At 33.7% G+C, this 68,701-nt stretch overlaps 8 protein-coding genes and 9 pseudogenes across 15 annotated transcripts in view; 5 read left to right on the forward strand and 12 right to left on the reverse strand.

Annotated features, from left to right (window-relative positions):
• The first annotated feature begins 357 nt into the window (after positions 1-357).
• Positions 358-1,292, forward strand: LOC111290613 (auxin-responsive protein SAUR36 pseudogene; annotated as a pseudogene). Its single transcript, XR_016346669.1, has one exon. The product of XR_016346669.1 is annotated as an auxin-responsive protein SAUR36 pseudogene (transcript).
• A 2,450-nt stretch (positions 1,293-3,742) lies between these two features.
• On the reverse strand, positions 3,743-10,957 carry BETA-VPE (beta vacuolar processing enzyme). Its single transcript, XM_022881847.2, has 9 exons — positions 10,202-10,957; positions 7,450-7,614; positions 6,072-6,228; positions 5,674-5,759; positions 5,394-5,593; positions 5,047-5,095; positions 4,715-4,927; positions 4,126-4,329; positions 3,743-4,052 (listed from the first exon to the last, which is right to left on the reverse strand). Exons 1-9 carry the CDS (start codon positions 10,430-10,432, stop codon positions 3,870-3,872), a joined length of 1,488 nt encoding a protein of 495 aa, XP_022737582.2. The 5' UTR covers positions 10,433-10,957; the 3' UTR covers positions 3,743-3,869.
• Positions 10,958-12,970: 2,013 nt separating this feature from the next.
• Positions 12,971-15,129, reverse strand: LOC149515980 (uncharacterized; annotated as a pseudogene). The gene is made up of 2 exons (XR_016346185.1): positions 14,980-15,129; positions 12,971-14,088 (listed from the first exon to the last, which is right to left on the reverse strand). The product of XR_016346185.1 is annotated as an uncharacterized LOC149515980 (transcript).
• A 139-nt stretch (positions 15,130-15,268) lies between these two features.
• Positions 15,269-18,638, reverse strand: LOC111290811 (hsp70-Hsp90 organizing protein 3-like). The gene is made up of 7 exons (XM_022882293.2): positions 17,655-18,638; positions 16,556-16,844; positions 16,256-16,341; positions 15,936-16,159; positions 15,788-15,854; positions 15,636-15,695; positions 15,269-15,530 (listed from the first exon to the last, which is right to left on the reverse strand). Exons 1-7 carry the CDS (start codon positions 18,561-18,563, stop codon positions 15,417-15,419), a joined length of 1,749 nt encoding a protein of 582 aa, XP_022738028.1. The 5' UTR covers positions 18,564-18,638; the 3' UTR covers positions 15,269-15,416.
• Positions 18,639-18,761: 123 nt separating this feature from the next.
• Positions 18,762-26,296, reverse strand: LOC111290810 (elongation factor G-2, chloroplastic-like). Its single transcript, XM_089767674.1, has 5 exons — positions 26,236-26,296; positions 22,524-24,513; positions 20,604-22,047; positions 19,777-20,289; positions 18,762-19,245 (listed from the first exon to the last, which is right to left on the reverse strand). Exons 3-5 carry the CDS (start codon positions 21,189-21,191, stop codon positions 19,078-19,080), a joined length of 1,269 nt encoding a protein of 422 aa, XP_089623800.1. The 5' UTR covers positions 21,192-22,047; positions 22,524-24,513; positions 26,236-26,296; the 3' UTR covers positions 18,762-19,077.
• On the reverse strand, positions 21,243-22,075 carry LOC149515981 (elongation factor G-2, chloroplastic pseudogene; annotated as a pseudogene).
• Positions 24,043-26,296, reverse strand: LOC111290813 (21 kDa protein pseudogene; annotated as a pseudogene). The gene is made up of 2 exons (XR_016346186.1): positions 26,236-26,296; positions 24,043-25,818 (listed from the first exon to the last, which is right to left on the reverse strand). The product of XR_016346186.1 is annotated as a 21 kDa protein pseudogene (transcript).
• Positions 26,297-28,869: 2,573 nt separating this feature from the next.
• LOC111290057 (21 kDa protein pseudogene) lies at positions 28,870-29,719 on the reverse strand (annotated as a pseudogene).
• A 1,431-nt stretch (positions 29,720-31,150) lies between these two features.
• On the reverse strand, positions 31,151-31,876 carry LOC111290058 (21 kDa protein pseudogene; annotated as a pseudogene).
• Positions 31,877-33,011: 1,135 nt separating this feature from the next.
• Positions 33,012-33,833, reverse strand: LOC111291037 (pectinesterase inhibitor 10 pseudogene; annotated as a pseudogene). Its single transcript, XR_016346670.1, has one exon. The product of XR_016346670.1 is annotated as a pectinesterase inhibitor 10 pseudogene (transcript).
• Positions 33,834-35,028: 1,195 nt separating this feature from the next.
• On the reverse strand, positions 35,029-36,165 carry LOC111290852 (pectinesterase inhibitor 10 pseudogene; annotated as a pseudogene).
• Positions 36,166-37,935: 1,770 nt separating this feature from the next.
• LOC111289942 (21 kDa protein pseudogene) lies at positions 37,936-41,136 on the reverse strand (annotated as a pseudogene). Its single transcript, XR_016346187.1, has 2 exons — positions 38,683-41,136; positions 37,936-38,595 (listed from the first exon to the last, which is right to left on the reverse strand). The product of XR_016346187.1 is annotated as a 21 kDa protein pseudogene (transcript).
• Positions 41,137-41,258: 122 nt separating this feature from the next.
• On the reverse strand, positions 41,259-43,516 carry LOC111289941 (uncharacterized). 2 transcript variants are annotated; one of them, XM_022881308.2, is made up of 8 exons: positions 43,317-43,514; positions 43,066-43,212; positions 42,863-42,960; positions 42,552-42,624; positions 42,401-42,461; positions 42,230-42,315; positions 42,063-42,152; positions 41,259-41,458 (listed from the first exon to the last, which is right to left on the reverse strand). In XM_022881308.2, exons 1-8 carry the CDS (start codon positions 43,419-43,421, stop codon positions 41,396-41,398), a joined length of 723 nt encoding a protein of 240 aa, XP_022737043.1. In that variant the 5' UTR covers positions 43,422-43,514; the 3' UTR covers positions 41,259-41,395. The 2 variants fall into 2 exon arrangements, with proteins under 2 accessions (XP_022737043.1, XP_022737042.1); XM_022881307.2 differs by lacking the exon at positions 41,259-41,458 and adding an exon at positions 41,636-41,945 and having other exon boundaries at positions 43,317-43,516.
• A 5,706-nt stretch (positions 43,517-49,222) lies between these two features.
• LOC111290060 (non-specific lipid transfer protein GPI-anchored 7-like) lies at positions 49,223-51,010 on the forward strand. The gene is made up of 3 exons (XM_022881458.2): positions 49,223-49,596; positions 49,822-49,854; positions 50,700-51,010. The coding sequence occupies exons 1-3, from the start codon at positions 49,296-49,298 to the stop codon at positions 50,783-50,785; spliced, it is 420 nt and encodes a 139-aa protein (XP_022737193.2). The 5' UTR covers positions 49,223-49,295; the 3' UTR covers positions 50,786-51,010.
• Positions 51,011-52,901: 1,891 nt separating this feature from the next.
• On the forward strand, positions 52,902-57,016 carry LOC111290898 (FAM10 family protein At4g22670-like). The gene is made up of 11 exons (XM_022882410.2): positions 52,902-53,146; positions 53,253-53,310; positions 53,399-53,572; positions 53,665-53,752; positions 53,832-53,912; positions 54,048-54,112; positions 54,376-54,516; positions 55,029-55,145; positions 55,231-55,410; positions 55,639-55,696; positions 56,706-57,016. Exons 1-11 carry the CDS (start codon positions 53,037-53,039, stop codon positions 56,801-56,803), a joined length of 1,170 nt encoding a protein of 389 aa, XP_022738145.2. The 5' UTR covers positions 52,902-53,036; the 3' UTR covers positions 56,804-57,016.
• A 6,146-nt stretch (positions 57,017-63,162) lies between these two features.
• On the forward strand, positions 63,163-64,804 carry LOC111289859 (MYB-like transcription factor ODO1). The gene is made up of 2 exons (XM_022881213.2): positions 63,163-63,564; positions 64,173-64,804. The coding sequence occupies exons 1-2, from the start codon at positions 63,302-63,304 to the stop codon at positions 64,699-64,701; spliced, it is 792 nt and encodes a 263-aa protein (XP_022736948.1). The 5' UTR covers positions 63,163-63,301; the 3' UTR covers positions 64,702-64,804.
• A 3,018-nt stretch (positions 64,805-67,822) lies between these two features.
• Positions 67,823-68,701, forward strand: part of LOC111290360 (uncharacterized) — a 1,785-nt gene continuing 906 nt past the window's right edge. The window contains exons 1-2 of one of the 2 annotated variants that reach the window (XM_089767676.1): positions 67,823-67,961; positions 68,548-68,701. The exon at positions 68,548-68,701 is cut by the window's right edge and continues 906 nt beyond it. The gene's annotated coding sequence lies outside the window, so the exon portion shown is untranslated. The remainder of the gene's footprint in view (positions 67,962-68,547) is intronic. The other variant, XM_022881641.2, reaches the window with a different exon arrangement.

A 68,701-nucleotide genomic window follows, 5' to 3' on the forward strand; every position in this document is an offset into this window, starting at 1 on the left:
AATCTTTGACATAAATTAACATTTGTAGTGCAAATTTTTAATTCTTTCAACATTTTTACTTCTAAAAGGTTTTTTTCTTAATATCCAAAAAAAAAATTAATATAGTAAGTAATATTTACTGTTAAAAAAAAAATCTGATACAGATCGCATGTGCCTCAATTGGAAACCATGTTATCTCACATAATTGATGTTGGCATTGAAATATTTTTCTATTTTTATTACTTCCAATTTTTTTTTTTCCTTTTTATTCCTTCAATCCAAACATAATATTAATTTAATTCTTTTTATGTCGCACGCTCCAAAGTCATTGCCGCGTGCCTGGAGCCGACCATACCATATCTTTTGTTGCATCTCTCTTTTCTTACATTTCGGTAGTACTAAATAAATCTGACAACTTTAAAGTCTCCTATAAAAACCTCTTTCAGTCTCCCATTAACAGAACCTCGTTCTCTTCTTATGCTTTAACACTCGGATCCGAGCAAAACATCCACTACCCAAAACAACCAAAGTCGCCACTTCTACTCTCCTGTAAAACCAAACTCAAAAACCTCAAAGAACAGAACCAGAAACAGAGGCATTGCTGTGAGAGTGTGAGACCCATGTCTGAAAACGGACACCATTAGCAAATCCGACAAAGGCCCATTTCTCAAATTCAGATTTTAATACTACCCATTTGACTATTTTTCGTTTTTCTTTACAACAACGATTATGATGAAAATTCGAGGGTTCAGGCTTGGACGCAAGCTAGTGAAAATTTTTAAATGGATAATCCGACCCAGAAGAAGAAACTACAGGATTAGTTTCTTGAGACCTCCGACCCGACGCTGCAACCCATTATCCAGAATCTGTTCTTTTGCGAGGTTTCTTCGACGTGGAACCATGGGGCTGTCAAATTCGAATTCGGATGCCGGTTATATCCAATTGGGTGAGAAGGGAGTGAAGCGGGTTCGGGTACCGAAAGGGCATCTTGCAGTGTACGTTGGCGAATCAGAAGGAGACGCGAGGAGGGTGTTAGTGCCTGTGATTTATTTTAATCACCCGCTTTTTGGGGAGCTGTTGAAGGAAGCGGAGCGGGTTTACGGGTTCCACCAATCGGGTGGGATCACGTTGCCTTGTGGAATTTCAGAGTTTGAGAAGGTTAGGATGAGAATTGCTGATTGGGATAATTGCCGACGGAAACAAGATCGTCGTTGTTTGTAATGATATTTTTCCCTCATATTTTTATGGTGTATAAATATTTGATTTAGCTAATTTTTGTGAATATAGGATGTCAATTATTTTTTTAGGCTCTATTCTCTCTCTTTGTCTTTTCCTCTTTTTCTCTTTTTTTTTTTTTTTTAAACCTCAATTGAAAATTTTTGGCCATTAATTTATCAGAATCGTACCCTTTTTCTTCTTTTAATTCCTCCTTTTAATTTGCACTTATCTTACTTCAATGGTGACAAATTAAGCCTATTTGAAGGGTAAATTTATATAATTTTGAATATTATTTGTTGCTACAAATCCAAGCTTATCTTATTAGCTATTCATGCAAACGGCTACAATGCGTTAATGTCAAAGTAAACGATAAAAGTGTTAGTTTCAACACCGTGTGTGTGTATATATATATATATATATATATATATATATATATATATATATTTTGAACCATATCTTTATATTTGTCATTCAACCTTTAACAGTTTAGAGCTTTGAAAAGTAGTAAAATTGTTGTCTATTTATAAAACATAAGAACTTTCAAAATTTTATGAACATTGTTATGCTGTTAGGGTGATTGAGTTTGATGAGATATTGAAAAATTATTCAATTTTTTAGAACCTAACGCGACACATAAATCCCAGGGACAATGTCGCAAAACAGACCATGTGCAAGCTTGACTTGGTAAAGAGAAAAAGAATAATGGTTAGCTTAGTATGAACAATGATGAGAGTTGGTTAAGCCACAAAAATAATTAAGATTGGAACTGTCCAAATATAAGAATCAACGTGGCCCTACAGACTTCTAAGATTTATTAATAAGCTCAACAAGATGAAAGACAAAGATCTAACACTTGATCTTAGCCAAACGACTTGGTCTATGGGGAAAGATAAATTCATGGAATTGTATCCGAAAGCGTGTTAATGTTATATATATATATATATGAAGGTTGAATATGACTTGTTTTGATAAAATATTAAATTTTTAATTTTATCAATATGCATTTAATATTGAATAATTTCAATCTAAATTATAAGACTAAAATGTCTTATCAAAACAGGGAATTAGGGAAAAAAAAAACAAAAGAAATTCAAGGTTTAGTCAAAGAAGAAAAATGAGAAAACAAATTAGATTTTCATTTTTCTTTTAAGAGAGGATCCTTGTCAAACTTCTAACAGCCTACAGGCGACTAAGCACATATTGAATTTGTGAGGTTTAACTTGTAAAATGGGAAAATTGGACCGCAATTTCTGGCAAAGTCTGAAGAAAGCAACATTTTTAATCAATGGTGATGTCCATCAAATAACTGTTGCCCACTTCATCAAGATAAAGAAATTAATCAACTCAATTAATATCGTAGCTGTCTTTTGATTGCAAAAATACAAAGCGGCAGGAACCTTGTCAATCAAATTTAATGTCAAAGCCATATAGATTTTTTCCATAATCCCTAACCCAAATCATACATTTTGGTGCAATCATATAGCTCTAGTTCTCCTTTGATTAAGGTATATGTAGAACATGGACAAAAATAGTAGTCCATGAGAGAAAAAGCGGGGAAAACCTCCTTTGCTAGTTGTCCATGACTTTAAAAGGAAGAATAATAGAATAACACTATCAATCAAATGATTATAGATATGAGAGATTGGAGGACCAACGTCCTCTAAGAAAGGCGAAGGAGGCAATAAATACTATCAATCAAATGATCAGAGATATGAGAGATTGGGGGACCAACGTCCCCCAAGAGAGGCGAAAGAGGCAATAACGTGGCTATAGAGCCTTAACATACAATTCAATCCTCTCCCTCTATCCTACTGGCCTTTGCCACTCAATTGATCGCTTTGTCATAACTTTTAACTCGGTGCATATAAATGAGAACCTCAAAGTCTATTACCCCAACTTGGCCAAAGGAACTTTTCCGCAATTTAGGGCTCTACAGATTTATACACCCACCTCTCCTTCACTTTGTTTTCGGATACTCTCAACCATAAACAAGTGTACTCATCCATCAGGCAAAATTTCTCTCTCAACCAAATCAACATCTCCCCCTAGTCAAACTAGACTATGAGAATGAAGAAAATGCCCAACTTTTGTTTATTCTGACTAACCCATATGGCGGAGGTGAGATGGGCGAGGCCATAATTCTAGTCCAAAGTCCATCTTTAACTTTTGGACTTGATACTTTAGTACACAAAATGTTTTGTTTGCGATTAGCAATGCATTGACCCATTAACTTCAACATGCCCACCGACCCAAATTTTTGGCAACGGCAATCACGGACAGCTTACCTCTCATTGCTTAAGTGGCTAAGCCCAAGACCCATTCTGCCCAAACTCAAAACCCCAACAGGCCCTCTTCTCCTTGAAGTGAAGCAACTCAGAACTCACCCTCAGACCAGAGACTATATGTCTAGAAACAACTGTTACTATTGTTATTTTGTATTTAATGTACATAAATATTACTCACTATTAAAGATAATATCAGTTCTGTCAGTTTACCTTGACTTAAACTATTTATGCATAAGCTTCATCTATAAACAACTGCCGGGTAGGTAGAAATATCTTATATATATGCACGATAGAAGTGCAACTAGCAGAATAACAAACATATATATAACAGTAATTTTGAAAATAGTAAGGTTTAATGGTAGTAAATTCTTTGTTTATATTCCTCAATCAAGCGCTATAGCCTTGATTTGAAGGATGACATTGCAATGGATCATGGGCGCTGCATGCTGCAACACAAGCTTCCTCCACTAAGGATTGGGAAACACCACTATTGCAAATGTTCGCGAATGCACGCATGTGTTTCATACCGTATTGAGTTAGAGACCCGCAGTGTGTTTCGAACAAGCGAACCTGGAATGAAGATTTAGTTATGAACAATGAAGAAAACAGACTAGTTAAATTTTGAGCGGAAAGAGACTAATACCATAGATTTCAAGCACTGCCAGTCATCAACAAGGGGCAAACCAGGTTCCCTGACAGATTTGAGAATGGCAGAGCCTTTTGCTGGTCCATACAAGAGTGTTCCAATCAAGTCAATGCTGCCATCCAAGTGAATTCTATGCCTCATAATCTCAGTAATCTGTTTTAGTGTTTCTTTCTTCTTTGATCCATCTTCTGAATTTTTGTACTGTATAACAAATGATAACCAACATCCATATCAAGTCCACTAAACAAATAGACTACCCTTTCTAATTTAAACAAGGACCGAAGTTCTGTTCCCATTCAAAAAACCAAAGTAATGTCTCCAAATTCTAATCAAGAAAGTGGTCTACTCTTCTTTTTTTTTTAATTCTAAATAGCTAACCATGTTGAGAGATGCAGGCTTCTGATTAGTATAGTTTAAGTATGCAACTCTCTTTTGATGAAAGAGTAAAGTCCATTTTAAAATTTGATAGAATGATTTATAAGAAATTAAACAAAGGAAAACTAGTTATACTAAAAAGTATAAAGATCCAATGCAATGTGAAATTCAATGGTAAAGAACCCGAGAAAAGAGTAGAGCCCAAGCTCACCATATGCCATAAAAAGAGAATATCTGCATCTCTCTGGTTAACAGCTTCCATGTGGGTCTCAGGGCTCAACTCATTTGGAGGAAAGTTTACAGTTGCAGGATCAAAGCCTTGGTACAAATAAAGTTTTTCAGCTTTGATGGTTGTATTCCCATATTCCATCACATGTGAACCACCAAAAGTGTAAGAGTTGAAATTGGAGGTCCGTTCCCTTACCTGCATAATGAAAATTCAAGAATTCTCAGACATTAGTATTTAGTATTTCCAATAAAAAATTCAGTTGCCGAAAAGTAAAAAAATAACTAAAAAATTTGCTGAAAGTATGTTCTGCTTACTGTTTCATATTGTTGCTTTATGGTTTCTCTCTTCAGATTGTGAGTGTCACTGCGATCATAAGAGTATATATAAAAGAGATGATCAGCGAATTCATTACAGTAACTGAAATTAAAGACCTACCGGTAATAACAAGTGCTTAAACATGAAAATTATTATATCATAACGGGGAGAAAAAGGCTTTTTCTTCCCAAAGAACTGGAGAAGAGAAAAATAGTTGGAATTGTGATAAAATCACGTTCACTAGAAAATCCCATGAATGTATGTAAGATCAAACGGCTTGTTACTAATAGCTTTAATCAAGCTGATTTGGGGTCTCCAAAAGGTTCAAAGGAGAATAACCGCATACCTGTCCTCCATCCAAGCCACACTGTACAAATCTCCTAAACAAGTGATGTACTCTGGAGGTGGAGGAGGTTTCATGCCAGGGCAATAAGTTCCCCAGCTGTTCTCTTGTGCATTGGATGCTGTTGTTACATAAATATTAAGATCTTTGGGCATTATGCCTTGAAAGATACTCCCACTTTCACAAGCTTCTACATATATAACCTGGTAGCATCAGAAATGCAATGTATAAGATCATAGCAAGTGTAGCGCATGAGTAATTGTGAAGTTAGAAGATCTCTTACCATCTCTTTGTAGCTTCCTGCTGCATGTTTCTTCTTCAAGACATCAAGAAAATCCATGGCATACAGATATGGCGGATTTGGCATCCCTTGAATCAAATTTCAAATTAGTTAGACCTTTGAGGTTTTCTTTACATACTTTGCACAGATGAACATTGAATCCAGTTCAGATACTGCTTTAGCTTTTAGATAAGCAGCTGCAATAGTACTACTAGTTTTGCAGAAAGTTTTTTCTTAATAGTATGGCAATCAGAATTCTTGTATTTCAGCAAAATTAGCAGAAGCTGGCCCCTTTCTTGAAGCTTCTCACCAGAAATTATCCCTTATTTTGTTGAAACTTGAAACAAGTAGCCATACAATGGAGTATACATGATGCAGCACAAAGAAAGTCTTTAACGTACCGAGAATACCAGGGCCTCCATGATCTGAGTAGTAAAGGAATATTCTGTCATTGGATTTGCTATCAACAACCTTTCCACTTCCTCCACTCAGTGCACTTTTGTTACCAAGAAGTACTGCATACAAATTTGAGGCAGTAACATGCTCACCCGTATAATCCTACCATTATGATCCCGCCGATCCGATCAATATGGTTATATTAAAGTAAATTCAAGTGATTAATTTAGACAAACTCAAATTAAAGCTTCCCCACTTAAGTTAGCAGTACATGCCTCACAAGTAAAAAGGTGACAAAACCTATAGATAATCAATATATTTGATCAGCCAGCCAGTTGGTAACTTCCTAGATTTTCAGAAGAGGAATTATTGTGGGTCTAATTCAGGAACCTTACATAAGATTGTTGAAAAACATCCAGGTAAATTCAGAATTAAACAATAAATTCCAGGTTAATCAAATATGATGATACATCCAAGTAGCTAGTCAAGGTTAATATGTATAAAATAGCAGATGTATAAAACAGACGGTAATGGCGAATAATCTACGACAATTAAGTCATTTAGAAGGCCTTATTAGCAAGTAATTTTATTCATCAATGGTTAGCTATTTTCTTTTGGAATTTTTTAACTGACAGCAGGCTTAAACTTCAATTTTTCTGTTATACTTTGGTTGGAATGTCTTGTTTCATTTGACTTTTTGCACAAGTTTACTGTTCATTCCCATTACATTATCCTTTTTCTAAGCAACCACTTTTGGGAGAGTGACATTAGCTCGTTCATCCCTATGTTAATAAATTTTATGTGGAAGTTCACATTTTAATGACAATTAGGTCCTAGAATTACATCCATTAATCTACCACTGTACTTCAAAAGCAGCAATAATGACAAAACGTCCGCCCATTTTATCAAAATCAAAGTGGCCCACTACTATCAAATTGATGTCAAACGACATAAAAAGCAACCAAACAACTCATAACACCACAAATCATGATTAAAAAATGTTATAACCTTAAACAGTTCGATTATTGCTAAGCAAATCATGATCCACATATTTTACAGATATATACCACAGATTTTTTTCTCTTATTTTATATAAAAATTATCTGCCTGTCTCTCAGATTTTTTCTTAATTTATACAAGAACTTCAGCCGAACATTTTTAACTCTAAGTAAACCTCAAATTTCTACACCATTCCTAACCCAAATTAATTAATTAAATTCAGGTGCTTAAGTCATCCTTGATAAAAACAAGTACTTAATGAGTCTAATAACTCAAAACTAAGTTTGCACGATAGAGACTGATGAAGAGTATGCTCACTTACCAAGTTACCATCGAACCTAGCTGACCCATTTATCTTTTGTTGAGTGGAAGGAATGTTATTACCTTAGGCACGCCAGCATAAACATCGTGGCCTCGGGGATTGTTGATGATGACTCCTGGCCTCGGATTCAGCTCATGCATGGCTATGTCATCGTACATAAACACAACTATGTTCTCTTCCTTCAGTCCTCCTTTCCTTAATAGCTGATAGGCATGGCATACATCTGCCTGTAATTGCATCCAAAAAAAGTTTGTATCATGTTAAATAAAACTATCCAGTGTTACACATGTAATACAGTACTAGCACTATGTGTTGGGATTTGCCTTGAATCTCAGAATCCCACATCGAAAGTTAAGTAAGTTTGAATTTGTCTTGTATCCCACATCGGGAGTTTAGTAAAGGTATAAAGGGTTTCACCCTTATAAATAAGATGTTTTGGTTTTAGTTTAGTAACCTCAGAGAGTTAGACACCAAGAGAATAGCTAAGTGAGTAGGCTATTAAAGGGTGTAATTGGGTTTTGGGTTAAGTTTTGAGTAAGGAGTTTTAGGAGACTTTTCTCATTCTAAAAGTCTCACAATTGTAAAGATTTATTTGATAGTGGATTAGATTTGGAGTAGGCCATTTTGAGTTGGGCTGAACCAAATATATTTGTGTTTTCTTATTCTTGATTTGAGCTTGTTATTTTGTGTGTGGTTGCTGCGCGTGGGTATTGTTGTTTTTCCCAACAAGTGGTATCAGAGCGAGGTTCGAGGTTCGTGGGTCCAAGAGATCGTGAAGCAGTGTTTGAAGATGTCTGAAGAAGGTATGTCTGGTATGTCTATGTCTAAGTTTGAGATTCCGTTATTTGATGGAAAGAGTAATTTTATGTTATGGCAAAGTACGATTCAAGATCTGTTAGTACAACAAGGATTGGATCAGGCATTGGAGAGTAGTAAGCCTGAAGGAATGTCTGATGCTAATTGGAATAGGATTCAGAAGAAGGCTGTTAGTACTATTAGATTGGCGTTAGCTCCAGAAGTAAAGTACAGTGTGTTGACTGAGAGTACTCCGAAGAGTTTGTGGGATAAGCTTGAAGGTATTTATGCTTCGAAGTCGTTGACTAATAGATTATGTTTGAAGATGGATCTGTATTCTCTGAAGATGGAAGAAGGTATGAGTCTTCATAATCACCTGAATGAATTTAATAAATTGGTTTCTCAATTGCTAGCGATTTCTGTTGATGAGTTAAAAGATGAAGAGAAAGCTTTAATTTTGCTGTCATCTTTGCCCAAGTCTTATAGGCCTTTAGTTCAGACTGTGTTGGTAGGCAGGTCTACTTTGAAGTTGGATGATGTGACTGCCCTGTTGCGTGAGAATGAAAGGTTTATGGGAGCTCAGAACTCATCACCTGGGGGGAGTACACTAGCTGTAGAGGGTTTTGATCGAGGGAGGACTCAAAAGAGGATTGATGGATCAAGATGGAGATCCAAGTCAAGAGACAGAGATTACAGTGAAGTAGAATGTTATTATTGTGGTGAGAAGGGACATATCCAAGTGCGCTGCAGGAAGCTGAGAAGGGATATGGCTGCTTTCAAAAGGGCGAATGATGAGAAGAAATCAGATGAAGAAAAGAGTGATACTGCTGCTGTCTTGTCTGATGATGATGATGTTGTTTTGACAACTTGTGTAGATGAGACCCAGACTTTGAAAAGTGATAAAGGTTGGGTTTTAGATTCAGCTGCTACAGTTCATGTTTGCAATGATAGGAATTGTTTTGTGGAATTGGATGAGAATGAAAAGTATGGAGATATTGTGGTTGCTAACAAAGAAAAGGTGCAGATTCAAGGTATTGGGAGTGTTCGCCTTAGATCTCACAATGGTGTTATTAGGACACTTCGTCATGTAAGGTATGTACCAAATTGTCACTACAATTTGATTGCTTTGGGTGAGTTAGCTTCTCGGGGGTACACATTTTATGGTAGTAATGATTGGTTGAAAGTGTATAAGAATGGTAGTGTGATTCTACAAGGGAATAGGGTCAATCACTTGTACATGTTTGATGGAAGCTCAGTTGCTGGAATGCCTGTGATGAAAGAAAAGAAAAAAGGTAAGCATGTTAGCTTTGCAGATACTGTTGAAGTGTTTGGAGATTCAAGTCAAGGGAGGATTTGTTGGGATTTACCTTGAATCTCAGAATCCCACATCGAAAGTTAAGTAAGTTTGAATTTGTCTTGTATCCCACATCGGGAGTTTAGTAAAGGTATAAAGGGTTTCACCCTTATAAATAAGATGTTTTGGTTTTAGTTTAGTAACCTCAGAGAGTTAGACACCAAGAGAATAGCTAAGTGAGTAGGCTATTAAAGGGTGTAATTGGGTTTTGGGTTAAGTTTTGAGTAAGGAGTTTTAGGAGACTTTTCTCATTCTAAAAGTCTCACAATTGTAAAGATTTATTTGATAGTGGATTAGATTTGGAGTAGGCCATTTTGAGTTGGGCTGAACCAAATATATTTGTGTTTTCTTATTCTTGATTTGAGCTTGTTATTTTGTGTGTGGTTGCTGCGCGTGGGTATTGTTGTTTTTCCCAACACTATGTCCACCACTTAGAAAAAAAATAATAAAGATTTGTAAAAGTAAATAGAATCTTTTTAGCTAAGGAAAGACAGAGAAAATAAAGCGATGAAAAGGGAAAGAAAGCGATGAAAATTAATAGAATTATTAATTTCTCACCGATGCAGAATTATTTTAAAAGAAAAAATAGTCAGGCCGGTGTTTGATCCTTTTGTCAGTTCATTGAAAAGAGTTGAAACCTTATTATGAGTTGATAAATGCTTTACCTGATGCCTGTAATTACCATAGCCAGCGGAACCAGCTACAAGAACAGCCCATGTTGTTCCAAGTTGCTGATCATCTATATCTTGTGGTTCATCTTTTTCTATGGGCAGTCGGATTCCAGACTCCCACTGATTCAACCGGGCGGCTCGTCCAACGTTTATTGCTTCAAAAAGCAATAATAAAAAGAAAAGTAAAGGTGGGTTCTGGAGGAAAACAGAATATTGTTTTGCCATGGATATTAAATATAAAGAGTGAAACGGTTCAACAAAGCCGACAACAGGTAAGAGGAGAAAGGAAATGGAAACTGATTCTTGAAGGGAAAGCAGGGGGGGGGGGGGGGGGAGAGAGTTTTAAAGTAGAGGTGGCAAAGCTGTGTGAGATGCCATGCAAAGAAGAGGTTGACACCTGTGGAAAGAGTTTCAGAATTATGGGTCCAAAAATCCTCTGCTTGAAACAACTAGCTTTGTTTTTTTCTTCTGTAAGTAGTTTGGTTTATCTTGACGGCTTTACTTGCTTCTACTTCTGGTCAGGGAACGGATCGAAAACAGCTTTATGGGACAAACCAAAGTCTAAAAGTAAGAGTATTGGAGAGGTTTAAGCTTGGTTGGTCACGAATCATGTTTAAAAGTTGTCCCACAAATTCCGTTGGTAAAGTTTGGCATGTTAAGATTTTTTTCTTTTTGGTTTACAGGTCTGTTAAGATTTTAGACTTCTGAATCTGGGAAATTGTATGCAGGACAACTGAACTATGATTAGATAAAGCATATGCTGCCTGATTTTCCTTTTTTATATTCTTTCCTGGAAAGAAGTTTTACAAGGCTAAAAGGGGGTAATTTTATACATAACAATTTAAAGCAAGATAAGAGATACAATAGAAAAAAAAAAACGATTTAAAATTTTAATAATAATTATATACAAATTTAATAAAAAAATATTTTATATTTTTATATTGATATAAATTATAATATATAATTTTTATAAAAAATATGATATAAATATATAAATTTTAATATTTTATAAAATATGAATATATAAATCATGAAAGACAAACCTAGGGAAGATGAGGATATCAAGCATGATGTGCTAAAAAAAAGCGTGATCGCTTAATAAAAAATTTTATATGAATTTGATAAAATAAAAAATATATATTTATATCATATTTTATATATATTAAACTCAAAATAAATAATTTTAATGTAATAAAAATTTTATATAAATTTAATAAAATTAAAAATATATTATATATATGTGCTAAATGCAAAATAAATAGATATAAATATATAAATTGTGATTAAGAAGCTTGTTCTTGGTGTCCACCTATTAAGTTTTACAATTTGTCTGCTTTTATGTTAGAAAATTTTTTGGACTTTCAGCATTTAAGCTGGTCAAATGAGGCTGTTGTCAAGCCCAAAAATAGATAAATCATAAAGCTGGTTTGAGATAAAATGATGAAGAAATAAAAAAATTTTATTCATCAATTCAGTCGAATGCATGATTATTAATCATAAGATCAAAAATTCGACCTTTTTTTTCGGCGTTTTGAATATCTTCTTTACTTTTACTCCATGACTCTGACATAATCTAATTCCAAATTTTCATTTAGTACACTGTTTTTTTTTTTTTTAGATTTTATTTTTTGTTAATAGGTTTGGCCGGTTTGGACCATTTGTTAGATCCTTATGTTTTCTATCCCTTAAAACAAAATGATCTTTCTTTATATTATTAACTTAAGGAACAAATAGCCGGTCCTGTCTTCCGTCAATGTTGCAAGTGTCAGGGATGAGACTTTAGCTTTAAAATTGTACAGTAACGGAATACGGAGATAGTCTTTTTTGTGATTCATATCATCTTAATACAAAATTTATAATAACTTATAAAGTATTATCTATTCTATTGAATCTTATAATTTTATCTCATAAAAAATATTTTATAAAAAAAAAATAATTTAAACACTTATATCTTAAGATTAATTCTTGTATATAATCAATGTGAGATTTATAATTTTTTTTTAATATCATGACATCTTTCACTTCAATAAAAACTCATCGTTTTTGATAATATATTATTAACATCTTCAAAGTTGACTTTGATATTACTTATTATAAGTCGAGATTAAAACTCTAGGATCGCATAATTTCAAATCACAAGAATTACTTTTTTTACATTTTAAATCAATCTAACATAAGATTTATAATAATTTATAAAATATTATTTATTTTAATATATTAAATCTCATAATTTTATCTCATAAAAAATATTTTATAAAAAATAATGACGTACATAATTATATTCTAAAATGTAACTTTAACGTATAATTGATGTAAGATTTATGACTTCTCGCGTAACCGTAACACAAGTGCAGTGCCCTATCTCTAAGCATCTCTTTTTCTTCTTCTCTTTGAATGTCAGTTCTTTCAACAGTGGGATTAGCCATTTCATTGTCACAGCCATTGTCAATTATCAAATGACTGTAATCCACTTTCTTTTTTCTTTTTAAGAAAAAAAATTCTGCTTTACAATCAATTTTTAACTATTCATTGTCGTCATGTGACACAAGCCATCATTGTATAGAAGAAACAAACGCCAGCTTTCACACACAGACATATAGAATTGAAATCCTTGGAAGCAAAAGCTTTGATCTGAATGGCAAACCAATAACTGGTTCTGTTTCTTTCACGTGGAAGACAAGTTATTCCTTCCAACCTGTATGCCATCTTTTCTTAATCTTCCTGAATATAACAGATAACTGAGTATCAGAATCACACCATAAATAAATCAGAAAGGAGCACAAACTTGTTAGCCACAATAATCATAGTTTAATGGTTAATAAACATGTTTCATGAGGACACTCAATTCCCTTATCGTGAAAAGAACAAATACAGCAAAGCTCTTGCTTCTGGTTTCATTTGCTGCCTGATGAAAACTTGTCCACTCAACAGACAAACAGTAAAGATAAAACTTTCAGTATTTTCCCCGCCATGAATACCACTTCAATTTCAACTGGAACCACAGCGGAGGTTTACCCAGAACCCCTCTTGCTAACCTTGAATCAAACACATCAAACTGTACACGGCTGAGGGAATTCCAGAGAACTTGAGCAGGCACAGCAGGTAGAAGTGTTTTTCGAGCCTCAGGGGGTACAGCATCAGCTAATTCACGGCCTTTCAGCAAATGGGCATTGGCTACTGATGCCATTTCAAATATTGCATCACATAACCCCTCGCGAGAATCGAAGCGGATCTCCGATCGACCTCCCACATTAACTAGCAGTCCGTGCTTGGCTGCCACTTCTGCTGGTATGTAAGAAAAGTGACGGTCGCGGCTAGCATGATTTGGCAGTGACTTTAGTAGCAAAAGAAGGCTGCTGGCCTTACCAACATGCGATGCTGCGTGGTCAAAAGCAGTAGACCTGATACCACCAGCTTGAAGAGTCATGTATAGAAGAGTTGATGCAGTATCCTTTGCATATTTCTCCTACTCCTCAATACCCTCTGGTAGGTCAGTTACCTCTCTACTTGCATCATTGATCCGAGCTTCAACTACCCGTTTTAACCAAGCCTTGCTAATTTTACTTTCAGATATCAATGATAAGAGGGCCTGAGCTGCCGGGCGCTTAATCAATTTATTAGCATAAATTTTATCAATGGCTTCTTGCCACCAAACAAGGCGCATGAGACCAATCTTGGGATCAGAAGCAACATCCATAGCTTTGGCAGTTTCAACATTAAAGGCACAGAGTAAAAATGCAGCCTTTCGCATGTTAGGTGGAAGCTCAAGGAGGCAGAGGTAGTGATGATAATCATAGCTCCGCACTTGCATTAGACAGTAGGAGAAAGCTGCCCGTAAGCTACTACAAATACCGTTCATCAAACCCCTACTGCGGTTCCTTCTACAATGCATTACTATATTAACAGCAAGACCATAAAATGCTCCAAGACAGAATTTTTTAACTACATTGTCAACGAGTATTTTCAATCGATAAAGCAAGCTGATTAGAAACAGAGAAAGAAGATCCTGATATATGCTATGGTTTTAACTTTTATGTTCATACAATTAACAATGAAAAGAAAAAGACCAAAAGCAGCAAAAGACGAAGACACAAGCTAACATACAAATAGATAAAAAGCACATTTATGAATGCAATATATTAAAGGTTAACTATCCAGGCAAAAGATAGTGTAATTGAACCGAAGAAACTGCTTTTACAATAATACAAGGTGCCCCTATTCAATTAATAAACAAATCCAGTAACACATGGATTACAGTGGGAGTTTTCTCCAGCTACCCATCTGCTAAGACACCGATGTAAGCCATTAGCATCCAAAAATTTTGTTCCGAGCTTCGTAAATTAAAAGGGTCCCCATTTAAACTGATGCCATTCCACAATTTTCAGCAATTGAGAATGTTAATAGGAGATAACCAAGGAATCATAGGAAAAATGAGGTTTCTGAATCCTAAACGAACTTACGCGTGTAAATTTTAGCTCATGTACTATTGTACAGTGAGTAAAATTGAGAATTGATAATTCACAGAGATATTTCATCGAACATGCCGAATGCTTTATTAAGATCCAAAGAACAAAGTACCCGATTTGACCTCCCGCAAGATATTAAAGAGGGAAACGGTAAATATGGACAGCTCGCCAAGAGTGATATAAGCGTTCAAAATGGAAGTCCAAAGCAAGAGAATGAAGGCGGTGAGTTAAGCAATGGACAATTGTCCGTGTATAAGACACCAAAAAACAAATACGGCAAAGGTTTTCAGGGGTTCTGCGTTTTACCTTGAGAATAAAACGACGCCGTTGGCTTCTACCACTCTTTCATCCCATTGGCATTTATCCTGAACTCGTGACTTTTTCGTGAACCAAGTTTTCGAGTCGACGATAAGGATTTGATATCGGTGAGTTTCACATTTTTTATTTTCAATGGTTAATACTTCATAATATACAAATTATAGATATAATTCCTGAATCCCTTGCACATAAAATAAATTACAGATAACAGAGAACTTCATAACTGATTAACTTATCTGAGAGACCTTTTAACAAAACTATAAGCAAAAGCATCAACTGAGAGAATTTCATAGCAGATCTATATAACCAGCAAACTTTGAGAAAATTTCCAACAGAAACTAGTTTTTATGAATTCATCCCATTGAAATTCACACAGCAATTTACTGAGCTGGAAAAAGAAAAAAAAGTTAAATTTTCCTTCACATTTATCTGATCTGGACAATTCCAGCAGTGACCAGCTTTTGAATCTTGTGCATCACCATAGGATTCTTCATGTGCTCCTGTGCTGCCTTTGGATTCTCCTGGAAATCAATCAACACCTGCCCACATCCCAATTCCTTTTCATAAACCGTACAACCAACAAATCTAAATATGAACACATTACAAGTACTGCACAGCCGAACCAATATTTTTTCAGTACTTACCTGTCTCATGACAGGATCTGAGAGAATGTTTTGAATTTCTGGATCTTGCATTGCCTTGGCCTGCAACATCACACCAATTTTAGTTTTACATTGGCAACCTAAACAGCTTCTAGAACCCCCAATGTAAACAAAGATATAAAATAAATCCTCACCTGTCTTTCCTTCAACTCGTCAGGGCTCAAATCACCTCGACTAGCTTTGTTAATCTGCTCTACACATCTGTAAAATAATAGATCGAACCAATTATTTTAAGGTACTGCTGAAATAGGAACACAAAACCAGAAGCAGAAAGCCACAGACCTTCTAACGCCATCAAGCAATTCCTGGTTATTAGGATCATGTTTCAACCCCTCTTGGTATGTTTCTAAAGCTTTGTCATACTCCTTCATGAAGAACTGAATAGCACCCTTTCTTGTGTAACCCTTAGAAAAAGTTGGATCAAGCTCAATGCACTTCTCAGCATCCTTCAATCCCTCAGGCAATGCACCCAATTTTGTGTAGCATGCAGCTCTATTGCTGTATGCCTGACAAGACCAAAATGCATTTCAACAGTCAATAAGATACTACTTTTTGTGTCTTGATCACCAACAAACTCACAAAAACAGAATAAGACTTCTTACCTTGGGATCTTTTGGGTTTCTTTTCAATGACTCCGTATAATGCTTCACAGCCTCTGGAAACTTCTGCTGCTTGAAACATTCATTCCCTGCATATATATTTAAGCAGTCAGCAGAAGAACGTGATAGGGAATACTATTTTTGCTCACTCCAACATGAATATTACACATGAACTTAACCAAACTCAAATGAACAGGAGAGTAACCTAGGAAATACCAGTGTCCAGATAAAGCATAAACTAGTAACAAAATTAAAGAACCATCAAGGTGCCAGTAAAAATAAACAGAAACTGATAAAGAATACCTTTCTCACGCTCCTCATCAGCTATCTTTGGATCAAAATACTCTTGTTGCTCAAGTTCCTTCTTTGCCTTTTCTGCATCATTTAGTTTCTTCAACGTGTCCGGATTGCGATGCTCTGTAAGAGCTTTCTGGAAAGTCTCAATAGCTAGTTCATAATCTGTTGAACATTTCGCCATCTTCACCAAAGCAGTTCCCTTCCTTGTCAAGGCTCTTGCAATCATTTTAAAGTCTGATCGGAGCTCTCTACCTCTTTCAACAGCCTTGTCACAATCTTTAATGCATTCCTCATACTACATTCAACAAGGATAGCAGGCAAGAAAAAGATAGAGAAGTTAGATACACATATAATCAATTGTGAACTATAACCTCCACAGTAAGTTATTCTCCAAGCACAGAACAAACTACATCACATGATGTTGACAGAAAGATTACGGAGAGAATTCCCTTACTAGGTCCAAAATAAGGGGAACCAAAAAGCTAATAGCGATAATGAGTTCATATCCATGCCAAAGTTTCAAGTCTTATGAAAAGGTATTGGTAGGAAAGAAGAAAAAGAGGGAAAACCATAAAACACTTTTATTACCTACTGGAGGAAACCACAAATAGAACTCTCCCTAACACCCTCCTCCCATGTTGTCTTTTGAAGAATAAGAATGCAATATGATTTGGAATGCACATTAAATACCAACACAATTAAACAGATGATATACATTCTGAATGATTACGAACACCTGAAAGAACACTCACAATTATACAAAAATCATGTTCAGAGGAAATTCAATATATATTTTACAAACGTTAAACCATTATTAGAGTGCTTAAAAAAAACAGGGGTCCATCTAAGAGAAAAAGTGACCCAACAGTTAACATCATTCTAAAGCAATATGTAGCCATTATTATAGTATACACTAACATGAAACTAGCTCGAATTCCACTAATCTAGACAACCTTCATCTCGAAGTTCAACTAAAAACCAATTATAAAATTATAAAATCAACCACCAATTTCATCGTTTCATATTTTACAAATTTCATAGCAATAACTATATTGAAAGAGGAAAATTTAATAACTTTTAAACAAATAGAAATAAATAACCATACCTTGCCCATTTCCAAATAAACAGCAGCCCGATTGGTGATATACGAAATATCCTCATCATCAAGCTCCATTGCTTTCGTGTAATGCTGAATAGCCGTCTCAAAGTCCTTCCTCTTATATGCAGCATTTCCACCCTCCTTCTCCTTTAAAGCTTTCTCCTTCTTCTGTCGCTTTTCCTTCTCCTCTTCCATAATTTCCATCGGTTCTGGTTCCGGCTCAGGCTGTGGCTTCTTCGCCTCCTCCTTAGCGGGCTGTGAAGGTGGCGGAGGTGGTGGTGAATCCGCCTCTGGAATCTCCATGTCATCCCCACCACCTTGTGTCTTAAACTTAACATTCAATAAAACCCCCAAAGCTTGCATAACTCTCTGATCTTTCAAGTACTCATTCAATTTACTAGGATTTCTCTGAACATCCTGCATCGCCTTAACAAAGTCCGGCTGCTGTAAATAAACCCTAGTCGTCGGATCCGCCGTCAACTTCGCCCACATCTCAGGCCCCTGAAAAGCATCAGCAAAAGGATTAGGTGGCGGTGCTACCCTAGCTCGGGAAGCCGAAGCCGTCGCAGCCGATTGAGCATCAGCCAAGCCGGATTTCAGGGCTTCATTATTAGGATCAATCTCGAGACCCTTTTTATAGGCTGAAACTGCGTCCTGGTATTGGTGTAAACCGACGTGAGCCGCACCAAGCCTGCTGTAACCCTTGGACCAGTCCGGTTTAAGGTCTACGGTTTTTTTGGCATCGGATAATGCAGCCTCGTATTGATGAAGAGAAGCATAAGCTGCAGATCGGTTTGAGTAAAGAACGTGGTTAGTCGGGGAAAGGTTTATAGCTTCGGTGAAGTGTTTGATGGCTGTGTTGAAATCGCCGGAAGAAAAGGCAGCGTTGCCTTTGGCTTTGGCTTCGTCGGCCATGGTAGACGGATTTGTTAGCTTTGATTTGCTTTTGGGGGATGACTTGGATTTTGGGGTTTTAGGTATTAACAGATTGCAGGAATGTATCAGAAAAGGATTATAAAGACAGGGCAATTAGTGGAGCACACCAGAGACTTCTGGTGCTTCTGGAACCTTCTTCGGATTCTGAGTAGAATGCTTGGAGTAGGGGCTCTTTGGTCATGGGATAAATTGTTTCTGGAATTATCTAAACCCATGTTTGGGTATCCTATAATAATATTTCAAACTACTTGGGGCCTAGCCTTCTTAGGTGGTTTTTTTTTTTTTTTTTTAATATCCAATGATTTGTGGTGCATTTACAATTTTGAAGACAAAAGCTGAGCGTTTGTGCTTCAGAATTTTGTTACATTTGTATCCAAAACTGATACATGAAATTTAGCATTAAAAGAAAAAAAAAAAAAAAGGAAAAAGAAGAGTAATGTTGAGCTTTAAAATTATGTGTTCCTGGCTGTTGGGACGCTATGAAAAAAATAAATCAAGCAGCAACTTCTTGCCCTTTTGAAGCAAGCTCGTTCTGGATGTGTTGAGGGACAACATCAAACTTGGCCAATTGCATGGTGTATGATGCACGACCTTTTGTCATTCCTCGGAGAGTACTGACATACTGGAACATCTCCGCGAGCGGAACAAGGGCATTCACTACCTGCAGTTACCCAACACCAAACCATGAACAATAAGATTACAAGAAACATATTCTCCACCTCTAAACCAAAAGAAATTCCAGAGGCAATTTCCATTTGGTAAATCCAAGAGAACACAACAGTAAATGCTCCAATTAACATGTAGTTCCTGCTCACTGGTACTTGCAAAGTGGTCTTAATGGATCTTTTCTAAGAATGCTCAGATTCGATAAAGGGACCATTCACACTCGTATTTTCCTTTTTTTTTTTTCCATTGGCAATGTATATGCACATTGTGACTAGAGAACAATTATTATCCTTCTGGTACAAAGTTTTAATCGTCCAAATATGAAAATGGGATTAGGCCATAAATTGCAATGGTCCAGACGTCAAAATGATACCAAATCTGGGTTGGTGCTGTCAAAGTTCTCTACCAACCAGGAGTTAATGATAAATATGCAGTTTGTCTGAGTATGTTACTATGTATATTACATGTTGAAAATAACAAATTTGAAAGCAACTTAAACAAGAAAGGACTATGTAATTAGGCATACCTCGAGCCCTCCAGGTTTATCACCAAAGCTGTTAATTTGGCCTCTACTTGAGTTAAGATCACCAATCACATCACCCAAGTGTTCTTCAGGTGTGACAACCTCAACTTTCATTATAGGTTCAAGCATCCTAGGGCCAGCCTTTCTAACCCCCTCTCTGAATGCTCCCCTGGCTGCCAGCTGAAATGCCAAGACACTTGAATCAACGTCATGGTAAGAACCATCTACTAGCACAGCACGTACATCAACAACAGGAAAGCCGGCAAGTACACCATTATTCATACACGCCTCCAGTCCCTTCATCACTCTAGGAACATATTCTTTTGGCACTGCTCCTCCCTTAATTTCACTCTTGAACTCATATCCCCTGCCTGGCTCCATCAGCTCAAAACGTACAGTAATATCAGCGAACTGCCCCTGTCGACCCGACTGTTTCTTGTGCACATACTTTACTTCTGAAACCTTAGAAATGCTTTCACGGTAATTAACTTGAGGTGCACCGACATTTGCTTCTACCTACATGCACCAAGCAACCAAATTTATGACAATTAGAAGTTATCTGGATACCTACTTAAAATGCTTGGGGCAGAAGAAGTGTTAATTCTACTTAGGACAACTTCATCACACAGAACACTCTCTGCCCCATACACAGACAAGATGCTGAGAAAAGATCCAATTTTGCAAACAGTAATCTCTGAACAAATCAAAAGATTAGCATGAGTGCATGTGTATTTAATATTTATGCATCAGTACAGTCATTAAATGCACACAAAGCTGAGCTGGATGATTAAGGGTATTAATATGTTGCACAATTAGATGTTGCTACAAACCTTGAACTCTCTCTTCAGGCGATCAACAATGATCTCTAGGTGCATTTCTCCCATTCCTTCAATCACAGTTTGGTTGATCTCCTCATCCCGTGAGAAGTGGAAAGAAGGGTCTTCTTGAGCAAGCTTGATCAAACCATTAGCCATTTTATCAACATCAGCTTTAGTCCTGGGTTCAATAGCAATCTTAATCACAGGATCAGGGAAGTCCATCCGTTCAAGGACAATGGGATGGTCAGGGTCGCTGAGAGTTTCACCTGTAATGGTATCCTTTAAACCTGCAAGAGCAACAATATCACCAGCCAAAGCAACCTTAATATCCTCTCTACTGTTGGCGTGCATTTCCAAAAGTCTACCAATTCTCTCTTTCTTTCCTTTGTTTGCATTCAGCACATAAGATCCTGCGCTAAGCTTCCCTGAGTACACCTTGACAATCGTAAGGGATCCCACGAATGGATCAGTCATGATTTTGAAAGCTAGACCAGAAAATGGTTCATCAACACTTGTGGTCCTTTCAATTGTCACTTCAGGATTCTCAGGATCAGTCCCCATCATTGCTGGCAACTCAAGAGATGACGGCAAGTAATCCATAACGGCATCAAGTAATGGCTTAACTCTGTTATTTTTAAAAGCTGAGCCACTTTATACTGGCACAAAACTGCTTCCAATAGTGCCTTTCCTAATTAATTTCTTAATGGTTTCCTCATCAGGCTCAACTCCTTCTAGATAGTTCTCCCTAGCTTGATCATCTAATTCAACTATGCTTTCTATCATTTGTGACCGGTATTCTTCAGCCATCTCCTGAAGGTCAGCAGGAATATCAGCCATCTCCTGAAGGTCAGCAGGAATATCAGCATACTCAAACTTTGCACCCAATTCTTCCCCTGACCAAAGCACAGCTTTCATCTTTACAACGTCAACCACTCCTTGAAAATTGTCTTTTGCACCAACTGGCATTTGAATCACAAGCGGTTTAGCACGCAAATTTGTTACTATCATGTCTCTTGTCCAGAAAAAGTTTGCTCCTAGACGATCCATCTTATTGACAAAGAAAATTCTGGGTACTCCATACTTATCAGCTTGCCTCCACACAGTTTCAGATTGTGGTTCAACACCAGCAACACTGTCAAACAAGCATATAACTCCATCTAGAACCCTGAGAGCTCGCTCCACTTCAAGTGTGAAGTCAACATGGCCAGGAGTATCAATAATATTAATCCGATGGTTTTCCAAAATGTCGTAGTTGCAGCTGACGTTATGGTAATACCTCTTTCCTGCTCTTGCTCCATCCAGTCCATTGTAGCTGTATCCTCATGTACCTCACCAATTTTATAGTTTCTTACTGTGAAGTATAGAATACGTTCAGTTGTTGTGGTTTTTCCTGCATCTATGTGAGCCATAATTCCGACATTGCGATAATCTTTCAGTGGCACCACACGCTTTGTCTCTGTAAAAGCAACCAAAAAGATATCCATCTCAGAATGTCACAAGTAGCAAGAAATTTGTCCTAATATGTGGATTCTAATATTCTCTTCTGAATGTCCCTTAATGCTCTTGACCTAATAATAAAAACAAGAGTATTAACAAATGTGTATCAGAATGAAAAATTATCATTCATTTAATTGGAGTGTTCCTTGGCATTTGAGAAAGTAAATCATTTGCATTAACATGCTTTTTTCCATATATTTTGGATGATGGCTAAAACTTGGAAGTATTATGAGTTTTTTAAGCTATAATAAACGATTTTTTTTTTTGTAAAAAATAATGAAAAGGAAAAGGAAAAAACATTAACAGGAAACTAGAGACAAGTAGCAAAAAGAAAAAGCCTTTTGGTTAAAATTTCCCCAGAAAATGAACAATTTCAACCACATAACTTAAAAGGTAACCCAAATAGCAAGAAACACAGAAATAAAGGACATTTACCTTCGGCAGCCATAGCGAAGACAGAGAAGTTCCTTCTCTTCCCCTGTTGATGATGTGAAATGGGAAGTCTTGAGCCAATTCTGACACTTCCCAGAAAATGAGAGAGAGGAGGAAATTGAAGAAGAAGAAGAAGAAGAAGAAGAAGGCCGAGGAGGCAGATCCAGAAAACGAGTTGAAGAAGATAGAAGGGTTGGCCTCCTTTGAGACCCATTTAGATTACAAACTGTTGAACCCGAACCCGTTATTCTCAGCGCTGTCTCTGCTGCCATTTTCTTCTTTTACTAATTCTCAGTTCTCACTCTGCTTTTCTCTGTTTCCTCTTCTTCCTTTTTCCTTCTGGTTTTGTTTGGTTGTCGTGGTTAGAACTAAGCGGTTCTCATCAGTGTTAGCTTTGGTTGGGTTTTTCTTTGTGTACTTTCGTTTTGGTCGTTTTCATGTGTTGATAATTTGGCATCAACCATAACAACCATTACAACTTTCCATTAATGGCAAAAAAAATTTTTGCTTGATAATTCATTATATTATAATTTAGTTATTTGGGAAAATTTTATTCAATCTCTCTGAGTAGTTGCTTAACCATGTTCTTAACAATTCAAGTTTTAAGTTATGAATATGTTAGACTAAATTCATATATAATAAAATTTAAAGATTTCAAATTTCATTTATTGCCATCAAGACACAAAGTCCAATGGCCATTTAAAATTAAGATTGAATTTGAGTCATTAAAAAATTTCCATGCAAAACATTGTTGTTATAGAATTTTAACCTATTCTGATATCAAATTTTGGTATTGGAGTCGATTCAATTTGTTTGACAAGTTGAACTTGAAATCTCAAAACCTAGTCGTAAGGTTAAGTAAAAATCATATCCAGCAAAATAAAATGACCAATGAAGGCAAATGTGTAAAAGTTAAATTTGTATTGGTGGTAGAAGTTTCCAAAGAATGGAAGGACAATGTTCCAATTTGCCAATCTAGGGTTGAAAAATAATGGCCGTGAAGGTGCCACGTGTTTTAGAATTATATATCCGCAAAACCCAGATGGTGGTGCAGGATTCCCGGGTGGACTACTCTCAGCCTATCCATGCCTTCAAGTTTAAAATCCTCCACACTTGTTCATTAATTCGCACGATTCTAGACTTACTATTTTTTTTTTTCATTTTTGGGTACCCTACCTAGTTTTTACTGGCTGGGCTTTTATGGGTCCTCGAAACGGAGCACCTGCCACTGCCCAAACCCTGTCAAAAAGATGAGCCACGTTTTGTTTAGATGATGGAGCAGAAATGTAGCTTCAAATCTAGTCTTCCGCCTTTTAGTCCAGTGGTTAAGAGGTTTGAGCGTGGGTTATAATTCTGTCCCCTTAAAGTTTGGCCTCTAAAAAAAAAAAAACTCTAATTCAATTGGGTGTTCAGCTTCAACCATAGTTTTTCATTGGCCAAAAAAATTATTAATGGTGGCTTATTTTGATCCTAAGAATCTATGTGAACATCCATTGACACGTCAAAAGCATAGGGCTTAGGCTTATGTGAATCCTTCATTTTATTTATATATAAGAGGGACATTGATTTGATCAGCTGGGGGCCATGGGACAGAAAAAAAGACACAGCCGAAAACCATTCTCTCTATAAGTAGTGACAAAAAGCCTCAATTTTTCCCGAGAGGCAGATTGCTTTGGGCCTTCTGTTGTGATAAGTAGGACCATGGGAAACCAGGCTGAGCTTTGGGAATAGACTTGCACATGATTTCTTTCCTAGTTGTCTTTGTCAGCTGGGGGCTCTTGTTGCATTCAAAAGGAGAAGTGCAAAATTTGCCAGGCAGAGTAGATGGCATGAAACTCTGAGAAAGCATTACTACAATGAACTCCTGCCCTGTATTTAGCATGTTCTTTAAAAATTATCTAGGCTTATCAATATCCATAGAACATGTGTTCACCATCTAACCACCGCAGAAGCTGCACTGGCAATAGTTGCTTGAGACAAATCCTGAAAAATACTAGACCAAGGGAAGAAGTACAAAGTTGGCAGCTCCTCAAGGCAAAAACAAAGCAAATAAAACTCTTTAGCGTTAAGCATTAGTAGCCAGAGTGTTACAGCAATTAAAAATTACTCAAAAGTCGTGGATTGACAGCAAAACATGAGAAAATTGCATGCTAGTTGGGTGTCAAACCAGCTGTCAATGTGAGTCACCATGCAGTATTAGCTAGAACCATTAGAATAACAGCAAACTCTAAGCATTGTCATTTGCCTTTGTCAATATGTTGTTTGCATAACATGGAATACATTGACAGAAAATTTTAGTTGCATATTTTACATCTTGACAGCTAAACAACCTTAAATAAATGTACAACTTTCCATAACTGATAAATTGGATGCCATTAACTATGCATTTTCATACATATTGCAAGCCTTATTGCTAATCTCAATCAAACAGTCAAACATCAAGTTACTGAAGTAATTATCAATCAAAAAGCAAAAAATTCAGAAAGAAGAAAATCTGAAAAGGATGATTACTAGTGAGACAAGCAATTGCTTAGGAAATGAATTGTACATATGTTTTCAAGTGACAGGTTAATTTTTGGTGCCCGCATAGCGATTTACGAAAGCCAAGGTAAAGCTTGTCATGTATGCAACTTCCTCAATTACACTCGTCACATTGGCTTTGACATCCCCATCTATGGTATTCTCAGAGAAGCCATTCGTGCAGGTATCTTCATTAGTCAAAGCTGCACTCACCCATGTTTCTATATCACTCATTCGTAAAGCAAAGCTTTTGCCTTCAGTCTCATCCATTTCACCAATAGACCTTTTGATTTCATCAACTGAATCACTTATTTCTTCCACACAATCCTGAAGAGCTGCAGCCTCTCTAGGCTTTAGTCCCTGGCTTTTGGAGAGCTCGCTAAGGGTTTTCGAAGCAGAAAGCGTGGTGTTTAGTGTCAACCAGAGGGACTTGCCGGCTAATATTTTGGGACTGGCTTGGATTTCGCTTGCATAGCTAGAAAAGGCGCTGAAACACAAATCAGGGTAGATTGTGGCATCACACGAAATTTTGATGAACCCTGTATCTGTTTCAGAGTTGAGAATATTTCTAGCTTCTAAGCATAAGTTTAGGTGAGTCGCAAACAGGATGAGAACGAGGATAGCTACCATTGAAAAGTATGAACAAATTGCCATTTTTCTTTCTCTCTTTCTGTAGAAAAGCTGGAGAGATTGATGAATCTTGGGGAAGAGAGGGATCTTAATTTATAGAAAATCTCATGGCTGTGCTTCCCACAAAATGAGCTTGAGAAAGGAAGTGCTAGCAAATGAAGCCAATAATTTCAAGTTAAAATCGAACCGGTACAAAAGAAAGGTAGATTTTTGTGGACTGTGGTACGAAGTTTTTCTATTTAAAATGATTAAAAGACAAACTAAATCTTGTCATCTGAGTTGGTAAATATCGTTTCCAAATTCCAATTCTCATCAGATTTGATCTCCTTATTTTAGATGTTAATATGGTTTTTTCATATACATACATGTAGAAAAAAGGGTTGGTTCTTGACTTATGGAACCCTAAAGAAAAATATTAAGCAATCTATGATAAATTAATTAGACGATGAAAACAGTATTTGAACCACTAATTATCATGCTGCCAGAACTTACTATCAATTAAAGTACGCTTTAAAAAAATTGTAAATGTTGAGAAGAAAGATATTTAATCCCCATGGACCCTCACCTGAAGATTGAGATGCTTTGATGACAACACTAGTTAATATTTAAAAGAATTATGATAGCACATCCTACAATTTAATGAAGATTACAATTTTATATATGAAGGTAATGGGTGAATGCTATGGAGGAAGTGGGCCAGAAGAAGGGTTGGGAATCTTGAACTCTTCTTTCTTGGAGGTTGGAAAATCATATTGTGAGGGTAATGTCCCATTTTTGTTTGTGAAGAAATTAAATTATTCTAATTTGAAGGAAATTTTGCTACAAGAAGAGATCCCATAAATGGTGCATAGGCACATGCATAATAGAAGAAATTCCTTTGGGGATTGGTGATTTAGGAATATAAAACACATGGCAACATTAGATAGAACCCAAATTGACAAAAACAAAAATATACACTATGAAGAACTTGTGACAAAATCAAACTCCTTCAGTTCTTGTTCATCTTGTGGATGGTCTAAAAGTGGGTTTTTTTTTCCCTAAATTGGAAGTTTAATTTAAAGCATGCAAATAGTTTTACTATGTTGTTGTTTAAAAAAAAAAGTCAAGGGACCCAAAAGAAGACAAGGAATTATTAGTAAAAAGAAAAGAATCTTTTAAACGTTGATTGATAAAACTCTTTCTTTTTTTTCTCTTTTTTTTTGTTTTTTTTGGTGGCAGAACCGCATGAGCCTTAAATTAATGTTAGGGCATGTGAATATTCTATGAAAAATATTTTTTGAAGAATAAGAATTTAATTCATTTTGTTTATATAATTATTTTTAAAAAGTAATATCAACTATCAAGGAATTATATGATTTAAATTCCAGTATTTATAATTTTTTCAATCCTCATAATACTACTTAAAAAAAAAAAATCTAAGTCCAAACATAGTTTAAATTAATGTTAATTTGCAGTATGCTCATATTGGCCTCATCAAATCAAGAATCTGTCTCTGTCTCTCTCATGACCTGTCACAACTAAGTAACAAGCAAATTAGGATCACCAATCGTTTAGATTATATCAGTTATCATGTCGGCTTGAGATTTTGACAAGTTCCTTAATGTTTCAAATTAGACAAAATCATCTAACAAGCCTATATGAAACGATCTTTCTGATGGGTACCGTGAGCTTATTTGACTTGTTAACTTGCGTGCGGGGAACCATTGTATTCAACTTTAGCGTCACGCTTCTTCCTCTATCCAGTCATGCTCTCCTTGATTAATGATCAAAGTTCATCATTAATGCCTATGAAGGTGAAGTCTCTATCTAACCAAAAATTTTAGCTACCTCTTCACTTTCAATCAACTTAAGCTTGATTTGGATCAACAGTTGTGGAAGGTGGAATCACATCAAGGATTCGCAGCTACATGGATCCAACTGAACTGATGGGTTTTGCAGCAAGAGGCTTGTTTATGAAATGCAGACCAAAGGAAAGTTCTGTTAGCATTAGTGACATAGGCCCACAGAGGGCTTGGGAACAGGTTTTGGAAGCTAATTTGTTACAACAATGGAATACCTGCTAACATATACGGGTGGAATATGTACTACGCAAAGCTTAAGAACCTTTTATAGCTAAACAAAAAGAATATGTTATCTGTAAATAAAAAAATTTTGATATTCAATGGTTCGGTTAAACAGCATTTTTGGTCTATGCATTATAGCTGATGTTAGTCCGCTTTAAAACGACAGCGTTCTTGCATGCTAATACTATTAGTCTGCGACGTCGGTGGAAAAGATTTTTATTTTTTATTTTTTTTGGTTTCTTCTCTCTCTTGTCTCACAAAACAGAAAAGCCGCAATTGTCGATTTTGTTTTCTATTTTCTGATCGATCAGTTTGATGAATTAGTTCTACTCTCTATCTATTTGGATCAACTAATTTGAGTTTCAATTTTTCTTCCTGCTTTTTTTTTACTCTCTTTTTTTTTTCAGATTTAAAATCAGTTTTCAATGATGATGACGTGTAAATTATTAGATATAAATTAATTTCAATAATTTTTAATAGTTTATTAATTTCATTAATATCAATATATACTATAAACTTCATTATAAAAGTTTTAATTTAATGTCTTTAAATAGTTTTTTTTTGTTATACTTTATCTCATAACTATTATTATATTTATATTTAAATACATATTTCACAACTGATTTTAATTTTATTGTTATAATATCTAATTTTATTATTACATTAATTAATTTTATTTTTATTATTATTTTTAATTTTACCGAAGTGAATCTCATTACTTATTCAAATGAATTCTTTATTTTTAAAGAATTTTGATCAATGTTTTAATAATCAGACAAAAAATTAAACTAATTGATATCTAATTTCTGATTTAATCGATCAATTTAATTATAGTTTAGATACAATATTCGTTATTAAATGTATATTAAATATGATAATTATATATTTAACAAATAAATACATCTGACTTGATGACTAATATTTTAATGAAACTCTAAAATAGCAAGGGGTTTGGGTTCATGAAATCTTATATTTCATTAGGTATCAGGATTCTCTACTACAAAATTTACTAAGACATATTTTCAGTAATCTATCATGTATGTGTTTGGTTCACTTCACCTTCATATAAGATTGTCATGTTTCATTTAAAATTCAAATGAATTCGACACAATTTATAACAGATGAAGATTGAATAATTACAAATTTGTAGTAAAAAAAAATTCTATACATTATTACTATTATTATTATTATTATTTAGTATTATTATTTTAAACGAAGCCCAAGAGCAAACGACACCAAAGTATAGCTAACAAAGCAAATAAATAGAACAAACTGTTCAAGGCAAATCCCTTAAATAATCAAGTTGCCTCGTTAATTAAATATTATGAGTCGCAGCATAGCGATTGATGAAAGCAAAGGTAATGCTTGTCATATGTGCAACTTTCACAATTAGTCCCCTCACAGTAGTTTTGAGATTCTCATTCGCGGTCCCAGGGAAGCCATCCATGCAAGTATCCTCATCAGTCATAGCTGCGCTCACCCATGTTTGTATATCGCTCATTCGAAACTTTTGCCTTCACCGGATTCCATTTCACCAATCGCCATTTTCAGCTCATCGACTGAGTCCTTTAGTTCTTCCACACAATCACTTTGGGACAGTTTTATGATGGCTGTTGAAGTTGAACTTGTGGTGTTAAGCGCGACCGAGAGCGCAGTGCCGGCTAACAACCTGGGACTGCCTTGGATTTTGGATGCATATCGGGAGAATGTGGTAAAACACAGGACGGGGTCGGTCGTGGTACTGCATGAGGTTCTGATGAACTCGGTGTTTGGTTCGGTAGTAGGGATTTTTCTAGCTGCTAAACTCGAGTTTAGGAGAGTTGCGAACTGAATGAGTATGATCAGAAGAGCTGCTCTTGATGACACTGAAGGGCAGAATCTTCCCATCCCTCTGCCTCTTTCTAAGCAATTGGGAGTTTCTGATGACTCAATGGAAGAGAAAGAACTAAATTTTATAAACACCAGCGACTACCATCGTTCCAAAACAAAGAGCTCTATTATTAGATAATATTAAACTAATTAAATTTTATCCATATTAATTTGGTCTGTTGAAACCAATAATTGGGAAATTAAATAGTTAATTTGAAGTTCTGCCAGCGTATATATCTTAATTAAGCACGATGAATTCAGCCTTTTTTTTTTTTTAAATGGATAGATCGATTCTGATAAAGCTAATGCTTAAAGAAATTAATGTAGTTTTGTGAGTGTATGTTTGGATTGGTGATCTTTCATCCAAAAATACCTAAAAAATAGCTGGAAACGTGCTTAATTAGGGAGAATGATGTAAAAATAGTGTTTCATTATTAGAGAGAAAGAGTATTGTTTTCCCTATACCGTGCAAAAATACTAAAATAGAATGATGTGAACGGGTGATTGCAATTTGCGACACATTAATTCTTTTGTGGGTGTCTTGTTTGCTAATTTATACGTATAAAAGACATGAAACATATTAATGAAAGATGAAGAGTTTCATAATTGACTTTCTTTGAGCCAACAATTAAAGTTCATACATGATTACATGAAAATTTTGGTTAAATTTCATGTATAATTAATAATTTAATAAAAGGATCGTTGAATTTAATAATACAATCATATTTGTTTTATACATAAAATTTCAAATCATTCTAACATTTCTGTCACATTGATCAAAAATATTGTATTTTTTAAATATATATTTAATGATTAAAATTTTTCTACATCAAACAAATATATAGTTAAACCTTTTAAATTAACTTAAAATTTAATGTGTATAATCTATATGAATAGTGTGGCTCTTCTCTATTATTTTTTTTATCTATTACTTTTCAACAATACATTCATCAACACTATTTATAAACATGACCTTCACAATTGATAAGTGGATGAATGATCTTGATAAATGTATTAAAAATAATAAAAAAATAACGGAGAGGAGCTAAACCCATGAAATGCATTAACAATATTTTTTTTTTTTTTTGAAAATCCAACAATAGTATTAAATAAATATAAATTGTCTCAAAATATATAAAATAATGTAATTAGTTCTGCGATAATATAAATAAATCTCTCCTCGAATTGTAAGTCAATAGTATAAAAAATACACAGCACAACCAAATTTTTTTGTGAATAAATTGTAAATCTTATTAATCTTCCAGGATAGTACAAAAAGACTAAAGCATCTCAATGTAATAGACACTCCAATGTCACCAAAAAAAGAAAATAAAAGAAGCTGCCTGCTGCCAACAACAAAGTGACTTGACTTTGGTATTTCTCCAACATTTTGGCTTACCCTGTCAAGTCCTAAACACAAGTTATTGTACTAAAACAGTAAAACTTCCCATTTGCGTATGATAAACTCAATTATTCTTTGCACTCCCAAAAGTACACCTGCAAATTTAGCTCAAAAATTCAATTTACTTGAGCGAAAAGATTCAGAACATTAATTTGCAAAATCCAAGCTAGGTTGCCAGCCAAAAACAAATGAATATAGGAATAATACAAACTGTAAAGGCAAGACGTCACTCAAGATTGTGCAAGACATCGTAGCTATGATTAATGAGGGGGAGCTGCAGCATAGCGGTCGACAAAATCCAAAGCAATGCTTGTTAAACGTGCTACCTTGACTATTCTTCTTCTCACATTAGTCTTGAAATTACGCTTCCTGCATTTCCCAGAGAAGCCATCCATGCATGTATCATCATTAGTCAAAGCTGCACTCACCCATGTTTGTATATCACTCATTAGACGATGAAAATCGTTGTCCCCAGGCTGACTTATTTCCTTAATTGAGTCTTTAAGCTCATCAACAGAGTCCCCTATTTGTTCCACGCAATCACGCAGGGCTGCAGCCTCTCTACGCTTTAGGCCATGGTGTTTGGAGAGATTTATCATTGTTTTCGTAGTAGAACGAGTGGTGTTGAATGCCACAGACAGGGCAGTGGTCGCTAACAATCTGGGACTACCTCGGATTCTGGTTGCATATCTAGAGAAAGTGGTGAAACACAAGTTAGGATATAGGGTGTTACGGCAGGAGGTTCTGATATATTGAGTGTTTCTTCCACTAGGAGGAATTGGTGTAGCTTCTAAACATAAGTTCAGATTAATTGCGAGACGAATGAGGATGACAAGAGCAGTTATTGAAATGTAAGAACCTGCTGCTGCCATCTTTCTCTTGGTAGAAGCTCAAGAGAGAAGCTTGGGAACCTGTCGATGGATACAGATTGCAATTTATAGAAAAACCTGATCATGTGCCGGCTGTGAATGTGATTCCCACAGAAAGTGTCAGAAATTAATATTGTTGGTAACAAAAACTTGGAGTTTGCCTTATTTTAGAAATTAGTGTAATTTTTTCATCACCTGGACATTTAATCAGGAAAAATATGTTGGACATCTGCTTATTGACCCTACATAATTATTGAAGATACATTTTAAAATCAATCAAAGGCAGATAGACAATGAAAACATCGCCTGATCCTCTAATAAAAATTGCAGGATTGAAACAAAAAATGTGGGTTTCCTCTGTCTCATAGGAGAGAATTTATATTTTAACCTGAAGCAAATTTGGCATAGAGAATGAACGTGCTTTCACAACATCCCCAGTGCCAACAACAACAATATCGTCAATGGCCTGCATATTCTGCTGTAAGATCTCTCACAACCAGAATCTCGAATACAGCTGATCACTCTAACCGTCTGCACAAGTTTCAAATCACCAAAACAAATAGCATTATCGACAAAATTCAAACCCAAGGTAGACACTAAGGGTAATTAGTTAATTCAATTAAGAGAATAATGAAAAATAATGGTCATGCAGTATAAAGAAAGGCAGTTAGTGCAGACGATGTTCATCAATGCGAGGATGGAGTTATCAAAAATATCACTGATATATAAATAAATAAATAAATAAATAAATATATATATATATATATATATATATATGACAATCCATGGGTTGTGTTTATTTAGCTTAGGAAACTGACTTGTTTCAGCCAAGGGGCAGTTTGGTTCTTCAAAAGTCACAGGAAGATAAGAGTAGTAAACTAGACATCTACATTTGGGCTGCGCTTGTTTGAGTTTCTTTAGAAAATATAAAAAGAAGAAATATATGACCCACAATAGTCAAGGTCAGGCCGAGGCCCAGACCCAATACTGACCCAAAGTACATAGAGATTGCATAATTTGACATTACATGAATTTAGAATTGAATCCAATTCACAATGAAAAAAACTTAAATTCGTATATGCAAACAAAAGATAGAAAAACACACACACACACACACTTGAATATGCACAAAAATAACTCCAGAGAAAAGGTAAAAACCCAGTTTTATACAGAATAGGATTATTAATAACAGTTCAAATTGTAAAGAACGATTAATTGGAAGCAATCATGTATAAGTTGCTTCCATTATTCTCAAATATGTATGCCTTAATAATATTTCCAAGAAGCAAATTAAGGTGAATTCTTCTCAGCCAAGGCAAAGCTCTTAACAAGTGCTAATGCATTGCTTGTCAAATGGGCAACTTTAATAATGCGTCTCCTCACTCCATTCTTCACCCTATGTTTGATGGCCTTATTAGCCAATGCATTCATACATGTCTCCTCTTCCTCCAACGCTGTGTTCACCCACATTTGAATATCGTTCATTTGAACCTGAAGATGATCAGAGCCTTCGGTACGGTCCATCTCCTTTGTAGACTTCTGCAACTTCTGCACTGCGTCACTTACATCTTCAACACAATCTATCATGGCTGCAGCTTCATTACGTCTCAACCCATGGAATGTTGACATATCTCTTAGCAACCTTGAAGTTGCTTTGGCCGCAAAAAATGTCGCGTTGAGAGCCGCATGGGCTAATAGCTTGGGGTTGCCTTGGATTTTGCTTGCATGGTGAGCCAGAGATTTATAGCACAACTTGGGATAAGTTGTAGCACTGCAAGAATTTTTTATATACTCTTTGTTTCTATGGTGACTTAAATGAGATTTTGTAGTGGCTGAGCATGTGTTAAAGTAGGAGGACAATTGCAGAAGAATAAGCAGAATTATTAATGCATGGATTGAAAATGTTCTTGCCATCTCTCTATTTTTTGTGTATTTGTTGGGTAGTTCAATGAATTTGGAGAGGGAAGACAAAACCCCAATTTATAGAAAATCATTTGGGTTTTCCTTATGGGGGCAGGCCTGTTTCAGAATATACTAGTGATAAAGATGATATGATAGCATTAATGATTCCAGTAATCAAAATTTTATACCTCTACAATGTCTATCCCAATCCTGATTTAAGCTCTGTTCATGGGAGAAGTTAATACATATTTATTTGCATATCAAATTGCAGAAAAGGATTTACAGCTCCATTTTTATTATTATTGAAAACAAAATATTAATTGAATTCTATTTTATATGATGTTACAAGTGCGAAATGCAAAGCATGTGTCTCTTCACTAGTTTTCTTTCATTAAATCCTAACAAGCACAATTGCTGGTTGATTTTGATCTGGCTCTGCCCAGATCAAAAAATTTCTACTCTTTAGCCTTCATTTTAACCAGATAATTCAAGTATCCCAAGAAATTATTGTAATGATTTTGTGTTCTGTTTAGCCAGAGCATATCTGATCTCTTCCCTACAAGAAAAAAGGAGGCAAATAAGGCTGCAATTTTGTTACATGAAAGAGGAACCAAATGTCACGTCACTCGAATATGAATTATGAGAAATGTCAAGTCATTCGAATTTGAATTATAAATAGCACTGGTTGGCTTTAAAAGCATGAGAATCCATGTCTCCATCAGTCCTGCCTAGCTTTAATGGCCTGACTGGACCCGCAATATGATATTTCATGAGAGCACAAAAATATCTTCTGCAATTTCTAAGCTAATAAATTTTTATTCAAAGATCAATCTGGGTAATGAAACATGTTCAAATTTTTATTAATACTCGTGATTTATCAGTTATCCTTTGCTTGGACCATGCCTTTGGGGTGTAATTTTGGATAAAAATATAAAACTTGAGTTGAAATGTTTTGAACTTGTATTCAAACAAACTAGATGATCCACAAACAACGATTTCCACGCGGCGTGTAACAGCAAAAACATGAAATCCAAATCAATCACTTTTAGGTATAAATTAAATATCATATCTGTCATAAAACAGGATTTGACAAGAAGCATCCCCAAAATCTTGACGATTCATGGCCAAAATAATTTCAAGATAATAAAAGGAAGAAAAAAAGAGTCTGCCGATTATTGGTTGGTGTAAATTGTGGCTTGTATATTTTTAATCCAACCATAATTGAAAATTTTCAGGTGGGAAAGGAGATTGAAAGCAAACCTTGATTTACAATTTGAGATTATAGTACATTTCCGCAGCAGTCCACACTCTAAAAATTTCATATTCCTTTGATACAAACTACAGAAATCAAGAAACAAATAAATACTGTTCACAACACGATCTGCAATCTCCTTCTATCTTACAACTCTACCAGCTTTATCCTCAAAATTCACTTTGGGACAAATTTTTGCTCATTGCCCCGCTTGGAAAGCATACAACTCCCATAGTAAATTGAACATGAAGCATCATTACAGGTGCATAATTCTAAAGCAGCCTAAGATAAATCATGTACATAACATGTACTTATCTTCACTCTGTTACTATAAGAAATCCAAATAAGGAGAAAGAAAACTACGGCTTCATTAAGGTAAGTTACTTTGAGTTGACGCATAGTTGCTGATGAGAGCCAGGGCATTGCTTGTCAAATGTGCAATTCTAACAATACGTTTTCTGACCATAGTCTTTGCATATCCATTCGTGGCATTGCCTGCAAATCCTTCCATGCAAGTATCTTCATCTGTCAGCGCTGCGCTAACCCAGGTTTGAACATCACTCATTGTGAGGGAAAAATTTGAGCGACTAATGTGACCAAGTTCCCCTATAGACTGTTGCAGCTCATCAACAGAATCACCAATTACCTCAATGCAATCTGCCATGGCTGCAGCTACCCTAGGCCTCAAACCATGGATTCTTGAGATCTTTATCATCAACCTTGAAGTTGATTTGCTGGCTTTGAGGGTTACATTGAGGGCAGTATGGATTAACAATCGGGGGCTGGTGTTTATTTTGCTTGCATAGATTGAGAGGGAGCGGTAGCACAATCTGGGATAAGCTGTGGTGCTGCATGAAGTCTTGATGTATTCAATGTTTCTTTGGTTGCGAAATGGTGGATAAGTTAAGCTTAAGGCTATGTATGTAGAGAATTGAAGGATAATGAGCAGGATTGCCAGTCCATGAAAGCGTATAGATGAACCTTCCATTTGTCTCTCTAATTTCTCAGGATTGGTAAGAAAGTTAAGAGTAAAATTTTATGATTTTAGTAAGGGAAAGAACGGTTGATTTATAGACAACCTGAAGTTTTGTGGTTCCCACAAATTAGGAAGGGAAAGCCTGATTTTAAGGGGGGGATAAAAAACTATCGTGGGTAGAAAGCATAGGCATGAAAAGATTCTGATAAAACAATCAATACTAGTGTATAATTGTAACTATAATCTTAACAGCTATGCTAAAAAGTGCAGGGAGTGATTCAATTGTCTAAGATATAAGAACTGGTTTTCTTGTTTAATCCTAGGTTTAAGGTGCCCCTGTTCAAAAATGAAGAAAAAATCCTGCTTTAAGGAAAACTGAAGCACTGGCGAATTTCAGGTTTGTGTCAATTTTCAAAGTGTTGTCAATGGTCTAACGTAACCATTTTCAGATATCTAGTATATTACTTTCTGAGTTTTGGCTTCATCACCGCAGGAGTATAAGGAACAAAGGAAATTTGAAACATTTGAACCCATCAAATACTTCTCTGAAGTTTGAACATTGAGTAAAATTTTCAAATTATTAGGTAAACAAAGTAAAAGTGACCCATGAAAAAAATCTGGTTCAAGAACTGTTGAGCAGACACATGGCAAACATATGGCCGACAGTCAAGCAACAAATTATTATGCAGATAAACATTTAGTTCAAACCCAAATGAATCTAGTGAGAGTGAATTGAGCAAAAGTTCATGTATAATATTGGAACATAATTAAAATCTCCTGATTTTTGGCAAGGATTTGATGAAGCTTGCCTCTCATCCTCAAACCAAAGTCCTAGCATCACCTCTGAATTTATGAGGTGGTAGTTTCTAACTTGATCCTCCACATCGCCCATGTTAGTAAATTTAAAAAAAAAAAAACAGAAATAGTAAGGAAGAAAAAAATATAATTTTGAGGCATGAATAATATTATTTTAAAAATAATTATATTTATAAGATACAATAAAATTTTAAAATTTTTTAGATCAAAAGTAAATGAAATTGATCAGATAAAAAATTTTATTTATAATAAACGAACAGTTACTGATCAAATTAATTTAAAAAATCATGATATTTTATATAATCATATTTTATTGACAGTCATATTTTTCATTGTTTAAATATATTTATTTAAAATCAGTAATATTTCTAATTAAATAAAAATAATAATAATAATAAATAAATTTAAAAATTAAATCTATTTATAAAACAAATTTAAGTGATCAAAATGTTCAAATATTTATTTTTAACTTTTAAAATTATCTGACTCATTAAAAAATTTCTAATAAACTCAAATAATTTGATCCACTCAAATACTTAATTTAATTATTTAAATAACATAAATAATTTTTTTAAATCATATATAAATAATTTTTTTACTCATATAAGACCCATTATATTTTAAATTACCAATTCAATACCGTAAATCAGCGATCAGCTCGAAAAAAATTTTCAATCTAGTCTAGGAGATAGGCTGCCCCCATCATGTCACCACCAAGCGTTTTTTTATTTATTTTTGGAAAACCATCTAGTGTTAGCTTAAACAATGATAAAATCAAGGAAAAAAACAAACATTGTATTAATGGAATAGGGAAGTGGACTAACATGCCAATTGTCTTATTACCCTCCCAATCTTTTTCTGAGTTTGTGGAATTAAAAAGCCCCTAGACCAAACTGTGATTTGATTTGTTATTGCATATCGATCACATGCCTTGATAGCTATTTTTAAGAGAAAATTACTAATGAATTTGGGTATTTTCCAGAATATAATTGAGTGCATCCCATTATTGAGGATGTAGAATATGCTAATGCATTTACAAGAAGAGAGGGAAAAGGTTACGAGATGAGGGCAGAGGAACCCGAGTGATGTCTCCAAAAGCACATCAAAATTTGTCCAGGTTGGTTTCACAAAAACTTTAGAGATTCCATGTCTAGATTTTATTAACACTTTAAAAACGAAAAATTAAAAGGAGATTTCTGTCAGCTTTGCCCAAGGAGGAGGTCTTCAAATTCGTGGCTAAAAATCAGTGGCAGAGCAACAGCATTACTATATTAGAGTGGGGGCAATTTGTCCCACTGGATTTGAAAACAAAACCTGTTTCATGTCTAAATAACTGTAGTTGGTGGGAACGGTTTAATTCTTTGCACTCCATCTGACGATTGCTTGAAGCTTTGAAGTTTATCATGTTTCAAAAAAGTGATTTCAACCATTTGAAATCCGATTAAATCTTCATTCAATTGATTTTAGTTTAAATTATTGTCTTAAAATTTAAGAAATTCTACTTTTCATGTCAGTCTCATCCTTAAAGATTTGCTTTGGATGATTCAAAGACTGAGCTTTCATGATACGTCTGACTGCTTAAGAGTGACGTGAGAAGAAGAGATAAGCTTTAAACACTACAATTATAAAGAGAGAACCATAAAAGAGAAAGGAAAAAAAAAGATGCTTTGGACCTTTCAACGTTGAAGATTTGCGTTAATTTGCCATCGTTAGCGTGAAAAAAATAGAAAAGGATTTGCGCTAATGACGTGCAAAATTAATAAAGAATTGGGTCGCCTGCGGGTAAAGCGAGTCTAAATCTGTCAAAAGGAAAATAAAATAAAATACTAGTAATCATATAAAGTTGGGTTCTGGTCGTTTAACCTTTCTTTAATGAGTCCAGTCCACCGTTGATTCTGGCCCCGGCCGTCCCTGCTTTTCTTCTCTTTCTGCTTAGCCTCAAAGTTAGGTTCTGTTCGTTTAAAGAGATTTCCAACTATATAATGCAAAATAATAGTAATAGTAATAATAACAGCCCAACTTGTCATTATACGTATAAAATAATAATTTTAAATACCCATGGATTTTTTTTTTTTAAATTACTGAAACCAGAACACAATTTGCACATATATGTATGCAGTCGTTTTCTTCCATCGTTCCATTCTTATTGTATTTATCTCTTCTTCGAGGGCAGCAAGAAATCAAAGCGTCAATCGGCCATATCGAAGTGGTATGATTTCACATGCAACACGCAACAAAACAGCGGAAATTAATGCTACGTTTAGGGACAGTACTTACTCTAGCCATGTCTTTAAGCCAAGAGAAGTGACAGTAAACTGATCTGATTAACCAAAATAATTCACAAGTCACAATCTTAGAAAGTTCTTCTGCATTTCTAACCTGTACTGGGGTCTCGTCCCGGTCTGTTGATGCCTCTGTTTTGTTTCTTTCCTGGAGAGGACTTTACTGTTTTTTTTTTCTCTGTTTTGTCCTGTGGGGTTGGCTTTATCGCTTTGCTATTTGCTAGCTGGGCTGAATCCGTTCCAGCTTTGGACCTTCTAGTACAACTTTGCTTTCCTTTACTTAACTTTTTTTTTTTTTTCAAGACTTAACTCTTTCAAATTAACGAAATCTCATATGGGTAGGGACAGATTTATGGAAGGTTACAATATTTTTTGATGGAAAAGAAAGGGTTCATTTACGCTAAATTCTATTATACAGAATATAGAACTTTACTATCATACAAGGCGAGGAGTTTTCTTTTTTTTAGCATAGATTTGGACTCGTTATATGATATTGTTACGTTACATGCAATCCAAGCAGGCCGAGACCCTTTTAGACGAACTCCAAACTGTCACAGACTTACTTAAAGACACCAATAACGCTTTTATACATAAACCAGATATTCTCCAGGTTCAATCTAAGGCTTTTCATTAGGTGCAGCAGCTCGGTGTCTTGCTGCAAAGCGATTTACTAATGCAAGCGCATTGCTAGTAACTTGAGCAACATTGACGACCCTGCGCCTTATTGCAACCTTGATGTTTCCATCCATGACGTGGCCTGCGAAGCCATCAAGGCAAGTATTTTCATCTGTTAGTGCAGCACTGACCCATGTCTGCACGTTGCTCATGTGCCACATGAAGTCCTGACCAACAGCTCGTCCCATATGGCTGAGTTCCTTGACTGACTGGCTAAGTCTGTCTACACTATCACCCATGTTTTCTACGCAGTCTTTCACAGCTTGACGCTCTCTAGGCTTGATGCCCCTTACTTGAGTCATCTTGGCAACAAAAGCTGCGGCTGACTGAGCCCTGGAAAGGCTGACTGATAAGGCAGTTTGAGCGAGGTGTTGCTCATTTTGTTGAATTGCTCTAGCATAACCTGAAAGGCATTGGACACATAACGCAGGATACCTTGTGGCTTTGCAGGATGCCACGATGTAGTCTGTTGGGCTTGAATTTCTGGTAGAAGCAGATGCAGCTATGCCTGCCATGTAAAGGGCAAAGGAGAAAACTAGTGCCAAAATGCCCAGTCTTGCCATTTCTTTGAAGGAGAAGAGATAACTGAAGAGGGTGTTGATGAAATGAATAGAATATGGGAATTTATTTACACAGAATCCAAAATCTTGTTCCCTATCTTCTTTTTGGATTAAATAAAATGTGTCGCATGCTTTCTTTCCCTTGGCTTCTTCCTCCTCTAAACTGCTTTTTCATATTCTCCTTTTGCGGTGATTGTTTATTATTTTTCATTCTGTTAGGTGACAAGCCATAATTGGCCAAATCTTCTTTTGTTTTGCTTTTAACAGCAGGATACAATTTGAATAGTTTTGGGATAAAAGCACAATAGCACGGAATTTAGCGATCAAGCAGTGATGAGGGTTGAAATGTGCTGGTCAATGTTTTGTTGATCTAACGCACCAAGATCAAAACAAAGGAATATACATTTGGATGGTCTTGATCAAGCAAATATCATAAACTACCATTTAGAACATTTCAACAAACCTGCATCGAACCACAGTGAAGGATGGGTGTAAAAGTTGAGGAACATGGAGAATAATATTCCCCAAACAGAGATCGTCCCCACGAGCTTGCACTCTCTACAAAGCTAAGCGTATGAGTGCAGAAGCTGATAAATGGATGGTTCTAGATTACTTTAGGTGACAATATTATTACCCGTCGACTCGTTTTTCAAGTTTAGCTAGCAAGATTTCAAGTGAACCCCAAAGCTTCCCTCGATATATGAGCATATGAAATCACCTAAAGACTCCAACTAGCCAATATATTATTCCAACCACTGTGCAGTTTCCAGGACTTTCTTTTTCATTTTCATATAATGTGAAGATATTTATTACTAGTATATTATTATTTGCTAATACCAAATAACTCTGTTCTAATTCATAATCGATTCATTTGACGTGAGTCCATCTTCAAGTAATTTGAATGACGAATCATTTCCCTCTCTTGTTTGAGAAACAACAAAATTCTTGTATAAACTCTAATTGCAAACCATGTCTTTGTACATTTAAAGTACTAACCTGATTTAAGAACAATACCTTAGTCTATGGAAGTACAGTGAAGTATATTTAGACATGTGTATACTATAACGTCAAATACTTGAGAACAGCTCCACGAACCTTTTCCATGAAAGCTGCTGCTTGTTTCTGCATGTTCAAAATAAACGATTGACCTAAATTATAGGAGTTCAGTCTGAGTTCGAAGCAGTTACTAGCATGGTAATAGATTATAAATACATGGTGCACATTTTTTATCAAAGTTTTAGGAGAAGCCCAATTAAAATTTTCACGGTTGCTAAGAGGTCACACCAAAGCAACAGAAGATATCAACTGAAAACACATTGAATGAGAGTCATGAGACAAATGGATATAAAATAACAGATATATAGAGAAAATAAAAGAACGCTGATTGCATGAATGTTTTGCATGAACAACTCTGGTCTATGTAGTTGGCTACTCATCAAACAAATAACTACAAGTGCTAATCTTAATTCAGTTAGGTTTTCAAGAAAACTTAAGAAATATCATTTCAGATATTTTATAGAGGTTATAAAGAGGGGATGCAACACTCTTCTTGTTGAATAAAGACACAAAAGAAGGCCAAAGAGTCGATTTTCCTTTTTGAAGAGAGATGCTGAACCAAGAAGAAAATTGTTAGAAGATGAGCTAGAGTGAGATACAAAGAAATGGAAAAAAAAATTAAATTATGCATGTATGCAGGTAAGTACAGAATCTTGAGGACAATGCTAACCTGGTTACCCATGTGTGCATTTGCTATGTTTTCATCAAGAAGTGTCAATAAGGATCTATTTAGTTCATTGCGTTCCACCATCTCGAACAACTGCATGGCAACACAAAAACTTAGCTGACCTGCATAAAACTAGAAATATAGAAGGGTCTCAACGAGTGGAAACATACAGTTGTTTTTATATCCTTTGATGTCAAAATTTTGGTAAGGCTTTGCTTTGCAGTTATTAGGTCTGCTTGCATTTTATCAAATGCTTCTGTGATCAAAGGACCAAGGATCATTAGTAAAAAGGAACAACACATTAACTCTTTAACCATAGGTTGTATGGTCGAAAAACATACCTGTGCCTTCTTGTAAGGCCTTCTGTAATGCCTCCAACTCAATCAATCTGTCCTCCATATCCTACAAAATTTACCAGCTCTTACATTTCCAATTCCCTGAGGTTAGATAAATAGAGGATTATCACAAACATAAAAGTGTTTTAGAACAAACCTCGGTCTTTGAAACAGCAAACCGAATCTGCCCTATCTCAAATTTGAGGTGGGAGAAAAATTCCTCATTCAATCTACATAGTTTGCAAATAAAGTTGGTGTTTTAAGTCAAGGCTTATAGTAAATGGCAATGAAGGGAATAAAATGCAAAGCAGCATTCAACTAAGAAATCCTAAAAGACTAAACTTCTCAATAAAATTCAATTGTTTTAACACAATTCAATATCAAAGGAAGCAAAATAGCAAACAACTAATATGCAATTTCAAGAAACAAGGATTTAACATTTTTTTCATACAAAATTAAAGTACAAACCGCTGCCTTAATCTTGCAATCTCAAACTCAATCTCCTGAGCTTCAGTGTCAAGAAAATATTCAATCAACTCCCCTGGAGTATCGGGTATTTCCCTGGACTAATAATAAACCACAAGAAAAAAATAAAAATACAACCCAAAAAAGAAAACTAACTGAATAAACAGTAGTATTCCATGAAGAACACTTTAGTAAAATAATTGTACTTGGCGAAGAGCTTGGCGACGCTCTTTTTCTTGGCGTAAATGCTGCTCAAATGCTTCTCGAGCCTCTGCGTCTCTCTCTAGCCGTCTTTTAAACTCGAGACGAGCCAGGTGTCCTGTTTGCGGCGCTCCAAGTATACCTTCAGGGTCCTTCCTTCGATTAAAAAAAGAAAAAATATTTCAATCCAAAGCTTCAATTCGATTTATCAAACATTCAAACCCAGAAAATTTTATATAGTTTTGTAAGGTTGTACCCATTGGACGCAGGAGACTTTGAACCTGAAGTGCGTTCGTTTTATTGTCGTCGAACGCAAGGCGGCGGTAGCGGAGACGGCGATACCCATTGAGAGAGTGGCCATTGCTAGTGGCTGTTTCGTAGAAGCTCTTTCTGCTTCTGGTTTTTTGTGGGGTTATTTGAAGGCGTGCCGACGGTGTCTTATCCGTTAGAATATTACTTTTTAAACATGTTCGTACGTTTTCAGTTATGGTCGATTTAGTGATGGGAATAACGGCCGTTGGATTGGGTGGATTTTCAGCTATCATCTGCACCGTTAACAAAGGAGTGTTACCTTCTGGACTCCCATGGCCCAGCTAGAGCAGCTTTGGGCTTTGTGTTTGGAGGCTTGGCGATACCTCCACACCCAACCCAATATATATCCAAGCCTAAATATATACCACAATCAACAAATAAAAAACAAAATTTATTGTTATTATTTTGTAAAATTATTAGCTTTTTTAATCCGTACAATGCACAGACATTTTTATTAAATTTTTCATAATTTTAAATTTATTTTTTAATTATTAATCTAATATTTAATCATACATTTGTAAACGTTAAATTATAATTAAATGACAATTATATATAATATATTATAAATGATATTGTTTATCTAAAAAAAGTTTAAGCTTTTGTAAATTTTCAAGAATTATAAAAATCTTTTCTTTTAATAACAAAAATATTTTCTTCAATTCATTTGCTAAATACTAAAGTTTTGCTATCAAATTTTTATTGTTTGATAAGAAATCAAGAATCAATATTTAAATAGTTAAGATTAATTATTGTTTTTATGATAATGTTGATATAGGTGTGTGTGTGTATATATATTTTTATATATATTTAATTGAACAACAAATCATAATTATTAATTTAGTTATAACCATTTATTTTTTATTGTTTTTTATTTTTGACACACTTCAAGTAATCATTACATAAATATATTGGACTAACAATTATTTCTATATATGTCAACAAAATAAAGTTATTTTTTAGATAAAAGGAAACAATGATTCTTCTTTATGTTATGCTTAAAAATATATTTTTAAAAATTTTCTTATTTTTAATAATTTTAAACATAATTGATAGTATTTTTTGTGAGTTAGATATGGTAATAATCATCATTCTTCTCATACCATCCATTATAGATAAAAAAAATTCAATAATAAAAAGTATAACACAAGAAAATAGAGAATATAAGTTTATATATTAATTTGTCAAGATTAAAGATATGTAATAATAATAGCAAATATGTTAATAAATTACAAAAAATAAAAACATTAAAAAAATGAATAAAATAAAAAATATAATACGAAAAGTTAATTATAATCAACTTAAGCAAAATTAAAAATAATATAATATAATATATATATATATATATTAGATTAGATAAAGTATTATATTAAAACGATATATAATTAGATAAATTGATATAAAATAAGATCAAACTCACACAAATGACAATTATTATATTTTCAAAATAACACAAGAACGATGTAGATTTTATTCTAAAAAACTATCAAATCATTTGTTATTATATAATTAAAATAATTATTAAATTAACTAACGATAATTTCATAAATTGATTTGTGAAATTTAAAATTTTAAATATAATGCAAAACATAATAATTCTAGGAAAAAAAAACTTCACCCTTATGTGTGGTCTAAAGTATAAGCAATATCTTGCAAGAAACAACAAATTACCAATAGTTTGTAACCAACAAAATTGAAATTTATGACCCCTTTGTTGTCCATTTCGACAAGTCATATTATTCTGGTCTAATTTCACACATAGATCAACCTTTTCGACTTATGTTTTATGTCGTCTACATCTACCGAATGATTTATTAATATATTTCGTGTGACAAAAAAAAAAAAAGAACAATGAATATTAGCTTGTTCGTTTTGGTTTTCTGTCATTGACTGCTTCATTCTTCAAAAGTTTCAGCAAAACGAAAAAGGGTCAAGAAAAAGGCAGGCACGTAATCAACGGTGCAAGCTGTCCTTCCAATAGACTATTCTTGATTGAAAGTTCTGATTTTCTTGAAATTTCAATGAGAAAATTAGTCATATCGACGATGTGCTGTTAGCTCAATAATATTAAAATTAAAAATTTTGAATTCAAATTTGAGGAACCTAATAATAATATAGATTCAACGAGTATAATAAAATATGACAAAATCAAACCTTAAAAAGTCAGTTAAATGGTTAAACCATAAACTAAATATCCCATTTTATGTATGTATAGCCAATTATTTTCAGTCCATATCATCTCGTTGTAAATTACGTGCCTACTTTTCGGCCCTTAATTGTTACTAATAAAAGGATGCCTTCCTATGGTCCAAAACAGAATGAGGTAATTGATTTTAAATTTGTTATTCGAAATTTAATTTTAATTTGATGAGTTTTAATTTTTAATTTTGAGTTTAATTTTAAATAAATATCAAATTATTTGAATTTGTTTAATTAGTTTAATTTATTAAATAAAAAATAAAATTGATTTCAAAATCGATTATTTATATTTAAATTTTAGTTCGAATTAATATATATAAAGATAAAGTAATAACTTTTTTATTAAAATAATAAAAATATATATTTAAATATAAAAATTTAATTTAATTTATAAATTATTCAAATTTGATATTAAAATTTTTAAATTTAATTCGCTTGATAAGTTAAGTTATTAGAATTTAAATTCGACTTGATAATATCAAAATAAAAATTAATTTTTTTGCACAAAAAAATTTTAATAATTTAAAAATATTAATATACCATTTATATTCTTAATAAAAAGAGATAGGTAATCGCCTATTAACATAAATATAATTAATCATGTAGGTAAGAAAACCATACCTTTCTTTGCAAATCGGCTATTGCCAAAGTATGGAAAAGAGAAAATGATATTCCCCAGAATAAGATTACACACCGGTTGAAACTATTCATTGACCAATTTCATTGAAAATAGGATTACTTTCCGACAATTATATACAACTAATCTTACATTAAGACTTGTCCAACCGACGTCAGAAAAAATAAAATATTATTTTCATTTTTTAATAATAATAAAAAATTGGTTACCAACAATCTTTTAATAAATTATTTATAAATAAAATATAATATATTTTTTCTTTATCTAAATTTTTTTAATTTATAATAATAACATATTATTATTAAAATACATCTATTTTTTCTTTCTCCAAAAGTTAAGCCGTATGAGACATGGTGTGTGGCGCGTTTCATGAACAGAGACACTAATGAGAAATGTAAACGCATTAATTTTTTTCAGCTAACGCAGATGGAAGCATTCCCATTTGTTGTTTCCGTAAAAGAACAAAAAAATCTCTTCTGCTTTGTTGACTTTTGTCACTTGGAAATTACATGGTGGTCATTTGGTCAGGCCTCTCGATGCCAAAGTCTAAACCGTGACTGGGTGTTTTGTCGGCTTGCACAATTCACGGATCATTTTAGGATTCGTGCTAATTTTCTTAAGTGAAATTTTTATTGTTTTACTATTATTAAATATTTATGAAAAAAACTCTAGGCTTTGGATTACACAACGTGTTAAAATTTATTCTATTCTTTCATCCTATAAACTCACCTCCCATCTCCAAATTTTGATAATTTGACATATTCAATCGGTGTACATTTATTAAAAAAAATGAAGAATTAAACCCATTTAATTAATTCATGTAAATATTTTTAAAAATTAAAAATTAAAAATTTAATTTAATAATTTTTTATTTAAAATATGATATTTAATAAATAATACGATAAATAATTTTTTTTAATTTTCCGAGATATTCAGATTCCTCGAGCCATGCAGTGCTTTTCCTCAAGCGGCATGGCTAATCTTTTCATTGGGTTAATGGAATTTTAATTTTTTTTAGGTTTTTCCTGTACAACTAACTAATTCGATGGTATACTATTCAAACAAGGGCCGGCCCTGGCAGTGCTGCAAATATTACCAACGCCTCGTGATCATTTGGAGCAGTTGGTCTTCAATTTCCGTTTTAGGCGTTTTCCCACATTTCATCGCATACTGCCAATTTTTAGCCCTTCATTTTCAAAAATAGTGGATTTGACGTGTCATTTACCAAAACGATACAATCATCCAATGATTCAACGACAAGATTATATAATCTATTTTGAGAAAAAACAGTAATATATTTCTTTACTTTGAAAATAAGACATTTAAATTAAGTTTGCTTTCTCCTTTTGTCTTCAGCGTTTTGGTCCAGCGACCAAAAACGCCTTAAAAAAACATAAAATTGCAGTTTAATTTTAGTTTTTTTTCTCTTTTCTTAGGGTTCTGTCACTTTAAAAAAAAAATAGCATTTGTTAGGAAAATAAAAAAAAAATGCACCAAATTAGATATTTATAGGCACGCTCTGTTTCGGGGGAAGTCTCCAACACGTACACCTTATTCTTTCTTTTTTTTTTTCATTTTTTACAAATAAAAAAAAAAAGAGGGGAGGCCAGCGAGGCTAGCCTGTTCTATGGAATCCAACCAATTGCCATAAAAAAGTTATAAACAATGTCAGCTCTGACCTATTCAAAGGACACGTGTATCATAAAAAATAGAAGATATGGATTATTATTACTATTGTTTTCAAAGAATAATTAATGATGCATAAATGATAGTACTACTAACAATTAGTCCATTATCATTTTTTTTTCTCCTTATCTGATGGGATTGAATTTAAAAAGCTATACCATATAATTTGAGTCTTTCACAAATTTCATAACATCAATAATTTGATTATTTCTGGAATTATCAAATTGAGTTGTATTTGTTTCGCTACCATTCTTGCATGTGATCCAATTTAATTATATACATAAAAAAGTAGTGAAATGTTATTTTTTTATTTTATTATTACTAGGAATGTTTTTATTTAGATCTAGCTAAGGTGGACAACAAATTAAGTTATGTTGTTATAGTGTTATTACATTTGACGAGCAAAATGACTTAAAATTTTTATTGTTCAAATTCATTAGCATAAAAAAATTACATAATTAAATTTAAAAATTAATTCAGTTGATTTATATAATTATTTTAAAATATGATATTAAAAAATTTTAAAATTTAAAATTTAATATTTATAAGTTTATTTTTTTATAACTCATTTTTCTATCCTAAATTACAATTTAAATTGTAAAAAAAATATTATTATAAGCATTTAATCGTCAAAAAAACATTTCGATCCTTTTATTCTATCAAAAACTATCAACAAATAATCAAAAATATTTTAGATATTTAAATTAACTTGACATATTAAATTGATTTGATATACACGTCACTATTATTTCTCGTTAGTTTCTTGCTTCTTATTTATAAATATGGATATTCGATATTATCATTTTTGATTCTATCTTATTTCATTTTTTTATCATTTTTTTTATTTCAATATTTTTTATTTTAAATTTTAACTTGAGGTTTGAAGCGTAAATATAAGAAATACTCTCTGTTTTTCATCTAATAATTCTTTTTTTTTTCATCTATATGAACAATTTAATATGATATGAGTGGATTATAACTTTGGTTGTAGTTATATTATTATTTGGATAATAATAAGAGAAAGATACTAACATTATAATTAATAATTACAATTTAAATTATCATTATCACATTAGAAAATATTGTTTAACTTATTTCAATATTAATTAAGAAAAAATTCTAAGTCTAACAAATTAATTAACTTATAACTGAGAAGAAAATTTTCCCCTCAAATCAATTCGAACTATCTCTAGAAAAACAATACTATTCCGCAAATTATCGAGCGTGAGTCAACGCTCAATGAGAGCGCGTTTCTAATTCACCTTCTGCTTTGTCCTTTCTGAACCTATGACCTGTCTTACTCTTAACCACTCCCCTCCTGCCCCCAAAGGTCACTATTTAAGCAAAGACATAGCAGTCAGGTTAGGGGAAAAAACACAGAAACGAACCGAAATTCCAAACGCCATGGCTAAGATGTTGATCATGGCGGTTCTTGTGATTTTGGGGACAATGGCAACCGTTACGGATGCGCAAGCAACTTGTGCGCAGCAGCTGGTGCCTTGTGCTCCTTACCTTAACAACGCCACGGCCCAACCTGGAGACGACTGCTGTAACCCTATCAGACAAGCCGTGGCTACTGAGCTTTCCTGCCTTTGCAACCTCTATAACGACCCTAGTTTGCTTGCTTCTTTTAACATTACTGTCGCTGCAGCTCTCAGAATCTCTCGTGAGTGCGGGATCACTACTAATCTCAGCGCCTGCAACGGTATGTTTCTAGCCATAATTATCTCTATAATTTGTCTGGATGAATAAAAGATGAAATTGGTTGATACCCTTTTCATTTGTTTCCTTTTATTCGTAGCCAAGTCTTGATTCATACTATTCATGTTTGTATAATCTATTGGTTTATAATTTTCAGATATGCTAGAATTCTTCATAATTTTGATTAAAAAACTAATTATTCATCTCTTGATTTTTTTGCTTGCTACAGCTACTTCTCCTACCTCTGCTCCACCCCCACCAGGTAACAAAACATATCTTTAATTTTCTCAAATAAATAAAGAAAAAGATTTCAGTTAATTCCTTTTCAGAATCAGGGATTCTCGATGAGTTTATTCTGGAATAACCGCTAGCCATCTCAGTCTGAGTTTTTTGTCAATTTGATCAGGGCCTGAAAAAAACATGTGAACTTTTTATTTATTTATTTATTTGGTTACATGTGAAATGATAACCTATCAAAATGATTTTTTGTTGATTTTTTTTGGCTGATTGGGAACCATTATTGAAGTTTTATAAATGTGAAAAGAGTAGTTGGTGGTGATGCCAGCTAGTAAAAGTAAAGGATTTTCTTTAATAATCCAACTGCACATATACTATTCATTTCCCTTGGAGAAACTGAAGAATATTTTATTATCGTAATTTGATTAAGAAATTTTATTCATATGTAAGGAATCCAAAGTATACACTGGGAAAATCTTGGTCCATGTTTTTAGGGGTTTTTTTTTTAGTATTCCCCTTGTCTCTTTCTTTTTCTTTCTTATTCCTTTTTTTAATAGCTATAATATATGAATGCATGACCAAGCTTTAGCCTAAGTTGTTAACGTGTCCCTTTAAAAGACTCCGTTTTTAAATGCTATATCCTTCAGCTCAATTCTAGGACTTGACACCACTCAGTTAGTTCTTCACTTATTTTTACCAGGGCGTTATCTAATTTTAGTGCAAATTGATGTTAGGAAGTTAGGAATAAACCTTGGTTGAATAAAATAGATTTACTTATCTGAGACATGATTTAGCAACACAATCTGTTTGTAACTAGCACGAATTGCCTACTGTTTTAGCCTTAATATTTTGCGCCTTAAAATTTTACAGGACAACCTGGAGCTGCTGCTGAAAGGATTGCATTGACTGGACTTACCGCCATGTTCTTATTTTTGGTCTCTATAGCGCTGTATTAAGGTGACATATTCCTTGGAACCTTGATGGGCAGATAGATTTCTAAGAGTAAATAATACAGAGATCATTCAGATTAGGCATCCGAGTTTGAATATCTAGAGATTTAATTGTTTGCTTGTATTTTATTTTTTTGGCTTGATATTATACTTGGTTGGTCAGTGTTGCTATCACATATCTTTTATTCAGTCATATTTATGGCAGCCTTGAGTTCCATCATTTTGTTCTCAGAGTTGAAACTACATATTCGTTGTGATTTCGTGCCTTTGGTTACAGCATCAGATTGAATCTTTCCGTTTGGAATGGCCAATACCATATTCCTCTTTGTTTAAACCTGAAAAGTTGATTGAGAGAGTTTGATGGATCGATCCCTGAGGCATTGATCTGTCATTTTACTAATCCATGGTATAGGTGGTCACTTGTTTGTGGCACCACTAACACCAAATAAAATCTAAAATGAGATACTGAACATGTTGAGCTTTGAATTGCATGATGGACCCCAAGTCAACCATGGCTTTAGCATCTGCTCTGGACACTGGGCATATTTTTCTTCCCCAACACCATCTGCTGGGGGAACAATTATAGCTAAATGCATGATGGGCTTCAGTTAATATCATCACTAGGGATGGCAACAAGTCGATTCAAGCTTTTTTCATCTTGAATTCAATTCGATTTTATACTTATAATATCTCAATTCTGATTTATTTTGATATTATATAAATTATATAAATTTTTTGATTTAATTTGATATTATATAAATTATATAAATTTTATTTGATTCAATTTGATTTAAAATTAATAAATATTATTTTTAATATAAATATAAAATTAAATAAATAATTAAAAAATATTTTTTTATATATATCAAATTAGGTTGAGTTTATTTAAAATTCGATCTTAATTTTTTCTTATTCTTATCCTACTTAAATCGAAATTTAATTTTTGAAAAAAAAAAAAAAAACTCTAAGAGGTAGGATCAAAATCCGTCAAAGATAAGTTGGGCTGCTATCCCCCAATCATCAGTCTCGCACACTAATAGTTATTGGCTTAATTATCTTTCGGCATTCTATCACCCCAACAGCTTTGTTTTTTTCTTTGATGAAAATTTTTTCGACGGAGTTCATGGGTCACTCAAATGGTAATGGGAGTTAAAGTCTTATTTTTTGCAAAACACTTTTATTTTTACAGGTTAATCGGACTCTTGCATGTAAATAATAAAGTGGTTTGGAAACTTATATACACATTTTTGTAGAAAAGAAACATGGTGTTATTTGCGTTTTTATTTCTCAAATTAACGTGTTGACTGTTGCCTAAGAAGAAAAGCCACGGATTGTTACGAGATAAGGTTGCAAGATAACGAGAAATAATAAAGTTACTTGTTTAACTTTCTTAAATCAAAATTTGCACCAATGAATTAAGATTAAATAATCAAAATGTCTCATATAAATTAAAATTTGAAACTTAATTTAGTTAATTTATATTATAATTTTTAACATTATTTAATAAATTTAAAATTTATATTCTAATTAATGCAACTCCTTTTCTATTAATATATTATAATCTCTTTTATACTAAAAAAAAATTTGAAATATGATTTATGTATAATGAATAAAGGAAAAAAGTTAAATGAAAATTTTTAAATAAAGTCCATGAGAGTTTTTATAAAAAATAATTACATTAAAATAAAATTAAAAAATTAAAATTGATAGATAAAAAAATTTTATTATATAAATTAAGTGTGTAAAATTTTTAAAAAATTCAATAAATTTTGATAAACTTTTTAAATAATCATTTTTAATAAAAATTTTAAATTTTTTATTGTTAAATAAATGTGATTAAATTTACATTACAAATTATATTTTTAATTTTTTTCACATATTATTAATTTTTTCATTAAACTCTATCCATCTATATCTTTTAGTAAAATTTTTATTAAATTATTTCTAATTAAAAATTTCATAATCATTCATCTAAAAAATTTCTTCTAAATTATACCCTAACAATAAACCCTCAAAAAAGAAAAAGCATCAGAAACCGACTATAAGCTAAAACGGCAAGTGTAAAGCAAAAACTAAAAACCAACCAGCATTTTATGACCTAATAATTATTTTTTTCTAATTCGAGGCTGATCCATCCTACTAGAAGGTACTATCATTATTTTCTCCGCTCTTTCCATGAAAAAACCCCAAACCTTCAAAACCCACTAAAAAGAGAACGAAGCTCCCAAACCCCAAACGTTCTCTGCAAAACCCGAAAATGGACGCGGCGAAATTGAACGAGCTGAAGAAGTTCATCGGTCAGTGCAAATCCAATCCCTCTGTTCTCTCCGACCCTTCCCTCTCCTTCTTCCGCGACTATCTCGAAAGGTAATTTCAAATATTCAATCACTCTACTATTTACTCTGCTCTCTCTATTTCTCAACTCACTCCTTACTTTTACTCGCTTTATAAAACTAACGCCACTGTTTATCAGTCTCGGAGCAAAGCTCCCTTCCTCTGCTTACAGCCATGGAGCCGCCGACTCCAAATCGGTAACCGTTTCTACACTAATTAACTCTGACGTTTTATTTTTTTTTCCCTTGCTAGTTTTTTAACCAAACCGAGGATTTTGATTTACAGAAGAGTTATGTGGTGGAGGAAAGTGACGAGGAATTGGCGGATGAAGGAGAGAAAATCAATGTAGAAGAAGAAGAAGAAGAAGAAGAAGAAGAAGAAGGGGAAGATGAGATTATCGAATCTGATATCGAGCTTGAAGGCGATACGGTTGAGCCTGATAATGATCCTCCACAAAAGGTAGCATCTAATCTTATTATGAATTTCTGTTTTTAGTTTTTTTTTCTTTGAGTTATTTTTAACTGTTTTATTTATTTATTTTGTGTTTGTAGATGGGTGACCCTTCAGTGGAGGTTACCGATGAGAACCGTGATGCTTCGCAATTGTTTAAAGCCAAAGCCATAGATGCTATTTCCGAAGGTAAATAATTCAGTATCTAATATTTATTTGTCCCTTTTTTTTTGTTTGAATTTGTATTTGATGAATCAGTGTAACGCAGGGAAGTTAGAGGAAGCTATTGAGAATCTAACAGAGGCAATTTTGCTGAATCCAACATCAGCAATTATGTATGGCACACGAGGTTAGCGTTTGTTATTGGGCCAGTTATATGCTGGGTTTCATTTAGTGTTTGTTATGTTTCGTTTAATATTTTTGAGATAGATTCTTATATCTGTTGGAATGATTTGGTTGCTTTGTATTTTTTTTTTTCTTTCAGCTAGTGTTTACATTAAGATGAAAAAGCCAAATGCTGCTATTCGAGATGCCAATGCGGCTTTGGAGGTTTGTGTATACATTGTTGTTTGCCTTGGAATGAATATGGTTTTGCACATGCTTGTATGATAAAATGCTAAATGGTAATTTTGTGAATCGTTTGAACTGTGTGTTTTGCATTATTGGTTCATTCAAGCAACATATGTGAGGGATTTATGCACAGCAATGTTGTGTTCATATTTGTTTCCTCATGTTTTAAGGTTTCCTGGAAACAATGAGGCCATATTTGAGAGGGAAAATGTTTCACATTTATCCTCATTTTTATCTTATAGATTAACCCAGATTCTGCTAAGGGTTACAAGTCTCGTGGCATTGCACGGGCAATGCTTGGTCAATGGGAAGATGCTGCAAAGGATCTGCACCTGGCATCGAAGTTGGATTATGATGAGGAAATAAACAATGTGCTTAAGAAGGTTTGATCTCGTCTGTCCTTTCTTTTTCACTCTTTTCTTTGAAGTGCTCAGTTATGTGTTATAATTCTTGGTAGAGATGAGATTTTGAGACCAGGACAAGTCAGAGATGGGATTTTAAGAATAGTTTCAAACAATTTTGGTTAGTTAGTAGATATTTAGCATTGTAAGTCTATCAGATGATTTCTCCTTTTTTTTTTTTTTTGGGCAAAGTGAATGTCCATACAAGCTTGCACCAGTTGACCTAACTCATCCAAACTTTATTGCTTCCTTGTTCTTATATTTCTAATTGAGTGATCTGAGCAAAATGTGATTTATTAGGTGCATTGAGTCTTTCCCAAAGTAATAACAAGGGGTTAGTATGTATCTTCTGACACGGAAAAGAAGTCTTATTCGCTGCCACCATTGTTTGTGGGTTTGGGCTGTATCAGCATCAGTAAAATGAGAGACAGGACTATTATTGTTGGGTGCAACTCCTGCTTTGGTGGCTAACATTGACTTCTTTCCTTAAACAGGTTGAACCCAATGCACACCGCATTGAGGAACACCGTAGGAAGTATGATAGATTGCGCAAAGAGAGAGAAGATAGAAAGATTGAGCGTGAGAGACTGCGTCGTCGTGCTCAAGCTCAGGTAATTTAGTGCTTATCCATCTTTTGATAATGTTGCTTTACTATTGTTTTCTTCGACTTTGATTCCATTGTATATTGTGCTCAAGGCCACATATGAGAAGGCAAAGAAGCAGGAGCAATCATCCTCCAGTAGTAAACCTGGAGGCATGCCTGGTGGGTTTCCCAGTGGAATGCCTGGAGGTATGCCTGGAGGAATGCCCGGTGGTTTCCCTGGTAGCATGCCAGGTGGGATGCCTGGAAATGTTGATTTTAGCAAAATATTGAATGTAAGTATGATGGAACAGGCTTTCTTTTTATTTTTATTATTAAACCAATCAATTGTATTTTGCTTGTTTATGCTATCCCAATTCTTTTCTTTCAAATTCTTTTAGGCTGAAATGTCTAGAAAATGTATGTTTTCCACTTTTATGATGCATACTAAATACTTGGAAAAAGTGAATTGTTATTTGGAAACTTTTTTTTTATGTGGTTTCTGATGTTGATATTTTGATCAGGATCCTGAATTGATGGCGGCATTTAGTGATCCTGAAGTCATGGCTGCTCTTCAAGATGGTAGGCAGTTTGCTTTACTATGTTTTATTTCCTTTCCTTTCCTCTCCTTTTTTATATTTTTTCCCTCTCCTATATTTGGAATTTGTGGAGTATTCTTTCTTTGCGTCATTTTTATGTTTTTTTCACCCTAGTTGCTTTCCATGAGCTAGGACCATGCTTGCCAAGAAAACTTAGGAACATGTTTTAGCTGGTCTTAGTTTCTGATACATGTTTGTATGGGGTTCAGTAACTGCCTGATTCTATTAGGACTCAGTGCAGAATGAGACTCTTATTGGGAAGTGGGAACTCCGAATAGTTTGGCTGAGGCTTCATTGAGATGACTATCAGTATTCTTTGTAGGTTTGTAGTGTAATATGTTCTAGTGTGCTGTAGTACAAATTAAAATAATTGTGCATTACCTTACATACACTTGACGATATATTTTTTAGTGTTGGACATATTAGTTATTCTATTTAAAAATTGATAATGAGTTTTATACATTGTAAATATATATTCTTGGGAAAATTCCTTGTAATTTAGCAAATTATTTTTGTCTCAGAACCTCATTCAGGAATATGTTTTCCATGAAGCTGTAGTTTTAGCTGATGCATATTCTTTAATGCTTTTGGTAATTTGCATAATTTTGTTATAAGTGCTATATCTAGGCATGGATGATTCATCATCGTGATTGTTTGTAACAAAGGACCATGTTCTATACTACATGGAAACTACAGAATGAATAATTTGACATTCGTTATCTTTTTCTTGGGTGACATCTTTTTGCTGATCTGTATTCTTAAAAATGAGTTTGCCTTAACAGTGTTTAAAATGCATATTTTCGTTGCACACTTTCTATTCATTCAAATATGACATTATCTAGTTAATCTGACTGCACGCTCTTTTAGCCTAGATCGTTTGGGTTCTTTAACTGTTCCTCTTTTTTCAGGAAATTTGTGGTCTTCAAGCCTGTGAGAGTTTTATGCTTTGTCAAATGGTTTTTTAATGTTCTTGTCAATGGTTTTTGTTGCAGTAATGACGAATCCTGCTAATCTTGCAAAGCATCAAGCAAATCCCAAGGTGGCTCCTGTAATTGCAAAGATGATGGGCAAATTTGCAGGACCTAAGTAAATAGTTTTTCAAACGATGTCATTTGTTTGGATAGTCTCATGTCTTCATTTGAAGGAAATAATGTTTGTATTACTTCTCATTTAGAGTAACAGCAATAGTAAATGAAAGAGTCGCATGATGGTTGTGTTGGGAATTTGTAATATAGGTCGCAGGATTTTGTTTTTCTTTTTTGTTGGTTTGTTCTAATAAGAAAAAAAACGATTTTTTTTTTCACTTTATAAAAATGCATTTAAGAAGTGAGGTTGGATGTTTTTAAAATCAAAAAACAAGTGATTAATTTTTTACAAATTGTTTAAAAACAACACTTTGCATGACAGACAACCTTGTTTATTGGATGTAACGAATACAATGTATGGGATATTGGGTCTGCAAATATTCTGCTTCTTAGTCAAGAAAATTCCAATCGTTTGTTTTTATAGAGCTGTGCGACAAGAACCTGTCTCTACCATTTCTTCCTTCGCACATGATTTTGCTGTCTGAAAGAACTATTATAACTTCAACAACAAAGGCTCCTTTGAAAAAGGTAAACAACAGAGAGAATGAGAAGTACCCTTCCGTAGTACCACAGCAAGCAAAGGCCTGATAGACCACCATTCACCCACCCTGCAGTTGAAATAATGTCGGCAAGCAAGTAAAAAGCCCAAGTCTTTACTGAAAAAATTGTTACTACCTACAACTCACTAGCTTTTTTCTTTATTTGACTGACGTATCACAAACCCAATTAGGCCAGAGAACGGAAAATGACCCATCACCCATTACCCCCATCACCGAAAACTAACATTCCCTCCAATCATACTCTAACAGTTTAGCTACCAAAGCTCACCCAGCAGTTAATTTAAGCTACCACTCCCTTTGATTATAAACCAAAATTCCTTCAGAAAGTTACAAGACCAAGCTAGAAAAAAAGGGAAAAAAATAAAGTAAGCAAAAGTATAATTTCTTCAACCCTATTCAAAATCGCCCATTTCCTCCTCACTAAACTCTATCTTTGTTAGACACATTATACATTACACCTGTCAGTGTGTCTTGTAACGCAAAAAGGGACAGTGTTGAAGCTAAAATTAGATCAGTCAAGAAATTCTATCTTTGGAATGTCTTGTCATTACACCACTAATTGTGGGAGCGTTTCAATTCCTAAAGATTTAGAGTCTGACCCTCATCGAAACCCCAACTTATATTATTTTTTTTGACCAAATTCCCTTCTCATTTCTTCATAAAGTTGAGCTCAGAAATTAATATATATATATATATATATATTGCTTTGTAGCTTTGTGGATCATCGTCGGTCTTCCCCTGTTAAGTTAATTGTTATTGCTTGCAATTTAATTTAATTTTTTGTTTAATTCCTTCCTTAATGACGACTGCATTACTCACAAAGTAGGTAATTAGACAACTTTATTAAACTAAAAAATTGATATGTTTTTTCATCACAATAATGGTTTAACATCATTATTTCTATGGAGAATAGTAATCACAATGTTTTTGAATTCCCATTTGGTAGTTCATTAGTCGCTTTAAGCTTTGCCTTATGGTGTTTATGCCATAATGATGCTCATGTACTTTTCATGTTCAACAACACCCAAGTGGGGTTTATATAAGTATATAATTTAACGCCACATGTAAATTTAGTTTAATTTAAAATTTTGATTAACGAGTACTTTAAAGGTAACTGTAAATTTGTTATTTATTAAAAAAAAGTCCACGAGAAAATTTGAAACGTAGATGGAATATTGGGCTTAATTAAAGTTACTAGTAATTTATGAAATTAAGTAAAAAGTTGAAATAATGAAATTGATCTAGACTGTATATATATGTTATCTTTTGAATTAATTAATCTTTAAATATTTGGATATTGAAAATATGATACATTAATTAAATCCATGATGAACTCATCATTTATCAATAAAAGAGCTTGAACAAGAATTAGTGAAACGTAATCATATATTGCTTCTTCTTTTTAATATGCACCGTCTTGATTCACATGCTCCCACTTAATTGTTAGTGGAAAACTGTGAAAGGAACAAGGAATCCTTTAATAAAGGAGAAACTTCACTATCCTGCAATGAATATATATAATAAGTATAAATAAATAATATAAAAAAAAATTCAGAGAGAATGTGTAATCAATATTGTGGAAGGAACTATTGCAATAATGTGAACATGTTTTCTACCTAAAACAGCTATATGGCCTTTGAAGTGATCATGAAGTCACAACTGCTACAGTTATGGCTGAGCTAAAATCCGACAGCCCCAACTCTACAAGCAATGCCCGTATCCTCATTTCTCAGCTACCTTACCTCGCCGAGTATTGGTTTCACCTGTTTTATACCTAAAAAATTAATGATTCAGCAGTCACTTCATTTCTTTATACCAAAAAAAAAAAAAGGAAAAATATCTAATCTTCTATCTTTTAGGGTTTATCGATATTCCATGCGTCGATGTCGATTTATGAGATGCCAGAACTTTTATTCGATTGTTAATTGTTGGGAGATCGCTGAGCAAACTCCATTGCATTTGCATGTTGGTGAAATGGTGACGACGACGCATGACATATTTCACACGCACGTTTTAGCAGAAAGTTTGGTTTCCTATCACTTTTCCCTTCCTTTTGGGGAAAGGTATGCATGTACACATAATAGTATATACACTTTAATACAAAGAACAAAACAAAAATATTTATCCACTGAGTGCCTTGCAAGTCATTCTATAATTTCCCCCTGCTTTTTCTATGCTTCTTGGCAAAATGCATGCACATGTTGCCCTTCTGCATGTATTTTACATGTGTACGTTGTCCGTTGATAATCAAGTTAACAGTTTAAATTCAACACTTCTAATCAGACAAAATTTTGAAAATCCTTAATGCCAATGCTAAGAGGCAGTCAAATGAGGAGCTGCTTTTAAACATTGTTACATTAATGAGTCACGTCATGGCAGCTTGAAAAATTGAAACTAGCGACTGATAATAAGTTTCTTAGCTTTTTAAAACTTCATACTTTTTTATTCATAAAAAGGAAAGAAGAAACTGGCTTTGGCAGTTCCCACCCTTCAATATGGCAGCATATTATTTCATATATATTAATTTAATTTAACTAGCTTTCACGTTAAAATTATTATTTGTTAATTTTATTTTTTATTTTTAATAAAATTTCATACCTTGTAATTTGAGAAAAATTAAAATTACATTATTATTTTTCTATTTATTATATCCACAATCATTATTCATGAACTCTTTAAAATAATAGATTTGTAATAACTATTAAGTTACACTCATGTTAGTTAAAAAAAATAAATTAACTTTTTAATTTTCTCAACAAGATTCTAAGTTTTCGATCAAGTAACAAAGGTGTATTGTTCTTTTTTAGCTTGCAATTATCTTCTCATATCTTTATGATATTTTTTATTTTTATTTTTTATGTTTGATAAAACAATCTATGTTAATTGATTAGATTCTTAATTTTTCTTGAAGTACTCGTGTTCAACAAATGTACGATAAATGTGGATATGAAAGTTGCACGGTCCAAATATAAAGAAAAAGTAAAAAAAAAAAAGAAGAGTATATTCATATTGGATGCATTGTATTTTACACTCATTCTCAAATCTGAATAACATAACAAATAAAAACATATCATTTTAATTGGGCCTCAAAATCGGATGTCAAGATCTGCCGCTTCTTGAAATGTGTTACTAATTGTTTTTATCATCAATTAGAACGTTTGGTTTTAAAACAATAAGATGATTGATATATGTATCTTCTACATGTCACACATTTAGATATTCTCTTTTAAAATTCTATTAAAGTCTATAAAAATTTTAATATTTTTCACTTAAGTTGCTAAAAAGGAGTGTATGTGACGAGTGCATGTAGTACTGTCCTTTTTTTTTAATTAAGTCACAAAACCCTTTCACTGAAAAATTTTGCGAAGATCTTTAATTAGGTGTCAAATATTAATTATTTAATAACTTCAGGATTAAATGATTAATTATTTATATGCAAAAGGTTTAAGGGAGGAACATGAGATTTCAAACTTGGATTTTTTGCCCAGATTCGAAATGAAATCCAAAGTCAAGCTATTAAGGAAATGGGTCCACACTGAACTATACCCACCTAAGCCAAGAGATAAAAGTCAAATAACAAAGAAATTTGAATATTAACTATCCCTTACACACTCATCTTATTATATTATGTAGTATATATGTGAGTATAAACATTGTCCATCATCATCAAGAAAATGTGCATGCATCATAAGGTTATCATGTTGAAATAAATTTTGACATGGAGATTACTTAGAGAGAACATGCGTGACAAAGAGTTATTTTTATAAAACCGATTTAGTAAATGAAAATCTTGGTTATCTCAAATAAACCTCAACCCTCCGATCAGGGTAATCTAAACCATAATCAACGGCTAAAAGTCTAGCTAATTCTTTAACCAATAAGCTAATCTAGTATAAATAGAATCTAATGGAACAATCTAGAAAACATAATACGTGTCTTTCAGGACATAATAATACGTATAATTGTTAACATAGTTATATAATATACGCCTTCCGTGTCAAAGATACCTTTACTTGTGTCTGCTGTTTTATTAAGATGAACAAAGACTTGTCGGAGACAGTGGGCAAAGTAAAAGAATCCGAACCAAAATCAACATATAGATTAAGGACTAGTGGAAGTTAAGGTTTTTGAAACTGATAAAGACCATTGCTAATATCGTAGTATATTATCTAACAAGTATTTTATTCTCATAATTTGTGACAATCATGTAATAATGAATGCCATTATAATTCATGTAATAATGAATGTCATTATAATTAAGTACATATAAGAGATTAAGAAGTTGTAATTATGTGGCTATATTTTTGTAGAGTTTCCGATTAATTAGTTAGATTAATCGATGAACTTTGGGTAGCATTTATATTGATGTTTAAAGAAAGATGATTCTACATATATTCTTAAATAAAACACTTCTATATAAATATATATAAATACATATATATATTCTTTGTGAATAAATCAGACATTTTTTGACTTTTTTTTCTTAAACTAATGTATACAAAATTATTTCTCTTATAACAGATTTATGTAAGTGGAATGGATTAACAAATAATTAGCCGTTTTCCTTATCAAGTATAGTTTGCTAATCATAGCCGAACGTAGAAGATAAGTTGAATTAGCAAGTTGTTGATTATGATTTAAAATACTATGATGGGAGAAGCAATGATCGACTATTGACAAGTTAAGTTGTTTTATTACTTCTGCTTTTTGATAGCTAATCTTGTAGATTTCGAATGCTAGGTTTTCTTCCTAAGCATAACTTAGTAATACTTAACAAAACACGAAAGAAATACACACCACATCTTAATAAATTGACGAGGAATGAGTTTGATGGATGAAAATGAAAAAAAAAAAAAAAAAACGGAATGAGAATGTCAAGATGATCTTGTTCTTCTTGGAGTAATCATGAAGTTTTTTCGTCCATTCAACAGAGTTAGAGTATATAATTGTGCAAGAGTAATAAGTCATTAACTGAATTAGTGATTTACCTTGTGTGTCTCTCTCTCACGAAAAGGAAAAAGTAGACGTTGAAAATAAGGGTTCTTAGTAACGAAATGGAGAAGATAGCATTTATGATATAGGAAAATCTTATTTGAAAGTCAAGATATGGGTGTTTTTCTGGGGAAAATGTTAATCTGTGGTGTGAGATATAGGAGTTGTTCTTAAAACAAAAACCTTCTTAAGCGATAACATTTTGACATTCCTAAATAAATCCTAATTCAATATATCTAAAAACTTTATAATATAGTTATGACGAGGAGAATAATGAGTGTTTGTGTGTATTATAAAAGTACGTTATCAGTTATTTAAAAATAAAAAACAAAATAGGACTATGATTTGGTCACATTAAATTAAATATTATATAAAGCCCAAAACCAAGATAATTTAATTCCCTAGATCAAAATTAAGGCAAATAAGTAATAATCTCTTAAGTAAAATGGTAACTCTAGTCGTAAAAATTTCTACTGAAATTAGGGTAAACGTAAACGTGGTGCTGACGAAATGGGTGATGGAATGATTGAGTAAGAGTGCAATGAGATAGAGTGGGTTGTGTAGGAAAATAGGAAGAAAAATTTTTTGGGAATGCTTAGAGGCAGCCATGGTCTTGGGGTCACCCATCATCCACTCTCCTCCCTCACTCTTTCGTGTGTCTACTCGCACCAGAACATCCCATTTTGGTTCCAACATCGCTTTCATTAACCAATGGTGGACCCTGGTTGGAATCTCCTCCTCTCATCTCTCTTCGAATTTCTTTTATATATACATATATTACTAGTTGAATTACATAATCTCCAATTTTGTATTTATATATATCAGCCTCTGAAAGCTGATCAAGGACTTTGTATAAAGGTGGGTGTGGGGCTTTTGGGTCTTTACAGGTACAGAATTGGTGAGATTAATTACTTGTTATTAGTGTTTGTTTGTGTTTAGTTGGACTAAGATATGGGTAGGCAGCCTTGCTGTGACAAACTGGGTGTGAAAAGAGGGCCATGGACGGCTGAGGAAGACAAGAAACTCATCAACTTTCTTCTCACCAATGGCCAATGTTGCTGGCGGGCTGTTCCTAAGCTTGCTGGCCTCCGCCGCTGTGGCAAGAGCTGCCGGCTTCGATGGACTAATTATCTTCGGCCTGATTTGAAGAGAGGTCTTCTTTCTGAGGCTGAAGAACAGTTGGTTATTGACCTTCATGCCCGTCTTGGCAATAGGTTAATTAGACTCTCTTTTCTGTGTTATTCATTATCCTGCATTTTGTGGTTGCTTGGATAAGTTTAAGTGATCATAACCGTTAGATTAGATAAGTTTTTAATTGCTCTCGTTTAAAAGACACTGCTTGTATATCATCTTCTAGTTTTCTAGTTTTGGGGAGGTTGATGATGATAATGTTTTTGACAAGGACAGCTTATAATTAACGCATTTGAAAAGGGGCACCTAAAACAGTTGCATTTGACAAGGTTTCTTCTTTTTGCTAAGAAAATGATAAGTTGCAGAAAAGTCTTCCCAGAGAATTACTACTAGTTTTTACAGTAAGTTTTTGTAAAGTTAAATAACGATACCATTCAGGTTTTATAGACTATTGATTCTTTATTGTTCATTAATTATCATCCACTTGAGCGAGCTCCCATATAAAGAATACGTTGCTTTATGAAGTTGCTTCGGCTACTTGCTTGCTTGAAATCCAAGTGTTTGACGAAATTTTATAAGAGAAGTAGTACTTTAGAAGTTTGTCGTTAAAGTTTGATTTGTTGATGGGTTTTGATGATTTCATATGCAGGATTAAATTTAATATATTGGTTATTGTTCTTTTCTTTATCAGGTGGTCAAAGATTGCGGCCAGGTTGCCAGGCAGAACTGATAATGAGATCAAGAATCACTGGAACACCCACATCAAGAAAAAGCTTCTCAAAATGGGAATTGATCCTGTTACTCATGAGCCCTTGAACAAAGAATTAGCTAAGGCTGAAGAAATTTCTTCTCATGCTAATAATTCTGCAGATAATCATATAACAGAAAATGATGGCATCGCCAATTCATCAGAGGATAATTCGAGTACACAAACTGAGAATTGCTCTAGTACTGATGACTCCAACTTGATAGACAGCATTTGCAACGATGATTCTTTATTGACTAGCTTATGGATGGATGAACCAGCTCCCCTGGTCGATGCTTCATGGAACGGTATACCAGCGGAAGAAACTTGTAATGGCACAAGCTTGCCATCTTGGGAGGAGAACTGTGCATGGTTGCTGGATTGCCAGGATTTTGGTATTCATGACTTTGGATTCGATTGCATAAACGACATAGAATTAAACTCGTTAGAGATGGGCAACAAAACAGTAGCCTGATGCACCATAGTTGAAGCTGTGAGTAAAATATCAAAATTAATTACTTAAAGCTTCAAATTAAGGTGCATATGTTACCAAAAGTTTAATGTCCAGTTGATTTCAAGTCTTCAGTGTTGATTTAATCTTCCTGTACTTCGTAATATTGTTGGAAGGTCGAAGGTAAACCTCGCTTCTTCAGAGGTTTCTCACCTACCAATTTAAAAGTGACACCAACCCTCACATCCTCAAGGTGTGATATTTCTTGATGCCTTGCAAATATTTTAATCTTTCTTCTGTAAAATACAGGGAAACAATTATTATTCAGCCAAATAGGGACACAATGGGCATGATAAAAGTGGTAGTGGCTTTTGTGAACGTCAAACCTCTTGTATATATTTAATATTTATATTTATATATGAAAATAAAGGCAAAAAGAACGGTTACTTTGTTGTGGTTATAGTTTCTGAATGAAATGCTCGTTAGCAAAATTTCATCTCTTTTTCTAATGGTTAATTGACGAATATTATCTCCTAAGGATTGATTAAAATTTGAGGCCAAATTAAATAGTATATCCATCTCTAGTCATGTAATTATGATGGCTAAAGCATTTAGCTTTAAAAAGAATGAATAAAGAAATCATTAAGTAAAACTTTCAAGTACAAGAAGAGAAGAGCACATTCTAGTTTATACCAGCAGTACTTTGTCTGTCCCTTAACAGTTTCCTCTTAAGTACATCCAAATAACTGCAGAGTGCCTAAAAAATTAAAAGCCTTTTGGGGCAAGATCAGGACCACTATTCCATCGATCTGTTGCTGGCTATATGTTATTGTCACAAAATTGTAGCATGGACTTGTGCAATTCGTGCATATCATCAACAAACAAGTGGCTAGACATCCATAATTGAAGCAGATGACTTAATTTGGTTTGAGCACACTCTCCATTAATGTTTTCTTTTTGTCTATGTACTTTTCAACTTGTCACCATTCATGGGAGCTTCAGGAATAAATGTTCTAAGTAGGCTGTCAGCACTGATTAGTTTAATGCCATTTCTAAGCAATAACTTGATCATGCTGTTTCTCTCCAACTTGCTTTTTAGCCATTAGCTTTGGCTCTTAGTGCTTCTAATTATATGTTTCTAAAGGCAATTGTTATTCAATTCACTTTAAAAAAACCTAACACCGCAAATATTTTTATTCAGATAAAGACTTTATATATATATATTTTTTTTCATATAATCGAATATTTCAAATTTGTCATTTTGCCATAGCTTTAGCAGAGATGGTATCATTTTTCAGATTTTTAAGAACATGAAATCTTTATCATTATCTTTGATGAATTAAATATATAATTCTTTTGTTCCAAGGGCAAAGCTTGTGTCACTTTGTAAAACCTTTTGAAAAACAATAAATTATAAATAAAACATTTTATCTTTATTTCTATAAACCATTGACAAATAATTGAATTAACAAAGTCCACAAGATGTTATATCACCATGAACTTGATGTAGAGGATTTGCAGTGAGCAGCAACAAGTTAATCTTAATCAATTGAAAATATTGACTAAGTTTGTGACTTCTGATTAGACTTTAAATTCAAAACAAGTATTCATCAAGACTAAAATGAGTTGCTTTAGTTCATATTTTTCATCTGATGACCTAATCTACAAATTTAGAACCTCAAGAAAAAATTAAAATAATATATGTTTCGATTTTATGTAAAACAATATAAAATAAATGTGTGATTTTCAAGCATTTTTTATCCAATTAATCACATAATTATCATGAAATAAATAAATATATATGTGTATATATATATATTCTTAGGACACAAGTTAAGTATGATGTTTCATTAAGATTATCCATCAAGGAACAGAAGCTGAGTCCATTTGCAATTTATATAATTCACATATCTTTTTATAACAAATTTAAATTAAACAAAAGAAAAATAGAAAATTTATCCTGTGATGAATCTCCTGATACAAGCAAAAAGTTACTTTAGTCATACAATGATAGTAAATTTCTTGCAGGATATGGTAAGTAATTACGTAACAGAAACCACATGAAATGACTTCTTTGAAAAAGAGCAAAGGAGGAATGGTCTACCCTGGAAAAGAACTAACAAGGTTTGAAGGAATTAAAAAGGAAGAATGGATAAGTCTACAAAAAGGTTAGAAAGGGCGGGAGGCCCTACATCTAAGATTCTCAAGCCACATTGCCCCTATGGTGACCTGACCTGATGTCTCAAAGAATTAAGTGATGTTCTTTAAACATTACACCATTTTTGCAAGATGCTACAGCTTCCAAGTGTTTTGTTTTGAACACAAAAAAGAGATCCATCCATTTTCTAGGACATATTAAGGGAATGTGTCCTGATGTTTCTCCAATGATTTGCATATGCCATCTAAACTCTGATGTGAAAGCTATTGGCTACCATAGAGCTGATTTGGTCTAATTATGCAAAAACTTTGGTTTCTATCGGGAAAACAGGTTCTGCCCGATCGAGCATGCTGTGAAGAATATGGGCGCAACTCGATAATGCAACAGTACTAGAATGTTGTCAAAGACGGCATCATCAAGAAATATGTTTCAATTTAAGACCATGTTTAAGGAAATTGTTGAGGTTGCAATCATGACAATTCTCATTTGGTCTTTCCCTGGTTGAATAAAAGGATTGTTAAAGCGTGAGCCCTGAGGTCACCTACTCACATGGATTCTGATCATTCTCATTGCTCAATTTAACTCACAGAAATTAGGTTTTCGGATAATTTTCCAAGAATTAATGCCCTTCTAGAGCCTCAAACCATATTACATAAATTCATTAAAATTTGGTCTTGGATGATGAAAATTTTAGATACTCAAAATGTGCTGTAGTATTAGTTAAACTATATATAAAATTTTTATTCATACTAAATGTACAATACAAGTCAACTAATAATGGATTAAAATTATTTCAACTAATATATCACTCATTCAAGAGTGAATGAGTGATATATGTAAAGTAAAAAGATGAGAGACAAGCCTTACCTAGGATTGGTTTGGGCTTTTGAAGTGAATCCAAACAAAAAACCCAACTTTAGGCCCATGACTACCCATTATAGCAAATGGAACTCCTAAAAGGAAAAATAAAAAGAAGCCCATCCAAAAAGGAAAGAACCTTTTTCTCCCCTTCGTTGTAGGGTTTACCAAGAACCTCGAATTCAATTTCTCTTTCTTCCATATATCCGGCAATCAGAACTGCACCGTTTTATTCCTTTGTTGGGTTTTTGCGCAGATCAAGTTTCAGGTAAGAATTAATGGCTTAGCTTCGCAGTAATCAACGATTCCTTATTTTATTCCCTCTCGTGGCGATTCTTCCATTTTGAATCTTAGCCCTTATTGTATTTTACTCTTCTTTTACTTTTTACACGCTTTTTTTTTAGAATTTCGGGAGGATCATAGAGTAAATTGGTTCAATGAGTTGGTTTTTTAATTGGGTTTGGGTTTGTGTTCCAAGCAATTTGAATGAATTGGGATGATAAATTTTTAAATGGGTTTTGGTTTCTTTGTCCTTGTAAGTGATCTGTTTGGAATTTATGAGTTTCGTTAGTTAAATTGGTTGATGAACTGGAGTAACATAGGGAGACTTCATTGCCTGCTATCAAAATTCTACAATGTGCTTATCAATGGACTCTCTAATCTTCAATTTTCACTAGAATATATTTGCAGTGTGAACTCTTCTTTAGCATCTAAGCTATGAGTTCTAGTTCGCGAGCACCCATGTTCTGTATTGGTATTTGTTTGCCATTACGCCATGGTGACCCAAGAGCTCATATATTTCATATAATAATTTTAATCATGAGTGAAAATTGACTTTCGGGTACTTTTTGCAGGTTTCTTACGGGATGGATGAACTTTTTTCAATCAATCATCGTATATGCTTGTTTGAGTTTTATGTTGTCCCTTCTATATATTCTCTGGTCTCTAGCTGAGTTATACGTTTGTTTTTGTGCTAGTTTATGCACTCAGTAGTTTGTTTTCCCCAAT

Source organism: Durio zibethinus, chromosome 11 (assembly GCF_047325235.1).
Source record: "Durio zibethinus cultivar Kanyao isolate XHJ-2024 chromosome 11, ASM4732523v1, whole genome shotgun sequence".
NCBI classification, from domain to species: domain Eukaryota; kingdom Viridiplantae; phylum Streptophyta; class Magnoliopsida; order Malvales; family Malvaceae; genus Durio; species Durio zibethinus.

Coding starts and splice junctions, on each gene's coding strand:
- LOC111290810 (XM_089767674.1), bottom strand. CDS start 21,191: ATGGATTACTTGCCGTCATCTCTTGAGTTGCCAGCAATGATGGGGACT. Junction 20,290..20,603: donor GCCTGAAGAGAGAGTTCAAG/GTTTGTAGCAAC, acceptor TGGTGCATGTAG/GTAGAAGCAAATGTCGGTGC. Junction 19,246..19,776: donor ATAAACCTGGAGGGCTCGAG/GTATGCCTAATT, acceptor GGGTAACTGCAG/GTAGTGAATGCCCTTGTTCC.
- LOC111290898 (XM_022882410.2), top strand. CDS start 53,037: ATGGACGCGGCGAAATTGAACGAGCTGAAGAAGTTCATCGGTCAGTGC. Junction 53,147..53,252: donor TTCCGCGACTATCTCGAAAG/GTAATTTCAAAT, acceptor ACTGTTTATCAG/TCTCGGAGCAAAGCTCCCTT. Junction 55,146..55,230: donor GTCGTCGTGCTCAAGCTCAG/GTAATTTAGTGC, acceptor ATTGTGCTCAAG/GCCACATATGAGAAGGCAAA.
- BETA-VPE (XM_022881847.2), bottom strand. CDS start 10,432: ATGGCAAAACAATATTCTGTTTTCCTCCAGAACCCACCTTTACTTTTC. Junction 5,760..6,071: donor TGGAGGCCCTGGTATTCTCG/GTACGTTAAAGA, acceptor ATTTGATTCAAG/GGATGCCAAATCCGCCATAT. Junction 4,330..4,714: donor TTCTCTTTTTATGGCATATG/GTGAGCTTGGGC, acceptor TTTGTTATACAG/TACAAAAATTCAGAAGATGG.
- LOC111289941 (XM_022881307.2), bottom strand. CDS start 43,421: ATGGCCACTCTCTCAATGGGTATCGCCGTCTCCGCTACCGCCGCCTTG. Junction 42,625..42,862: donor ATTGCAAGATTAAGGCAGCG/GTTTGTACTTTA, acceptor CAAACTATGTAG/ATTGAATGAGGAATTTTTCT. Junction 42,462..42,551: donor TTGCTGTTTCAAAGACCGAG/GTTTGTTCTAAA, acceptor TAAATTTTGTAG/GATATGGAGGACAGATTGAT.
- LOC111289859 (XM_022881213.2), top strand. CDS start 63,302: ATGGGTAGGCAGCCTTGCTGTGACAAACTGGGTGTGAAAAGAGGGCCA. Junction 63,565..64,172: donor CATGCCCGTCTTGGCAATAG/GTTAATTAGACT, acceptor TTTCTTTATCAG/GTGGTCAAAGATTGCGGCCA.
- LOC111290060 (XM_022881458.2), top strand. CDS start 49,296: ATGGCTAAGATGTTGATCATGGCGGTTCTTGTGATTTTGGGGACAATG. Junction 49,597..49,821: donor TAATCTCAGCGCCTGCAACG/GTATGTTTCTAG, acceptor TGCTTGCTACAG/CTACTTCTCCTACCTCTGCT. Junction 49,855..50,699: donor CTCTGCTCCACCCCCACCAG/GTAACAAAACAT, acceptor AAAATTTTACAG/GACAACCTGGAGCTGCTGCT.
- LOC111290811 (XM_022882293.2), bottom strand. CDS start 18,563: ATGGCCGACGAAGCCAAAGCCAAAGGCAACGCTGCCTTTTCTTCCGGC. Junction 16,845..17,654: donor TTTATTTGGAAATGGGCAAG/GTATGGTTATTT, acceptor TGTTGAATGTAG/TATGAGGAATGCATTAAAGA. Junction 15,855..15,935: donor TTGCTTGATGGCGTTAGAAG/GTCTGTGGCTTT, acceptor ATTATTTTACAG/ATGTGTAGAGCAGATTAACA.